The sequence below is a fragment of the Euprymna scolopes genome, chromosome 13, assembly GCF_053919585.1.
Source record: "Euprymna scolopes isolate OS-2025 chromosome 13, ASM5391958v1, whole genome shotgun sequence".
NCBI lineage: Eukaryota > Metazoa > Mollusca > Cephalopoda > Sepiida > Sepiolidae > Euprymna > Euprymna scolopes.
In genome coordinates, this window is record NC_136494.1 from 105,269,365 (window position 1) to 105,341,453 (window position 72,089).

Here is a 72,089-nt window from a genome sequence, read left to right on the forward strand (position 1 = left end):
AACAGAGGCCTGGAAGTCTCTATTTTTTTTGTTTCTTTTACTTTTTTTTTTAAAACAGGTGTCACGATTTATCAAAGCCTGAAGGCCACTCAAAGATAAGGTTAATGGACGTAATAATGTTATGGAAATTGCATAGATTTTGATTATTTAAGAGGTTGGCTCAACAAGAACTTGTTTACAATAAACTTGAAAACGACTATGTTTTAGTAAGCTGGAAAGCAGCCCTATGGTATAGTTTCGCAGACAAGCAGTTCTAGGAAAGAAACTTTGCACTAAATTTGCATTTAGTTTTAGACATAGGTAGAGAGTAGAGGAAATTGTTGACAATGGTTGTAGCTCGACGAGTGTTTGTTGTGAATGTTTTGCAGGGGAGACAGCTATGAAGATGAGGATAACATTCTGCAAAAAAATAAATTCACAAGAGAGAGTTACTGACAATTTTACACATCATATCTAAGTATGCCTGCAATGCACATTTAGAACATATGATTGAACAACAATAAAAGACCGTTTTTTTTTTGTTTTTAACTCTTTTTCACCCCAATTGGCATATTGCCACTTGGGATCGTGCCTACAAGGGGACTATGGTGAGATGAGCAGCAACATGTCTGTTCACATTTACATTTACATTTCTGCATTTTAGTATAGCCAGGAAAGCAGGAAACAGAGAGGAAACCCAAAGTCCAGCAGTCCTAGGGAAGAAACTACTACAGTAGAAGGCTTGCAACCATCTAGTAACCTCAACAGTGAAGGGGTAGAATAAATAATTTTTTTTGATATTGTTAAAGGAAACAAGTTTAGTCTTAGTAGCGTTAAATGTTACCATCCACTTACGGTCCCATTCCACTACCGACTAAAGATTATTTTCTATGGCTTCTGCTATTGCTTTGGATATGTGTACATTCGTTTTTCTTTTGTGTCTATTAAAGCGTAGAGTTATCAGCAATTATACCTGTTTGATTCAGTGAACAATTCAGGCATAAACTGAAGTTTATTTGTACCAATTGAGGATCTTTCATAAGGTGCAGAAACGTATCTGTAATCTGATTGGCCTCTGCAGCCTCTCTTTCACAGACGTGATGTTGCTAGTCTCAGTCTTTTCTATAAATAATATTATAACCTTTGCCCATTTTTAATGGACAAAACGTCTAGTGATTATATATTTCTTTACTTCCAATTTAGTAGCTTTACCTCACTTTCAGCTTTTACAGGTAAAAGAGCCATCTGCTCCTAATAACGTGAAGTATCCGTGGAGTTATCTCCCTTGAGACAGGAAGTAGCCAGGGAGCGATCTCCTCTGATATCTATATATAGAGGACAGATGAAGGTGGCCATTTGCTTTTATGTAGATCTTAGCAATGAGCTGGAGGACACATTTTCCCACTTTACAAATCTGACATTTAATTTCCTGATATCTCTAACTACTACTGCTACTACTACTACTACTACTACTACTACTACTACTTTTGCAAATGGTCAGAAAAACGTGTATATAACAGTATAGGGAGATGTGTGTTGAAGAGAGAAGAATAGACTGATGGTATGGTCATGTTGAAAGAATGGATGAGAGTCCTTGGGTTAGTAGATCGTAAAAAGGTTGAGGTAGCAGGTTCAGTTAACAGGGGAAGGTTAAGAAAAGCATGAGAGGAAAAAAATGGATCTAGATGAAAGAGGGATAAATAAACACATGGCCAAAGATAGGTTACTTTGGATGTCAATTCATAAAAGCCATTCAAGGCATGTCAGCATGTAAAACAAGAATATAAACCGATGATGATATTGGATGTCCATTTCCTAAACTAAGAGTTGTTTCTGAACTATCTTCAGAAGAATTCTTAAGCAACCCTGTTTTCTTCAGACCTTTCATGATGATCTAGCATTATTAAAAATCTGACAACAGACAAAATCCAAGCTTAATTTATTTTCTATCTCCAAAATTCAAACCTGACTGGTGATTGGATACGCAAACCATATGCCACTAACATATGAACTCAGATGACCTCGTCAAAGTTCAAAGAAATTAGTTTTACTTTCTAACCGATAGAAATCCCCCCATCTGACATATTCATATTGATCTACTCGATGGATATGTAAAAAGAGAACAATGATACATTATAGTTAACAAAAAATAAATAGATAAAATAAAATTTACAACTAATATATTTTACAAAATGCAAGAAAAGATTATCTTCTATCGACTTGCATAGCTTTTCAGTTCTGACACTTTGATTTAATTGTTTTTTTTTTTTTTTTTTTTTTTTTCGAATCTTTTATCGTTGCCTCAGAGGTTTGTAAAAAAAAAATAGGGATTCAAGATGGCATTATTTATTGGATGTAAAGGATCGCATGGTCACATGATCTTGAATCTGCATTTTTTTTTTTTTTTTACAAACCTTCTAGGAAACGACAGGGAATCTGAACATGCAAACACTGACAAAAAGTGCCAAAACTGGAAAGCTACGCCAGTCGATAGAAGATTAAATTTTCTTGTTTTGTAAAACTTATTTGCTGTAAATTTGCTTTCTTTCATCCATTTATTATTAACTACATTGCACGATTGCCAAAACAAGCCAGTGGTCAATCACACAAGAACAATGATACATTATAGCTAAAAAAAAAAAAAAAAAAAGTACAACAAATAAATTTTACAAAATGCAAGAAAATTTAATCTATCGACTTGCGTAGCTTTTCAGTTCTGCCAGTTTGTTTTAAGTGTTTGTTTTTCAAATCTTTTATCATTGCCTCAGAGGCTTGTAAAATATAGGAATTCAAGATATATATGCGTGCTCTGTGTGTGTGTATGTATATATATATATATATATATATATATATATATATAGTCATCCACATACAGTACTGTTACGCTGTATCACAGCTCATCAGTGCAGCTAGACAGGCAACTGCCTCAAGTCAGGATCGAAATCCGACCGCCCAAATGACAGTCAAAAAAAAAAAAAAATATATATATATACTAGCATGGGTGCCCGGCGTTGCCCGGGTGTTTAGAGATGTATGCTGAGCAAAAAAAAAAAAAGAGGGTAATTTTTTAAACTTTGACCCCTATTATGACCCCTGAAAATTTATTGTTTTGGCCTCAAATCAAGTTATTACGTTAGATCCATGTCCACGGAACCTATATCTAAAATTTCAAGGGTGTAGACCCAAAATTGTCGGAGGAGTTTGGCAGAGTTCTTAAAGGTCAAATCGTTGAAATTTGACCCCTTAACAGCCAAATTTCTGGCTGACACCCGTCACATCGATTTTCCCAAATCTCAGTACCCGGTATTTCAAATTTCGAGTCTATAGACTAAAAATTGACAGAGTTATTGCGTAGGGAAATGTACACAGACAGACACACACACAGATACACAGACAGACACGTTCACTTTTATAGATATATAGATAGTCTAAATAAGAATAAGTAAACATACCAAATCAAAGATGCATTTACACCACACTCACGTTATTTTATTATTAAACTAATAATAAAATAAGTGCGATATAAATGCATCTTTGATTTGGTATGTTTATTTATTTAGAATATATCTATCGTTACTCCTATAAATTCGTTTTTCTTTTCATATTAAAAACCCTCTTTTTCATTTATTTAAAAAAAAACAATTTTCTTATATATGGTTTGTGGAATTGCATTCACTAGCAAAAGATCTAGCTAATTTGCATATTCTTTTAAACATTCATTTTAATTAAGTCCCTATTAGTTGCTTCGGTTTTCTAATAGGATAATCATCTTTAGTTAACTATTACGTGTAATTATATTCATGCAGACCTTTTGCATGATTTATACTTGCATAATATTTGCGTAAAAAGTTTATAGTAAACACAAAATTATTATATATATTTATGTATACGTATATATTTTTGTTGAACAAATTTTGCCTACCAAACTCCTCTTAGAGCGTTTAATCTACAGACATGAATCTTCATATATAAGGTATTTGAATCCATGCCAAACTTTATATTTGTGTTTTAACCCGGAAAATTCGGTGCAAAAGTGTGAAAATTAAAAAAATGAAATTTGCCAGGTGAAGGTCGAACGTCGGCATTACGAATGCATAACGTAATAACTATTGGCTCATGTTTTAATTTATAGCTTTGCAGTAAACATGTTTTCATTGCCCAGTCATTGACGGGAGAGGCAAAGTAAATCGTGAGTTGAACGTTTTGGTTTCGATTCTCGGTGGTGGCGCATGAGTCTTTTTTTTTTATATATACTTTTTAAATTATTACTATACATTGCATCCAATCTATCTATCTATCTATCTATCTATATATATATATATATATATATATATATATATATATATATATATATATAAAATGAAAATGTCTGTCCGTCTTTTCTCTATGGTAGTTAAGGAAGACTATTATACAGAAAGGCATTACTTTACATATTCACACTTTTTGATATACATATGTATATATATATGCACATAACCTTATAAACAGTACATAGGGCCCGAGCAAAGCCGGGCGGAACTGCTAGTATATATATATATATATATATATATATATATATATATATATATATATATATATATATATATATATATTGTGTACAGAAAGTTGTTAGATGAGACAAATCATTGGTACCGTCGGTTTCAAGCCCGATAATAAGGACCGTTTAAGGTATCCTTATCGAGCTCTCTTCAGCCAATATTCGTCTATTTTATAACCGGAAGTGTGAAATATATATATATATACCTCGCGAGTTCTCGTTTTGTTAAATCCCCCCCCTTTTTTTATTTATCGGATGATGATTTCATTAACTTTAAACTTTGAATTATTTAAATTTAAAATCAAATTTCGAATATTTTCCCTTATATAAATCGATTTTAATTTGAACCCAAATTAATTTAAAAATTTAATTTTTCTTATGCATAAAAAACCTTAAAATTTATATTGGTATCGGTTAAAAACTTAAAATTTCGTTTAATTATATCGAATTACGTTTAAAAATTTCGAAATACGTTTAAAAATTTTATAAAAATTTTATAAAAAATCCAAATCTTTCAAGGTTTGGGGAAGTGAGTATTTATCTATCCTAAGTGATTTTCCTCGTATATTAACATTATTATATTTTTCTATAGTTTTAAATTTGAAATAGATTGTAAATTACATTTATAAAGTATAATTTTTTAAAATTTATATATAATACATTAATTTAAAATCTATAATATAATTACAATTAAATTCCAAGTTTACCGACTAATCATTTTAGTATTTACAATTTTTTTTCCTATTACACACACACACACACACACACACACACACACACACACACACACACATATATATATATATATATATATATATTATTGTTTTTGTTTTTGAGATACGTTTTGAATGAATTCATTTATTTACGAAAGTGCATTTTTATCTAAATGCGAGTTGGGAATAATTTTTCCTTTAACCAACTTGGTACCCCCACATGGGGAGCGGCATACATATTGTTTTTATAGTTTAAAAACTATATATATATATATATATATATATATATATATATATATATATATATATATATATATATATATAAAAGGAACTGTGTGTGTGTGTGTGTTTGTTCCCTATGGACTCAGAAACGGCGGGACCGATTTTTTTGCAATTCCACATGAAGGCACTTGATGCATCTGGGAGTGTTCTTACATAGGTTTTGTATCGGAATGCATCTGATAAGTATCGAAAATTGATAATTGAAAAAATCCGATTAAAGAAGGAAGTTCGATTTTGACTTATTAGCATTTTTATACAACCTAACATCACAAGTGCGTTTGAGAAGTTTTATTACCGCACAAGAAGAAAGGCCTGACGTATAAAATCAACAATAGGTTCTTTTATTATAAGACAGAGGCGCGTTTGAAATGAAGGTTTCTTTTTATAGAACAATAGAGCCATGATACTTGACTTTTGTACGTTTTACATTAATTTAAGTGATTATGTAAAAATAATTGCATAAAATAAACAATTGGTTGTTTGATTAGACATGTGTGTGTTCGAAATGAATGTTTCTGTTTAGAGCACAGTTAAACCATGCTACTTGACTTTTGCATTTTAAACTTTAAGTGAAGTCATTATTTACAGATAATCTTATAAAATTAACACTAGATTCTCTGCAGTGCAATGTATTGTTGACTAACTCAGTACGGGGAGGCATGTGAAATTTTCTCCAGGTACGCTGCGGGGGTGGGGTGGGGGCTAACTAGAGCAGCCAACTAATTAATTTGATTAAAAAATGGGCGATTTCAATGATTTTGATGACAATAAAAGTATGGAAGGTTAGAACATTTGTTGATCCCCATTCAACTCCGGAGAACGTCGGATATCCCTGCTAATATATATATTCTGCAGCATCACTGTGAGCTTGAACTTATTCTCTATACGCTTTGAACTATACTTGAACTCATAATAATTACACTCACGAAAAGACATTCTTCAATTGAATGATGGACTCTTAGCAACGTTTGTGAACATAATCATCTCATAAACAATGAACTGTAAATCTATTGATGAAAAGTCCGTTGTCAATAAGTAATGCTGCTGACCCATTTCCAGTTGTCTGATTTAACTAAACTCACCACCTCGAAAAAAGACAGGGGTGCATCCCTCTGCTGGCAAGGTTATGATCACGGTCTTCTGAGACCAGGATCAGGAGCCTATTATTTTTCACTTTTGAGGAATTAAGTAAAGATCTCTCTGAGTCTCTCTCCTCCGACCTTGAGCATGTGATGCAATGGGGCAAAAGATGGCTGGTTAATTTTAACGCATCAAAATCCAAGCTTTTATCTTTTCACCATAAACACTAATTGATATGAATTAAAAGAAGTTCCCTCCTTTGACAAGCGCCTGATTTTGATCTTCACTCCTAACCTGAAATGGAAGACTTACATCAAATCTGTTGACAAGGTCGCCAGAAAAATGGTTGCATCATTCTACCACTCCAGAAAGTATCTCACTCCCGAAGCAATCCTCTACCTGTATAAGAGTCAGATACATCCTAAAATGCTAAAAACACTCTATTCTGCCTAGACATATTTCAAAACCGGCTTCAAAATCTAGTGGGTGATGTCCTTTTCTCTTCCCTACAGTCTCTTTCTCACTGAAGAGATGCTGTGAGACTGACTTATTTACATATTAAGTGCTCGTCTGAGCTTCAATCTATGGTCTTCTCTTGTGAAATCTTCACAGAAAACACTCTATCTACAACTATTATCAACAATTTTCCCCACTCTCTATCTGTGCCTAAATCTAAATGCAAATTCAATGAACAAAGTTTCTTTCTTAGAATTGTCCGCCTGTGAAACTGTGCTTCACTAGCCTGTTTTACAGCTCACTACAACATGGTTTTCTTTAAATCCAATCTAAACAAGTTCTTGTTGAGCCGTTCCCTTAAAGAACCAAATTCTATACAATTTCAACCACTAACGATTATTACACTATTGTCTTGGTGACCATTGTGCACTCATTAACTCTTAGCCTTGAGTGGCCTCCTTTATAAAAAAAAAAGTTATCAAAATCAAGAGATGTAGCAAAATCAACAAAGTTATCATCCTCCTGCAAGACAATATTTTGGTTCACAACACACATGTTGCCAGATCAGAAGCCACTTTCCCATCCCTCCTACTCTCCTGACCTTGCACCCTTTGACTTTCACCTCTTCCCAGTCATATAGCTGTTTTTGAAAGGAAAACGTTTCCCAGATGGTGCAGCTTTGATTTCTGAAGTCTTGTTGTGGTTGGAGGGCCAACCTGGTGTGTTCTGCAAAAATAATCTCCAGAGCTGCAGTAAATGATGATAGAAATGTGTAACTCAGCGTGATGCCTATATAGAGAAAGACTAATAACTGTGCCAATTTCGTTGCTCTACCATTATGAGAAGTGGATCGGGGTCATTAGTTATTGAACAACTCTCGTATTGACCTCCATATTGCAATCTTCTTGTATCAACGTTGGCATTAAGAAGGAACCATACTGTCTACGGTTCTCTCTTAAAACTTGTTATTTCTTTGGCCGACTGCTGGGAAAGAACATGCAATGCTTTTCTCAGGGGAACAAAATCCTTCATCCGATAAAGTGTGATATATTTCGTGATGTAGGATTATGTGATTTGAAAAAGCTTAACATTGAAGCATGAATTTTGCCATCATTTTCAGGAAGGAGTGTACGGACGAATGCTTACTCAAATTACTAGATTTAATTCTTGTTTGTCGTATATGAAAACAAAAACACCTTTTCTTTCTTTTTTTTTTTTGTGCAGTTAAAAAGGTCATCTTGACTACATTCAGTAAAGTTCCATATTACGACATTAAATATCTGAAGAAAGCTGGGAAATAGAAAAGTCCAAACATTTTAACATAACAACCAAGCTAAAGATGACAGCCTGAAACATATAAATAATTTTTAGAAGTCAGTTTTTTTTTTTTTCCTAAAATTGCATTCCTTAAAATCTTTTCAAATTGTTGAAAGTTTATTTTCAGCTTCGAAAAAAATTTGATGTTAAATTTTTAAAAAAATTGGAAGTTTAATTTTCTGAATTTGAAGTCGGAATTTTTTATTTAAAGTTAAAATTTGTAATTTAAAGTTTAATTTTTTAATTTGAAGCTGAATATTTTTAATTTGAAGCTGAGTATTTTTAATTTGAAGCTGAATATTTTCATTTCAAGTTGAATACTTTAATTTCAAATTGAACATTTTTAATTTGAAATTATTTTTTTAATTTCAAGTTGAATATTTTTTAATTTGAATTTTTTTAATTTGATGTTAATTCTTTTTAATTTAAAGACACAATTTTTAATTTGAAGCTCAAGTTGTACAATTTTATTACCTACATCTTTTCATCCACAAATTAAATAAGTTTACATCATTGTGGCAACTGACTATCTGACTGAAAACAGTACAGATAGAACTATACTTTGAATTATTTATTTGCAAAAAATATAAATGAAAATTTTTGTAAATGAGGCACAAGGCCACCAGAAGTGTGAGGATAGGGGAGTGTCGGTGGGTATCCTCTCTCTATCCTATTGTAGACGGGTCTAGGGAAGATCATTATTTTTATTTCCTTTGTGAACAAAGGGGAGATGACTACGTTCGTTTTCATTACTTCCAAAAAGAACACACGATTCTTGACGTGTGGGCAAAATGAACTTGCACATATCCAAGGCAATGACTGAATTCTTAGAAAATGGCCTCCAGTTCAGAATTGAATGGAAACATAAATAGATGATAACATTTAATGCTACTAAGACAAAGCTCCTTTTCTTTAACAATTATAAAAAAAAAAATAACTTTTCAACTTTTGATTGCTGTGGCTAATCGCACCTTACTAGAGAGTACATCATTCAAACTCTGCAACAACTGTAATTTGAACAAATACACAGAAGACATTGCCAAGGCTGCTGCAAAGAAGGTGGGCTCCCTACGCTGAGCTAGAAAACTTCTCACACATGCGGGTATCCTATATCTCTATAAACCCTAACCCTAACCCATATCCGGGTAACGTTGTCACATTTGGGCTGGTGCACCAACCATTAGCTTCTTCCTTTTAGATAGGATCCAAAAGACAGCCTTTAATCTAATAGGCTTGAAGGCCACCTGAGAATAAAGGTTAATGAATGTAAGGTGATAGTTTAGTTATCGTTAATGGTGTAGATAAGGTAGAATTGGGATTATTTAAGGGGACAGCTCAACAAGAACTTGTTTGGGATGAATGTTAGTAAAAATAATAAAAAAAGATTCCTGCCAGAATGTGGCTTAGTTCAAACATTATTTTAATTGCTGTATAATTAGTTCAGCAACCACCATTTCTTTATTACTAGCCTAGGTGTCCGGTGTTGCCCGGGTGTTTGGAGATGTGTGTGGAGCAAAAAAAAAAAAAGTGGTAGTAGGCAGGCAGGCTTGAACCCGTGACGTGAAGGCAGAAAAGAAAGTGACAGAAAACCTGACGTCTTGCCCCCCTACTCCATGACGCCACCAGAAGTTCGGAACGTTGAAATTAGTAAAGTCATTCCAACCGATACAATGACTTGTAAAAATGGCGATGTAAAAAACAAAAAAACGACCCTCCTTGGAAAAAAACTACCCAGTTGAGGGTGAAGGAATTAATGTTTTTAGGCAATTTTCTGATATTTTTGAGCTTCAAAATGATACCGATCTTGTAAGGATCTGTCGCCTCTGGCGGAAGTTTTTGCAAGATATAAAAACATACATACATATATACAAACATTTAAACAGACAGGTGAGATTTATATTATATTATAATACAGCTGGTTGTACAGTGAGCCAAATACAAATGCTAAACTATTGCATAAGTGGTTGTACAGTTGTAACGTGCATATGGCAGCTGTATGCAAATGACCAAGCAATGCGCGAAGTGACGTCAGGGCAAGGAAAAATAAAAAGATTATAAAAAGAAAGATGTGTGCACAGGAGGATAGAGATAAACGTGTGGGCCGAGAACAACAGTTTTGAATAAGAGACAATGCCTTGTTCAGGAATATACCCATAAATAGATGTTGTTGTTTCAACGGAAAAAAGTGAGTAGATTTTTTCCATGTCGTTGTTCTTTGTGATGGAATCTACAACGTGTTGGGTCCCTCCATGCTAATACGTGTGCAAACATGTACTATGTTATATAGTAAGCAAATCAAATTCTTAACTATTGTATAAGTGTCTTGAAGTAAGCTGATCCACCCATTTAAGGAACATTGGACTTACCTAGAAACTTTAAATATGGTTACAGCTAACACAGTATGAGGTAGTGAGTCACACCATTTATTTGGTGTTGGATTGAGCTTGCAACAATTTGCCAGTCGATGTTGCGATCTCGACATGATTGTTTCCAGCAGAAATTGAGTCATTTCGATAGTCGTTTATCTTGCGGGATGAGGCATTTTTTTCTAGTTAGTCCTAGGAGATACATCTTCCCAGGCTTTTCCTCTTGTCTTTAAGGTGAAGTAAGTTTATTCAGAACCTGAGGCGTGCCTATCAAGGAATGCCGACGAGGCTGCCCAAGCAATTTTTAACAGGCTGGAGTGCTCCTCCTTTAAGAGTGCTGGCTTTAGTTTCCCCACCTTTCGATCTTGTCACATCTTCCTACAGTGGGAGGAAGTAAATAAATAGTGATTTATGGCGGTTATGGCCCCAGAATCATGACGTGTAATTCTGTAACATACTTTTATAAATACACTTTTTGTTAATCATACCATTGTGTTACCCTTGATTATTATCGACTCGCAAGGCTATAACCATAAGAAAGAAATTAGATTCTGAATTGTGATCTATGCTGGAATTATTGAATGAAATTGATACCTACGTGGGATTTACGATCTTTGAACGTTGCGTAATATTCATCTCACATATCTAAAGGGCATTCTTGCAAGAAACTCGATACTATTTTCACAGATGTAGAAATAGTGCGTAGAGCACAGTACAAATGCTTACACAATCACTAACTCATTAGTTTTTAATCTGCAACATGTGACAAAATCTATGGACTTTTTATTTATTGGAAAAAGTTTCCACAATAATGTTTAATCCATTAAAATTAAATCAGTAACGAATCTAGGATAAACCTATGGAAGGCAGTAGCAGATATTGTTTCCATGTATCGATTCTCAATCAGAAAAAAAAATATCCAACCAGCAGTTTCTTTCATCTAATAATAGTTGCAAAAATATTCACTGCTGAAATTTTGAGCATAATAAAAAATAATTAATGACATAGCTTTCTTTCTCTTTTTGTTTCAGACTCAACACACATGCGTATGACACAATCTAGCCAATGTCTGTTGGACTGAAGATCTCAGCAGACGCTACAAGAAATACTGCTAAACACAGCGACCACATATACACATAGTTTATCAAAGTATTTTATTTAATAACCAAACTTTCTGGCTTGATAAAATATACCTGGTGTTTTGTTTTTATATATGGTAAAATGATGTCGACATACCAGTTCCTGTTAGATCAAAGTTAAGCAACATTGAGCCCGGTCAGTACTAAAATGAGTGACCATTTGGAAATATCAGGGGCTCTATGTGCTCTCTCCACTTATTTTGGCATTGTTTCCAGTCGTCCTGGACCTCTCTTGTCCACTTAAATCAGACAGTGCTAACTCAGGATTTCACAATTACATGCACAGCCACTCCTACAGAGGGTATCCATTGTCTCTTGAGATTAAACAGAGGCCTTGTATTTTGTTGTTAGGCGAGTTAAACTTATGCGTAGTGCTCAATAAGATCGTGTCTCAGGATTGTTTGGTCTGCATGAAGTCCTCCTTATTGGTTGCTGCTACTCATTATACAGGGTGGAACAATAAGAGTGTTGCCCTAAAGAAAACAACATTATTTTAAAACTTTTATAGAAAAAATCAATTCAGGTAACTTGATTATGTAGTAAAACTGACAGCTATTCAATGTAACAGCTTTCAGCCTTAAGCACCACTTCAATACAGGTCCAGAACTGGAGCATGCCTTTTCTACAAGCGCCAATGGGAGCTTGGCAAATACTCAGTGGATGGCAGCAATCAGGCTGGCTTTGGTGTTGTGGGAGGTCATGTTGATGACGTTCTTGATGTTTGACCATACAAAGTAATCTAGCAGGTTCAGGTCGGAGGAGGAGGAGGGGCAGTGAGAGAAGGGTACAAAGTCATAGCACTCCTTCTGAAGCCAAGCTTGGGTCTCTTTGGACTTGTGGGCTAGCGCCAAGTTCTACTGCCACACCCAGGATTTGCCAATGGTCACCTGATTGCACCAGGGAATCACTACACTCTTCAGCACATCCAGGTACACTTTGGTGTTGACTTTCAAGTCGGCTTCAAAAATGTGAGGTGGCATAATGTGGCCCTTACTTGAAACCACACCATAACCAAAGCCAGAAACTTTGTTTTCGTTAACAAGCAATGCATTTTGAGGGTTCTGGCAATAGTCCTGTTGTTATAACTTGGATCAGTAAAAAGCATGAGTTGTACAGCGGTACATCTTTAATCTTGCTCGTTGAACATTGTGTCATTTTCAAACATAAGAGAAGGCCTCTATCGCTCTTGGGATTTGTACACAACTGGCCAACTAGTAGATGGTCTGTAACAAAAAAAGAAAACCGGTTTTCATCAAACAGAAATGGAATCATGAAAACTTTTCTAGGGTGAAAATTATATTGTTCCATACTGTACTTTTAAGAGTGCAGGAGAGTAGCAAAACTCAGAGGTTTTTTACACTGTCAATGAAGGTTCGTTGGCTCAGATGGATGGTGCAGAAGCAACGTTATTTCACTTTATTAATTTATGGTTTCTGTGTCTGACACATCTTTGTTTGCCACACTCAGAGGCAAAAACGCCTTTCAAACGATGGATCTTAAGGCTGATTCTACCTGGATTTTCACCAGAATCCTGTTAGCCAAATTGTGGCCTTAATGCTGTAGCAGCAGTATTGATTACAGACAATTACAGCAGCAGCAACAGAGAGATGATGGTGGCCAAGTCGTTAACAGAGCAAACTGATAACCTGAATGTGCCAAGTTTGAACACAGTTCATTAGAAACATTGTCACTTAAGGACATTAATAACCTTCACGTGGTCCCTCTCCTAATACCCAATATCCTTCTAGAAAGAATTTTTACCAGAATGATATCAGGGAAATGAATGCCAACAAAATCATCATCGTCATGAATGATGCTCAACAATAACAACAACAACAACAACAACAACAACAACAACAACAACAGCAACAGCAACAACAACAACAGCAGCAGCAGCAATAACAGCAGCAGCAACAGAGAAGTGACGGTGACTCAGTGGTTAATGATTAGGACTATGACAACAGCATATTCTTTTCATTGTTTTGACTTTCGAGTGAGTATTTGTTGATACGTTATATGCTTTTATATAGAGTGATGTGGTTCTCGGTTGATTAACTGTGTCTAACTGTGTCGGATATATACTTGAGAGTCAAAAAGCAATGATAAGAATATGCTGTTGTCACAGTCCTATTAATGATACAGGCAGACAACCTAGGTGTGTCAAGTTCAAATCCAGTTCATTCCACAGAATCAATTTCACTTATGAACTTAGCAACCTTCATGTGGTCCTTCACGTAAGTAACCAATATCCTTCTTGAAAGGATTCTCAATAGAAAGATATTGGAGAAACGAATGCCAACAAAATCATGATGATGATGAATGATGCTCAATAACAGTAACAGCATTAGCAGCAGCAGCTTATGGTTTACAATTTTTAATCTGTGTTTGGTTTCTAAGTTCAGCGCTGATTGGTGCAAGCATTCAACTGGCTTGCCCAATCAGAGACCATCTCTCAGGCGAGATAAGCACGTAATAGAAGTTAATAAAAAGAGTTAACACATAGTTTACTTTCTTTTTTCTCCAGCCAAGAGACCAAAGCGAGCTGACTCATTTCACAACACTTCTTCTAAACTCAATCTTCTCTCTTGGCGTGCCCTCCCCCTGGAACGATCTTGCCCTGGAGTTCGACTATTCCATGGATTTATAACGCCCACACACGTACACACATACTGCTGACTTCATCACTGGTGTAAGACACACATTCTCCATATATTTCTTCTCTTACAAACAGGATATTCATTCTTTTCTTCATAAATGAACATTTGGGGATATTTTTTCCACACCATGCAGACAATCTAAACTTTTGTCTTTGTCCATATTTATGGACATATTCCAGTATTAACACTCTTCTCTTTTCCATTTCTCATTTGTTAACGAGGATGGTTCAATAAAGTTGTTTTAAATGTTAGAATGAGATTTTGTCTCCATAATCTATAAATCTGTTTCATTGGTGAATTATACCACATAGCGTTAGAAAACAAAATTTTATGTTAAATGATTTGTTTGATAATAATATGTAACCCTGATTGATATTTGTAATTTTCATTGAATAATTTAAAAGAAAAGGAAGACAAGTTACTTCCTAAATCATATATACTCTTCCTATAACTCAGTTTATATATGTAGAATTACATACGACCTTACACCTCTCTAAATCAAAGAAACTTTATTCTCTTCCAGTTCTGAATTTTTGAGATGAGGGCTGATTGTTCGTATTACTTGGACTATTGTTCTCACCTTGAGTGTTATTTGTGCAACGTTTCAGTCGATGTAGCCTTTGACCTTCATCAGGCATGTTTGTCGCCATCTTGGAAAAGAAAGGAGAAAAGTTACTGGCTCCATAAGTGGTTCTGTATTTTTGGAGTTGTTTTTGTTTTTTTTGTTTTTTTTTTCACCATGGTTTCATATGTGTAAAAAAAAAAATAGTTGACAAAGGAAGGTAATTCTAATAAAGTTTGACAGGGAGTTATCCTTTTGCCATTGAAATTTTAAGGAGGGGGGTTGTACAATTTTTGTTTTTCTTTTTAATTAGAGGTTCCCATATACTGCTGATCTCTATGTTCGGTCTGCTTAGTAATTTTTCTTTTTTTAGTATATGTGCCACTTCTTAAAGTCGCCTGACTCCATCTTGGATCCCTGTCAATTATTTTGACCTTGTTCCATAAAGGAAAGTGTGTTCCTTTTTCTTTCTATATGTGATTAGCTAGTCTCGATTTTTCGACCTCCTCCCGTGTCACAGCTTCACAGTGTTCTCCTAGACTTTACCTTTAGAGGGCAACCAGTCTCACCTTTGTGTAGTTTTCCGCATTTGCATGAAATCTCATATACACAGTTTTTTGTCATTCTCTTCGCTGATCTAATATTATTATCCTAATTATTCTAGGGAATCTAAACTGTCTTTTTTGACGTGTATTTCAGGTAATTTTTATTTTCATATTCATCTTTCACTTTCTTGTTGGAATCATAATCATTATCATGCAATGCTTTTCCTTATTATTTAACTTCTAGACACAAATCTTAAATCATTATCTAAACTAAGGACTTTCTAGAGACAAATTTTAAAAAGCTGTAGTAAAAGTCACAATGATAGTATTATTAGCAAGTCAAGGAATAGCGAACTAAGCTAGTATTTACCCCTCTTCCCCTTCCAACCACAAGAAAATGTGACACACAGTGGAGGTCGAAATCTCAGTATACCAGAAAAAGTGCACTCAGGCGCACAAAGAATGTTTGAACAGTTTCAATGGTTATTCATATTATTTGGATTCTACTGGTCTCATGTTGAGTTTCACTTTCACAACGTTTCAGTCAAATGTAACTTCTTCAGGTGTATCTTGTAGTTAACTTGGGAATTTTTCTGTCGAACTCAGGAATCTGCACAGAATTTCGAATGGAACCCTTTATTTATTTCAAGAGGGTAGCATGCTCTCGTTTCATCAGCCATGACTGGATAGAGGTCCTAAATAATTCACAGTATTTTTGGGTCGTCCACATTAATGATTGAACCTTTAACCTTCAGGAGAATATCACTTTACAACTAAATTTTCTCTGACTACTGCACCATGGGACCATGGGTCTTTGTGCGTTACATTGACCGAAATGTGAAAATCACACTCAAGATGAGAACAGTAGTCCAAAAAATTCAAATAATATGAATAACCAATCCTCATCTCAAATTTACAGAAATATAACTTCAATGGCGTTTCTCAGTAGGGACACCTCAAGCAATTAGCACTAAACTAATCCCTTCTCAAAGCATGATAATGTAAAACTTCAGAGGGTGAACCTTATAGAACTACCTAGAACCATATGTAAACCCAACAACAGAAAGGCTACTAGTGATTGTGTCAGGACTCATATGAACAGCCTAGTCCAAACTACCAGACACCATAATATGATATCCTTCTTTAGGGTCTAATTTGTGATAATATTATATAGTCAAATTTTATATCTTGTAATACAGTGACAGTAACAGCAAGAATAACATCAATAAAGCGAGAAATAGCAAAGAAAGCTATCACACAACCCTAGGAATAGCAGGATAAGTTATGACACAAACTAAGAATAGCAGAATAAGTTATTCCAAGGACACTAAGAATATCAGACTAAGCTATCTCGTAACCATAGAAATAGTAATGTAAGCTACCATGCAACTTTGGGAATAGCATAGTAAGCTATCATACAACCTGAGGAATAGCCGTGTAGCTACACAACTTTAGAAATAACAGAGTAAGCTGTTACCTAATTTTAGGAATAGCAGAGTAAGCTATCATACAACCTTAGGAATAGTAGAATAAGCTATCATAACAGCCCTAAGAATAACAGAGAAAGCTATCACCCAATTTTAGGAATAGCAGAGTAAGCTATCACGACAACTCTAGCAATCTATTATGTAATGTATAGTTTCTAGAATCATCTGTTTCATAGACTCACCTGAAGGCTTTCTAATCTGTAATTGCTGACTAAATTGTATGTGCAACACATCAGTGGGTAAATTTAGCCGCCTCTTTGTGTTGCCGTTATGCCACACTGTACATCGTTATGTTTGCTCTTTAGTTTTTTGGTGAGTCTTTCATTGAGTGTTATCTCTTTTTAGATATTTTATATCCTTAGTCTCATATCTTATTACAGTTTAATTGACATTTGTGTTGCTTTTTGGTCACGCTCACTTCATTTAACTTATTCATAATTTGATTCAGTTTGTGCTTCAATTCATCTTTAGTGAACACTCCTACACGTATATCAGCTTGATGTGTTATGAAATATTTATCTTTTTTGAGAATTTTGTCCTTTAGTTCTCACATTCCATGAACAATGTTTCTCACAAAAGGGAAGAATTGCTGTTTCTGAGTCAATATCTATTCATCTAACATTAGCTTTTGACCTTGAGCTTGTGTTTTCTTTTGGAGGGTGATACTTATGCAGAATAGGAAACGTGTTATATTGTTGGCATATTCCAGTAAGATTATGTAAACTGCCGGAAGGTGCTAAATGAAAAAGTAAGTGCCTCATTTAATAGGTAAGTTATGCTGAGATCGATCTGCTTGGGAAAAGTAATTTTCCTAAATGGGCTCCAGATATACCTCTTTGAATAGAGATTCTGATCGTTATCTTTGGTCGTTAACTCTTTACCACCAAATTGTACTTTCAAGTCGCCTTTCAAAAAAGCAATAACTTGTATGGCTTGTCAGCCCAACCGGTCTTCAAAGTATAGGTCTATGTATGATTCAACAAGTGAATGAGGGCTTTGTTTATGTTCGTGCATCAGTTGCATGCTAACTTCCGTCACGTGTGGGTTTCATGATTAAAAAATTTATTCATTGCATAAAAAAAATTCTGGCGGTAAAGAGTTAAAAGTGAATCCAGTTCATACAAATATATATATATATATATATATATATATATATATATATATATATATATATATATAAGAACAAGTAGTTAATAAAACATGTTAAAAAAACACTTTGAAAAAGAGTTAAAAATTTATTTAATTTTAAAAAGGAAACATTAAATAAGTGAATAGTCCTTAATCCGCAAAGTTTCGGCTTATTATAAGCTCTATCTCCTATTTGGTTTTATTGAGCTTTTACATCTGGTTGAGATTACTTTATAAATATTAATTCTTTAATATTTATAATTTACTTTAGTTTTGCCATCTTGGATCATTTTGGTAAACTTAACTGTAATTCTTATTTTAAATATATATATATATTAGCGGGGGTACCCGGCGTTGCCCGAGTGTTTGTTTCCGGGACGGGGGGGGGGAGTTTTAAAAAATGTTATGGTAGGTAAGTAGGAAGGATCAAACCCGGAGTCATGAGTAAAAGTAGGAAAATAAAGTGTGAAAAAAAACAAAAAAAAAACATCTGCAACGTTAACAGTTCGGCCACCAAGAAAAGTCCATTCCAGTTGTTTAGGAAAAAAAGAAAAAAAAAAAAAAAAACGACTACGGTAGGTCGGCGCGAACATGAAAATATAATGTGAATTGTCCAGCACGCTAACCACTACGCCACAGAGCACTGCAGCTTAGTTTAGTGATTTTAAATAACTTCACATGAAAGAACTACGAAGCCAAACCGGTGTTCTCTTCTCAACTGTTCCTTGTGAACGATCCCCAAACGGTGTTAAGTGGTGGCAGGGGGAGGAGGAATTTATTAGAGAGTAAATATTTTACCACTTCCATTGATCTTAACCGATTTTAACCGTGACTTCTCAGCAGAAAAAGTATAGAAATCTAAGATTATCGAGGAATTTGAGAAATAATAAGCCTATAACACACCTCAGATATTGTTCTGCCGTTTGTGCATATTATATTTGCATGAAATATCTTGATTTTTAATCCTATTAAGGTCAAAATCCGACGGGAAAAATGAGTTCATTTTATTTATATAGAGAAGAGAAGAGAAGAGAAGAAAAGAGAAGATATATATATATATATATATATATATATATATATATATATATAGAGAGAGAGAGAGAGAGAGAGAGAGAGAGAGATGATGATGATGATGGAGTATGGAGTATGACAAGTTTGGGCTTAGGGATTGCAAGCAAGTTAAGCTGGGTCCGTCAGCTTGTGTTATCAGGTAAGCTGATCTACCCATTTTGGGGAATAATGAACTTACCGAGAGACAATTAATATAATTTGTTTTGTATTTTCTTTACTTTTAATTGCCGCTATAAATGCCAATTTGAATAAACACCCTGAATTTTCACAAAGGGATTCCACCCACTAAGTTAAACTAAATATAGCTAACATTACTCACCCTTACACTTAGCAATCATGTTCTAAAATTCATAATGATCAGTTAATTATTTTAACCCTTTACCGCTAAATTGTACTTTCAAGTCGCCTTTCAAAAAACAATATCTCTTACTCTTATGGCTTGTCAGCCAAACTGGTCTTCAAAGTATAGGTCTATGCATGGTTCAACAAGTGAATGAGGGGTTTGTTTATGTTTGTGTGTCAGTTGCATGCTAACTTCTGTCACATGTGGGTTTCATGATTAAAAAATTTATTTATTGCATAAAAAAAATTCTGGCAATAAAGGCTTTAACTTTGGGTGATGGAATGGTGATCACTGATAAAGCCCAGAATCAGTTGGTAATGAAAAGATTCCAGGAAATAGAAATGGGGAGACAGTCATAGTCAGTCTTCCGGAAGAGGAGGAGTAGAAGTTGTAGTTGAACGTTCCGAGAAGAGCAGTTGTTATTGTGGTGATCCTTGGGAACAGAGGATTCGTTGTGTGCAGTTGGACTGGTGTTTTTCAGTTGGCCGGGATAAAAAAGATCTCTCATTTTGCAAGTCTGCCGTTCACATTTGTGAAGATGAATACCACCTGTAATATCAAAATAAATAAATAAAGTAGGCTGCCCGGTGTTGCCAGTTCGTAAGATGCACTTAAATATGATATTTTAATTCATGCAGATTACGTATTTATCATTATAGAGACAATTCTCCCTCGATTATTATATTGAACCTAATATAGAGTAATGAGATCAAAACTAAAAAATAGATATATGATGGGTGCCATCAGCTAGAATGGAAACCAAAACATACAATTCTCTATCCTCATTCCTGAGCTTCTGAGCCACACCCATATGCAAAAATATTTATATATATAGTCATCCACATACAGTACTGTTTTGCTGTATCACAGCTTATCAGTGCAGGTAGACAAGCAACTAGCTCAAGCCAGGATCGAATCTCGACCGCCCAAACGACAGTTGGAGCTTCTAACCGTTGCACTATTCGGCTGCTGCTGCTATTTGAGTAGTTAATTAACATTGTTTTGACATTGTCCAAATACTTAAGCTCAAAATTCACCTGTCATCCCTTTTTTAAAAAGATGGAATCGCCCAACAATCATAGAAGACAAGATTCAAGCAAGACAGCAAGGACGCCCGGACGGTCGACAGAGTTTTATAATTAATAAAATAAATAATATAAAAAAAGTTATTATTTGTTTATAAACTGGACTTGTGGTTTTACTTGGAGAAAAATTCCTTTGATGTAGCGTTGACAGAATTGAACAACAACCTTGAACTGGCACAACGAGTGAGCGATCACGGCTGGTGAAGTGAACACAGAAGACCATGTGCATGCATATAATATGTGTTACTGAACAAATAAACTCATCAACAAACGTTCGAACTTACATAAGACAAAAAACAGAATGTTCAAAATTGTTTGTCAGTTTAAAGTTAACATATTCAACTGGAGCATACTGTATTTTTCTTCTTTTCTGAGATCAAATACAAATCTTTGGTATGTGCAACTGCTTTTTTTTACTTCATTATTTTTCTTGGGCTTGACATGATTCATTCGAGGAATTTCTGCTGGAAATACAGTAAACAATACTACGCGTCCGAAATATCATTTCATGACACTTAAAGACAGAATAATAACGTAACACATGCTTACCATCTCAAACTGAATTGGTATTTACTTCCTTCCCTCCACAGGATGATGTGACATAAGGTCAGGAAGGTGAGTCAGCCAAGCCAGCACTCCTAAAGGAAGAGCAGTCTGTTCTTTTAAAAATTGCCTGGGCAATTCAGTCGTCATTCCCCAGTAGGAGCGCCTCATGCAGTACAGTAAATTTACTGCTCCCAAAAGGCGGGAAGCAAAAGCCTGGGAGGGTAGGCCTCCTAGGACTACACAAGACATAGCCCTAACTTCAGTCAACAGGGAACAAGTCATTTCCAAAATGACCCATACTCTGTTGGCTTCGAAGCCTAAATAAAAACAGAGCTGAATAAATTTTTTTTTTTTTTTTTTTTTTTTTTTTCAATTTTCACCCCAAACAAGGCACAGTGCCACTTTGAAGCAGGGGGCTACTATTAGGGAATTAATTAGCGGGGTCATTATGAAGGGAGAAGAGTAGAAAGATGTTTGTTAACATTACACTTGAACTTCTGCATATCATTGCAGAATCCCGGAAGGGAGTTCCAAAGACCCGCAGTTCTGGGGAAGAAACTATTGGAGTAAAAGGCTGTCTTGCACCTAGGGATCTCTACTGTAAAGGGATGAGACTTAGTAGCTTGTCGGGTTTGTCGGGGGTAGTTACGTCGGGGAGGTACAAGTGTTTGCAGTTCGTCAGAGCATTCACCATTAAAGTATTTGTAGAACAGGCAGAGGGATGCAACATCTCGTCGATGGGACAGAGGTTGAAGTCTAGATGACAGTTCAGGACCTATCAGGTTGGCGACTCTTTTTTGAACCCTGTCCAGGAGCGAGAGACAAGCAGCAGATGCACCAGCCCAGATGTGACAACAGTACTCCATACATGGGCGAATGGTTGCCTTATAGAGGTATAGGATACTGGCAGGCGTAAGTAGTTTTCTAGCACGGTAGAGGGAGCCAACCTTCCTTGCAGCAGCCTTGGCAATGCTCTCAATGTATCTATTCCAGTTCATATTCCCTGTAAACGTTAGGCCGAGGAGTTTAAAAGAAGTACTTTCAGGCAATGTGTTCTTGGCCATTGCTATTGGTGGTAGAGAAGGTTTCTTGTAGTTATTGAAGGAAACAAGCTTAGTCTTAGCAGCATTGAATGTGACCAACCATTTTTGTCCCCATTCCACTACGGATTGGAGGTCATCCTCTAGTGTTTCTGCCATTTTCTTGGATATGTGTTCATTTGTTTTCCCCTCATATCTGTTATAGAGAGTGGTGTCATCGGCAAATATACCCATCTCCGAAACAATATTATCAGGGAGGTCGTTTATGAATATCAGGAATAATAGAGGTCCAAGGATAGACCCCTGAGGTACTCCCGCATTTATGTCATATTGTTTGGATGTATGTCCGTCGAGGACAACTTTGATTTTTCTATTACTTAAGAAGGATTTAATTAATTCCAGTGATTCCATATGATCTAATTTTCCTTAGAAGACCATCGTGCCATACCCTGTCAAAAGCCTTAGATATATCAAGGGCCACCGCTCTACCCTCCCCTGTTTTATCCAATGAACGGTATATACGTTCAGAAACTACAGTTAAGATATCTGCTGTTGAACGGGCTTGCCTGAATCCATATTGTTTGTCAGTCAGGAGTTTCGCAGCTGTTAGGTGCTGGACTAGGGCTTGATTAACTAAGGACTCACATATTTTGGCGAAAAGCGGGAGGAGGCTAATGGGGCAATAATTTAGTGGGTCAGTTCTTTCACCAGAATTCTTGAAGACTGGTACCACAGAGGCGGTTTTCCAGCAGTCGGGAAAACAAGATTCGTTAAGGCATTTATTGTAAAGTTTGGACAGAACTGGAGCAACCTCGGCAGAGCATTTTTTTAATAGCACAGCCGGGATGAGATCTGGTCCACATGCTTTTGAGGTGTCTAGGTTTTTATGATAGCATGTAGCTGAGAAGGGGTGATTTTCAAATCGTCAAGTGTGGCGTCTGTTCACAGAGGAAAATCGGGGAGTGAGTGGTGTACCGAGTTCAGTGTGGAGTTTGAGGCAAACCGACTGGCAAGCAGATTAGCCTTGTCAGTTGCCGTGCCAGCAACCTCATGATTGTTTGTTAGTGGGGGAATAATTGACTGTCCATTATTAACTACTCTGTTGTAGATTTTCCAAAAATCCCGGGTTCCTAATTTCTGTGCTTCGATGCGCTTTCTGGTGGTTTCAGAGTAATCTGTCTTAGCTGTGTCTATCACTCTCTTACAATTATTTCTAGCTTCTATAAATTTCTGTTTATTTGAGCTGGACTTATGTCGGTTGAATCTGCGGAACGCACGCTGCCTTTGACAAATGACAGCTGCACAAGCAGAAGTAAACCATTGGGGAGAGTGGGGCTTGCTATAGTATTTCCGTGCGGGAACATGTGCTTCAATAGCAGTTTTGAACCATTCAGTTGTCTCATTTGCACACTGTTCCGCTGGAAGAGTAAAGATATTTTGCCATGGGGCATCTCTGATGAGCTCCCTGATGGCTTCCCAATCAGCCTTTTTGTAATACCTCGTTACATTGAATGAATTTTTACTGAACATTTAAGTTCCTAACAAATTTTGACAAGTACGAGGTGCCTTGAAACTCTAGTCTTTTTTGTAGTAATCTCCTCCGGCTGCAATGCACTTGTATCATTCCAACAACTTTTGGAAGGCTCCATTCAAGTTTCTTTCTGTGAGCCTGTCAATGACCCTCATCACAACCTCTTTCATCTCCTCTGTTGTCTCTTAACAACAGTTTCTAAGGTTTTCCTTAGGCTTAAGTAATAACAAGAAGTCACAGGAAGCAAGGTCTAGAATATAGGGAGGGTGAGGAACTATCTTAATGTCTATCTTAGTTAAATAGTCTGTGATAAAAATGGAGTTGTGGACTAGTGCATTTGTGCAAATCTTCTGCATCTTCAATTCCTCACAAATAATTGTGTGTATAATTCTCACACTGACATCAAACTGAGCACTTATTGTCTCTATAGACAAACGACGGTCCTTATCCATGAAATTCTTTATTTGGTCAATCAATTCTGGTGTTATGACTTCCGTACTCTTCCCGCACCTCTCATCATCTCTCACAGACTCACTGCCTTCCTTGAATCTCTTATGCTACTCAAAATTGATGCTCGATTCATGCAAGATGGTCCAAAAGCAGACTAAAGCATTTCATACGTTTCTGAAGTATGTATGTTTTCAAAGTTCAAAACAGAATTTTATTGCATCTTGTTCTTCTAAGGTGTCCTCACGTCCAGATTACATTTTTTAAATTCACCAACTGTGATAATCAGGCTTTAGTAGGTTGTATTCCAATTCCTGCTCTAGCTGTTCATTTGAACCTGAAATCATAAAAATTGATCAGTCATCTCATAAGATGTATAGCAATCTGGTAAGGACTTATATATTACTTCATAGAGAAGACAGAAGTGATGTATCAGCCCTCACCAGATAACAACGACCTCCAAGAGCCTTTAATAACAATCCCCAGAGAGGTGCTAAAAGTTGTTGAAAACTTCAAATATTTTGGAAGCACTCTAAGCACTGACAAAGAAATAAGCTGCCTAATCCAAAGTGCCTTCTTTGTTAAGCTAGAAAAGCATCTCCAGATAAGGACCGGGGTCTGGCTAGACACAGACTGTAGAGTTTACAAAGCCATAGTTTTTTTTTGTTTTTTTTTTTACACAGTGGTCACCACTTATCAAGGCCACTCAGGGATAAGGGTTATTGCAAGTACATTACGTTAGTTTGGAAATTTGATGAAGTGTTTACTTAAGGGGGCGGTTCATTAGGAATTTGTTAACGTTGGACTTGAACACATCCAAATTGTAGTCAGATGGGAAGCAGGCAGACGGAACAGAGTTCCACAGGCGTGCAGTTCTAAGAAAGAAGCTTTGTTCATGGAATCCACGTTTTGATTTAGGCACAGATAAAGAGTGGGGGAAATTTTTCACAGTGGATTCGGCTAGATGGGTGTTTTTCATGAAAGATTGGCGAGGTGGGACCAGAGATTGGAGTTCAGTCGAGCACCTGCCATGGAAATAACGATAAAACAAGGATAGGCTCGCAACGTCTCTTCTGTGGGAGAGAGGTTGCAGGGTAGAGAAAAGGGCATCCCCCACTAAGCCACGAAGTCTATTTTGTACTCTGTCAAGGCAAGATAGGCTATTTTTAGCAGCTCCTGCCCAGATATGGCAGCAGTATTCCATCCTTGGACGTACTTGGCTTTTATATAGATAGAGAATTGCATCAGTAGTGAGATATCTTCTGGAGCGGTAGAAGGATCCCACCATCTTTCCAGCGACCTTGGCAGCAGACTTGATGTACGTGTTCCATTTCAAATCAGGAGTAAAGGTCAAACCCAGAAGCTTGTCAAAACATGGGGCCTCTCCCAGACGAGAGCCATCCATCACAATTGATGCCAGATGGGGATCAGAACGTTGATGATGTAAGGATAGGAGTTTGCTTTTAGATGCATTAAAGGTAACCAGCCACGTCTTCCCCCACTGAACCATGCGCTCGAGATCAGAGGAGAGAGAATCAGAGAGAACTTTGTCATTTACAGCCTTTGACGTGTTGCCGTAGATGGTCGTGTCATTAGCATAGATGTCAACGAATGATTTAAGTATGTGTTTAGGGAGGTCATTGATGTACATTAGGAAGAGAGTTGGGCCTAGGATTGACCCCTGAGGGACTCCAGCATTAATACTGCAGGCCTCTTCCAGTCTTGCTATACTCAGTAGAGACCTACACTCTGTATAGAGAACATATAAGGAAACTGGAAGCCGTCCAGCAGAGACACGTGAGAAGGATCATAAAGATCAAATGGAGTGACTACATATCAAACGTGGAAGTTCTCAGGAGAGCAAACATAGACAGTCAGAAGCTTCTCTACAAAGATGTAACAAAGCAGCAGCTGAAGGGGATGAACATCAATGTTGAGAGTTGGGAGGAACAAGTCAAAGAAAGGAGTAACTGTGACTGGACGTTTCATACAGAAAGAGTACCACGCCAACACCGAAGGATAAAGCATCGAGGTCCCAACTAGTCATCGTCAAGACTGACACACTGCATCATGATGATAATGATGTATAGCAATAACATGCTGAGCTTTCAAGAGTCTACGACAATTTTAAATGTCTGTACAAAAAAAGTCTGGGAACTTATTAAACGCACCTCATACAAAACTAGAATTCAACATTTCGATGTTAAATCAGGCAATTAAAAAAATACTTTCCAAGATTTATACATCTTTCTAAATTATTCTCTTTGCCAGAAAATGTTCGTACATTTATTTCGGAGATGTTTGGTATAAGCTGAATCTTCAAATGAACCTGAAAATATATTCAATATCAAAATGTTGAATGAAGTCTAAAAGTAAATATATTAGAATCTGCATATCTTACATATCAACTATTCAATTAGACTAAGGCTCAAATCATCAGTTTCTTTCAACTACAGCACAAAAGATATTCAATTCCAAACTTTGCAAGTAATATAAAAGCCAAAACAGTTCAACAATATTCGTAGCCAAAATGAGTATTTTTTAAAGAAACTAAAGCAAAATACATTACTTTCTGAACATGACAGAAGGAAAAATACAAATTAGATAGTCAGAATCAAATAATAATTTCTCAGATGTGTTGCTATAACGGTTGAGAATCCAATTGACTTTTGAATTTTATATATTAGATATCTACTATTATATAAAAGGAACTTTATATGTGTATCTGTGTGTGGGAGTGTGTGGGAGTGTGTGGGAGAGTGTGACAGAGTTTGTTCCCTATGGACTCGAAAACGGCCAGGCCGATTTTTATGAAATTTCAAATGAAGGTATGTTATGTGCCTGGCAGTGTTCTTAGAGAGATTTTGTATCAGAATTTCTTTGATAAGTATCAATAATCGATAATCAAAATAGTCCGATGAATGACGGAACAGAAAATTTTGACCAAAGTTAACATCTTACACAGCCTAACATCACAAGTGCATTTGAGAATTTTTATTACCAAACAATCCGAAAGGCCCAATATATAAAATCAACAGTAGGTTCTTTGATATGACAAGGGTGTGTTCGAAATAAATGTTTCTGTTTAAAGCACAATTGCACCATAATACTTGACTTTTTCATTTTAAACTTGAATTCAAGCCATTATCACTGCACAAGCAGTAAGGCCAGGCATATATAATCAACAGCAGGTTCTTTGATATGAGAGGGGCGTATTCGAAATGAATGTTTCTGTTTATAGCATATTTGAAACATGATACTTGACTATTGCATTTTAAACTTTAATTCAAGCCATTATATATTAAAAATAATTTTATAAAATAAATAGTAGGTTCTCTACAGTGCAATGAAGACTACAATATATTGTGGACTAAGTCACTGTGAACAGGCATGGGAAGCTTTCGTTATCTGTGCACCATGATGTGTCCACAACTAGAGCAGCCAATCAATCGATTTGATTGAAAAATGGGCGATTTACCGCTTTTAATGACAATAAAAATATGACAGTGTGAAACATTTGTTAATCATCATTCAATCCCGGGCAACGTTGGGTCTCCCTGCTAGTATGTTATATATTTAACATTGGAATTTAATTCCAACTTTATCTTGTTCATTATGCTGCATTTCCCAACCACTGTACCATGGCACATTAGTGTGCTGCAGAGTAATTACTGGTGTGCCACAAAGAAAAATCAGTAGAAGCCATTTATTTTATTTTGTTTAAGAAAAAGATTTACTTTCTTATGACACCACTCAATTCAAAATCATAAAATTTCAGGAATCTAAACGTTTTGCGCATACTAATTAGTAAGTTTTTTATAGTTTATATTAGTGATGGAACGATTAATCAGAATATTAGGAGTTTTTCAAAATATCGGGAATCGGCATCGGGGCTGAATAATTCAGACTAAATTTCGATTCCAAAACGATTTCTAAATGCAAATTGGATTTGTAAACCATTCCTAGCTTTACCAGTTTTTTTCAATTTTATACGATGTGAAGAGGAAGAATTAGCAGGCTTTTCCAGTGATCATGGTCTGAAATTGAAGTATGCATAACTACTATTTGGCGTCTTTTAGATTTCTGTTATGGAAGAGTATCCAACTCTAAGTAAAAAAGCCATCAAAATCTTACTTCAATTCTCAACTTCGTATCTATGTGAACAAGGATTTTCTTAACTAAACAACATTAAAAAAATGTGAAAAATTTTTGAAATATTTAAGAGTGAAGAGTGTGCGTCTCTCTCACATTTGGCCACATATTGCAGCAGTAGTCAAGAAACACCAGGCACAACTGTCCAACTAACATTCACAATTATTATTCTGTGCTATATAGGATATGTCGATTCATGCGAATAAAAATTGTTCTCATATAATCTTCTTTGTTTTTTTTTTTTAATTATTTTATTGCAAAAAGGCTTTACATGGTGGAACGATAAAATTGTCGCACTAGAGAAGACAGCATGATTCCATTTCCGTTTGATGGATACCAGTTTTCTTTATTTGTTGCAGACCATTTATTAGTCGGCCAGTTGTGTACAAATCCCAAAAGCAATAGGAGCCTTCTATCATGTCTGAAAATGACACAATGTTCAATGAGCGAGATCGAAGATGCACTTTACCGATCCAAGTTATAACAAGAAGACCATTGCCAGCACCTTCAAAATGCAAATTCAGACGGTTCAACGCTTGAGGGCACAATTCAATGCATCAGATGCCCCTTTCTGGCCATGGTTATGGTCTTTGGTGTGGTTTCAAGTGAGGGCCACATCATGCCACCTCACATCTTCAAAGTCTGCTTGAAAGTCATCACCAAAGTGTACTTGGATGTGCTGAAGAGTGTGGTGATCTCTTGGTGCAGGTAGGTGGCCGCTAGCAGACCCTAGATGTGGGAAGAGATCTCGGCGCTGGCCCACAAGTTCAAAGAGACCCAGGCTTAGCTTCAGAAGGAGTGCTACGATTTTGTACCCTCCTCTAACCTGAGCCCGCTGGACTATTTCGTTTGGTCATACCTCGAGAACATCATCAACATGACCTCCTACAACACCAAAGTCAGCCTGATCGCTGCCATCTACCAAGTATTTGCAGAGCACCCACCGGCACTTGTGGAAAAGGCATGCTCCCAGCTTCGACCCTGTATTGAGGTGGTGCTTAACACTGAAGGCGGTTACATTGAAAAGATGTCAACTCAACTACATAATCAAGTTACCTGAATTGATTTTTTCAATAAAAGTTTCAAAATAATAAAGCTGTAATGTTGTTTTTTTTTAGAGTGACACTTTTATCGTTCCAACCTATCTAAGTAAAAAATATTTACTTTTTGTGATAGGTGTGCTGCAAAAATTAAAAAAGAAACTCAATATTGTGCCACCATGGAATAAAGGTTGGAAACTACTGAAATAAGCAATTAATTTGGACAGCTGGGATGGAAATAAATAAAGAAAACCACAAAGTGAAAAATGAGACTCTTACAAGGTCCTGTACTAGTCTCATTTTTCACGTTGTGATTTTATTCATTTATTCCTACTTCCGTGGTAGTAATTAATTGTTTATTTGATGAAATTAACCGCGAACATATTAGCATGAAAGCAGCACACACACACACACACACACACACACACACACACACACACACACACACACACACACACACACACACACACACACACACACACACAAATATAATTTTAGTGAAAACAGAGAAACATATTGTTGGATATAAATTTTATAGAATTACATTGTTTAATACAAAAGTGTGTGTGTGTGTGTGTGTGTGTGTGTGTGTGTGTGTGTGTGCACAAAAAAAGAAAAATTAAAAAGAGCATCTGCCCATGGGTCCTATTTCTTTCTCTTTATTTTCCTTTCTACTTTTGCTTTTCTCGCATATTTTTTTATTCTGTCATTCATCCATCTCATGTGGATAACTAACATACCGACATCTTAAATTCATGAGACTACTCTCAAATAAAAGAATCAGTATTGTTGTCTGCCAATGAAAAGACCAGACCCGAACTCCTGAGAAACTAATGCAAACCACCACACCATGCTGGTCGTCCATCATTTTATATCCCCAGGAGATGTTGGCTACTGTGAGTAAAATAGTGAGGAGAGAATGTGATAGAAGTTTATATGCGCCCTTCTTCAACAGAGAACAAGTTATAGCCGTAACAGAACGCGTATGAACGCGGGTGAAGATGTCAGCAGCAGCTGAAGAATGGATGGCTAGCGAAGGTATTGGCAACAGCAGTAGCAGCCGTTTGAGCACATATGCAAATTGGCAAGTGTGCGGGGACTTACGTCAGAAGAAAAAGAAAAAAAAGAAGAGAAAAATGCACTATGTAGCAAGGAGCAGGAAGAAAAACACAAGCTGGGTGAGATGGATGTGTGGCTCCATAGTGGCGGTGAGAGACTATCGAGGCGGCAGGTTTTGTTAATCTTATGACAGACGAAATAAACAGTTTGAAAAAACAGAAGCAGGCATTGTTTGGAAAGTAATGGCAATAAATGCCTTTCGCTAAAACAGAAAAAAATAGCCGACTTGAACTTATTTATTTTGTTTGGGTGTTCTCTTTCAACAACACCAGACGATGTGGGGGTCTGGGAGAGGTGTAAACTGTAACAAACAGTTTGAGCGTAACGGCCATGTTACATAACAGCCCACACAGTGAAGTTGGGATGATTGTCCCAAACGGTCCTATTAAAGCCAGGGACTATGCAAGAGTTTAACAAAACCATTATACACATTTTGTTCAGATTGATGCTAGATCAGAGGTGTGCAGTAAATATTTGTGTGTTATGAGTATCTTGAATGTAAAGAATTTGCTCCTTTTTGGTTAAATTAGACTTTTAGAAATTGATCCGTGTTACAATAAGATAATATTAAAGGGGAAATAGAACAGAAAGAAAAGATTTAAATGGTTTTATTTCACAAATAATGCAAAAAATCCATTCCACAAAACACTCTTTGAGTTAAGTTGCTTCACAAAAGAATATCCATAACCAAAGCTCATGGTCAACTAATATAAAGGACAAAATGGACGAATTTTCTGGCACTGGTAAGGCTTCAATTTTTGTGTTCAATTTTATAGTTAGTTTCTTAAACATAAAATACTCTATTCAAGGCTTCTTTCATTCTTGAAGTGAATTTCTGTTTTGAATGTGTCCAAAATATAATTTCATGATACTTAAAACTAGCAGGATCCGTGTTTCAGTGTTGCCTGGGGAAAATTGTTGTGCATCGCGTATTCAACGACATAAATTAATGAAAATAGATATCGAGTTTATATATATACAACCGTAGACTTTATTTAAACAAGAAAGAATATTTATATATATATTTTTTACAGACAATAGCTTTTGTTGAAAAACGCATAAGATCATGTGTGTGCGCATTGTTGATCTCTGCCAATCATGTGTAGACTGAGATTAAATACTTTGTTTAATATTGTTACTGAGGTAATTCATGGATTGTAGAGCTTGTTGTTTATGAGTTTGCAATGTTTGGCTTACCTTGATAAGGCTGGATAGTACACAAAAGTTCGTTTTCATTACAGAATTAGTTTGCTTGTGTATAATCACACTTGGTGCACCATCATCACTGTCCCGTGCCACTGGGGGAGGGGGAGAAAGAAAGAGAGAAGAGGAAAAAGCGGAAGTTAGTGCCCGCATCTTTCTGCCAGACTCAAGGTCAAAAGGGTGATAATTGCTTATTCTTTCCCTTTTACAAATTGTGTCTGTGTGTTTGCTTTGTTCGAAGTTATTTGGCAGACTAGTTTTTAAACTGGTGTATCGCAACAAAATTGAAGAATTCAAAAAATCACAACCCTCAGAATTAAAGTGACTTGCAAACACTGGACAGACTTTTTCCACCTAATGTTAATGATACAAAAAATGCATAGATGAAAAATATGTGTAGATAGAACTATGCGTTATAATAAAATGAAAATAATTGAATTAGCAAACAATACGAACGAATAGTGAATTAATGGAATGTTTTTTCTTGTTCTTTTTAGAAAAACATTGGATACATACAGGAAGTACCATGTGAAGGTTGTCAACATCTCTAAGTGAAAATGTTTATGTGGAACGAACTGGATTTGAACTTGGTAAAGCCAGGTAATCAGTCCAAGTCATTAACCACTTAGTAACCATCACCTCCCGATTTCTGCTGTTTATCTTAAAATTTTATTTTCAAAGAGTTTTACACCACTTCTTTCCTTTGGTGGAAATGGAAGCTTATACTGTAGGAATTGTAAAGACAAGTTTCCATTTTTGCTGTCTATAATCGAATTGGTGAAAGTAAGCCTGACTGATTTTCAACTGAGCTACTATATTCACTTAGCATGTTAAAGGACTTTTTTAGAATTTGTTATTAGCAGTTCAGCCAGGCTTTGCTCGAGTCCTATGTACTGTTCATAACTACATGTGCACATGCATATATATATATCAAAAAGTCTGACTCATGTCCAGGTAACCTACATCTAAAATTTCAAGTGTTTGACCCAGAATTGATGGAGGAATTTGATAGAGTCTGCAAAGGTCAACTCTTTCAATTTTTACCTTTTGGCAGCCAAATTTTCCTCCAAAAACTGATTAAAATCTTGCTGCATGTCTAAATACCCTTTATTTAAAATTTCAAATGTTTAGACCTAATATTGGCTGAATAGTTTGCTAGAAACTGCAAAGATAAAATCTTCTTAACTTTGACCCCTTGGCAGCCAAATTTTCGGTCAAAAAACATATTTAATTCTGTCTTGTTACTTTAAAGTAACCTCCAGCTAAATAACTTAAAATCAATAAAATGAATGTCATTTGTCTTATATATATTAAAAACTTCAAGCAGAACTAGCGCCCATACTTACAAAACTGTTTAAACGTTGTCTTAAGGAGAATTGCTCCCCATCACTCTGAAAAATCTCATCAGTATGCCCTGTATTTAAGAATTCAGGTGATCGCTCATCTCCCTCTCAGTACAGGTCAATAAGTCTCCTGTGCGTCATGAGTAAGTTGCTGGAATCTGTGTTAAATACAGAAGTAATCAACTATCTCAGCAAAAATAACCTTTTTAGTGGCACACAATATAGTTTCCGTTCTGCTAGATCTACAGCAGATGTGCTTGCAGTTATATCTCATAGGATTATCGAATCTCTCGACAGAGGCTACCTTTCTAGGGCAATTGCTCTTGACATGTCAAAGGCCTTTGACAGGGTATGGCATAAAGGTCTACTTCACAAGATCTCCAGCTATGGTATAGCTGGAAATGTCTTCTCAATTATTAAATCATTTCTTTCTGATAGGTTCATAAGAGTAGTAGTTGATGGGCAGAAATCAGAAGCTCACAGTATTAATGCTGGAGTCCCTCAGGGGTCCATCCTGGGCCCAACTCTCTTCCTGATCTACATTAATGATCTTCCAAATCACATCCTTACATCATTCGTAGACATTTATGCTGATGACACTACCATCTATGGTAGCACATCTACGACTGTAAACAACCAAGTTCTCTCCGATTGTCTCTCCTCTGATCTTGAGCATGTGGTACAATGGGGAAAGAAGTGGCTAGTTACTTTTAATGCATCTAAAACCAAGCTTCTATCTTTACATCATCAATGCTCTGATCCCCATCTGGCATCAATTGAAATGAATGGCTTTTGTTTTGGGGAGGCCTCATGTTTTGACAAGCTTCTGGGCTTGCCCTTACTCCTGATCAGAGATGGAACACATACATCAAATCCGTTGCCAAGACCACTGTAAAAATGGTGGGATCCTTCCATAGATCCAGTAGATATCTCACTACTGACTGATGCAATTCTCTACCTATATAAGAGCCAAGTACGTCCAAGGATGGAGTACTATTGCCACAACTAGGCAGGAGCTGCTAGAAAGGACTTATCCTGCCTTGATAGAGTTCAAAATAGATTTCGTAGCCTCGTAGGTGTTCTTTTCTCTTCTCTGCAACCTCTTTCCCACAGAAGAGATGTTGTGAGTTTGTCTCTGCTTTATCATTATTTTCATGGCAAGTGCTTAACTGAGCTTCAATCTATTGTTCCCCCTTGCCAAACTTTCACAAGAAACACCCGTCTAGCTGAAAACACTATCAATAATTCCCCCCACTCTTTATTTGTGCCTATACCTAAACGTAGATTCCATAAACAAAGCTTCTTTCTTAGAACTGCACGCCTGTGGCACTGTCTTCCGTTTTCCTACTTTCCAGCTGACTACAACATGGTTATCTTCAAGTCCAACATAAACAAGTTTTTGATGAGCCGTTCCACTTAAGTTAACAAATTTACCAAATTTCCATTTCTAACGATTACTATATTGTCCAGTTGACTACTGTACACTCTTTAACCCTTATCCTCGAGTGGCCTCTGTGCCTTGATAAGTTGTGATGCCTATATATATATATATATATATATATATATATATATATATATATATAATGTAAAATGTGATCAAATGAGAAAAATGATGCATAAAAAAATGAAGAATTTTGGTCTCAAAGTTGAAATAGACAGTAATTTAAAACAAGTCAACTTTCTAGATGTAAGTTTTGATTTACAAAATAATATTTTTAAACCATATATGAAAGAAAATACCAATCCCATAATTAATCCTCAATCTAACCACCCACCTGCCATTATAAAACACATTCCAGTTTCGATAGAAAGCAGAATTAATAATAACTCGTCAAATGAAGCCGTATTTAATAATTATAAAAATATATATAACTTAGCACTAAAAAATAGCGGATATAAAAACGTGATCATTACATATAATAATAATAATAATAATAATAATAATAATAATAATAATAATAATAGCAGATCAAAAAATAGAAATAGGAAAGTGATTTGGTTCTCACCTCCATTTAATGGCTCACTTAAAACGAAACTTGGTAAAAAGTTTTTTTAAACTTGTAGAAAAGCACTTTCCACCAGGAAATATACTTCATGGTATTTTTAATAGAAATACCTTAAAATTAAGCTATAGCTGTTGCGATAATTTGGAAAGGATTATAAAAAAACATAATAATAAGATACTAAAAAATAACAGCAAAATAAAGGATTCTAAAGTTAATGTGTATAATTCTAAAGCTATTAAAAACTGTAACTGTCAAATACCTAATACTTGTCCCTTAAATAATAAATGTTTAGCACCTTAGGTAGTATACCAAGCAAAAATATTTCCAAAGGAAAATTCAAATGAAGAAAAGTTTTATATAGGTAGTATGCAATTAACATTTAAGGAGAGATTCTATGGACATAAAAGTTCTATGATGAATCAAAAATATGAGAAAGATACTTCATTATCAATATACTACTGGAAATTGATTAAGGAGAATAAAACACCTAGATTGGATTGGAAAATTATTAAAAAGGCTAACGTATGCCTTTCATTACAGGCACCGTGTTTTCTATGCATACATGAAAAGCTGGAGATAACTAAATTTAAAGATCGTGACAAACTTTTAAATATAAAACAGGAAACAGCTATCTCTTGTAAACATTTTCAAATTCATACACTAAAGAAATTATAAAAAACTATATTACTAAGATAATAGTAAAGTGTTAATTTAAATAAATAAACTTATATATTTCTATATTGAGTAAAAGAGGACGTTTGATTGAAAGTTATTTGATACCTAGTTTAATTTTTAATTATTTATCGCATATTAAATCTATCCATTTTAAACATGATCCCATAGATATTTTTATTTACTACTTATTTTAATCGTTAATCTATCATGATTTTTTAGTTTAAACATGGGTAGGTTAATGAGATAGAAATGGATATATACTCTTAGCCAGATTGATTTAAATATAAATTATGCATAGTACTTTTACTTCGAGTTGCCTTATTTTCTCTCTTTTTATGTTGATATATATATAGATAAATTTTTAATATCTCATTGAAATTCTTAACTACTTAGTTCAATTATTAATTAATCATTTCATTTTATTTTAAACGTTAGTCACTTGTTTTAAATGTAATCAGCCTTATGAGTTAAACGAGTTATATCTTCGTAGTCGAGGAATATAAATAAAATTATTCTGATATAAAACGTAACTTTCTAAACTATGTAATCATAAATAACCATCTCATTGATGTTTCATTTACTACTTATTCAATCGTTAATCTATCATCTCATAATTTTATTTAGTTTTAAACGTTTAATCACCTGTTTTAAATGTAATGTTATGTTTTAAACGTATATTATCTATTTTAAAAATAACTAGTATAATGAATAAAGATTGGATTATTAATCTTAACTGATGAATGTATATAATGTACAGAATAGAAATGAATATGGTTGAAAAAAAAAAAGTATAACTATAAAATTATATCCCACAGCAATTTGTATAATGTGATAACCTATCTTATCTGGTTACCCCTATCTTAACCTTGGAAATGATATTATCCCATTTATTGGTTTTAATTATAAAAAGAGGTAATGGTTTTTGACGGATACTCTCGTCGATATTCTTGGCCTGATGAGGTGATTTTCCCTGGCAGGGTGGTCACTGAAACATGTTTGCATATGTGTAGCCATTAGTCATCACATCCAACATATATATATATATATATATATATATATATATATATATATATATATATATATATATATATATATATATTTAAAAATAGCAAGGCTACCATTGCCTAAAAAAGTGTAACATAACTTCTACTTCTCCATCTTCCCTTCGCTGTTTTATCCTCTCTCCAGCCCCTCTTTCTTTCTTATTCTTCACTTAATCCATTCCTCTCTCTAAACATACACACACACACAACTCCAGTTAGCGTAAGGGAAATAACTCTGTGAAAAATAATGAGTTATTTTCCTTTAATTAGTGGCTAGAAAACAGATTACATGATAACATTAAAAATATGTGTACGTATTGAGAACATTAAATGATATAAATTACCATTTCATTCCCAAATAATAAGCCGGGTTTTTTTTTTTTTATTTTGTGTTTTTTTTTATTTATTTATTTTTTATTTTTTTTATTTTGTTTTAGATATAATGGACACATCCGGAGTTCTCAGTTACACTGATTAAAAAAAATACCAACTTTGTGAGCGTCTGTTGTGTATTTTTCAAGTCTTAGTTGGACATATAAACATACATTTGGAATTTATATAATAGATTATACTATTTTAGTCGATTGGACAATATAATTTTATTTTGGAACAATTCATTTTAAAATGGGTAAAGTCAGAATTTTTACCCTAGCCATATCAAATTAGTCACCAATCATCATCTTTGCTGATCAGAGTATCTCATTTGTGTGTGTGTGTGTGTGTGTGTGTGTGTGTGTGTGTGTGTGTGTGTGAAAGGTGATAACGTACATGAAATGGCTTAGTGTATTATTGGTACTTGTACAGTTTAATCAAGACATTAAAAATGAAAATATCGAAAAAAAGGTTATATTGTACGTATCCATTTTGAACTGAAGATCTCCGAAAAAAAAAAAAATTCACTTAATTTGATCGAATAGTTTTTTTTTTTTTTTTTTACAGCGGAAAAAAACACGTTTTTATGACAGCATTTTGAAGGCAGTCATCTTGGATTTAAAAAAAATCTTTTTTGAATTTTAGAAACGCCACGAGAAGATAACTCAGTTTAAAGAACCGACACTCCCTACCCTTTACTTTAATACTAGCTTTTCTTCCTAAAAATCGAACCTTTTGCTCGGTATCATAACAAATTGTTTTTTCGATGTAAAACAAAACTACTTGATGAAATTAAATGAAAAAAAAAATTTTTTTTTTCGGAGAACTTCATTCCATAACGGATACGTACAATTTAAACTTTTTTCGATATTTTCATTTTTTAATGTCTTGATTAAACTAAGTACCGTATTATTTATATAGATTATTATTGCTTCTTTGTTGATTAGAGGAGATAGTGAAACAATCATTGGAATGTGTTAAAGTTAGCAGATGTTACGAAAGTTATTTATTCGCATTTCATATTTCCGTGAAGATTTGTACAATTGATTTTAACTGCGTAACTAAAAAGATTTTTGCAGATTTATCAAAGGAAAGAAAGAAATAGCGAAAAGTTTTACTCACTAATATTCTACGTTTTAAGAATTTATTGCCTTTTTTTTATCCAGTCGCGTGCAGAGATTAAGTTAATGTTGTCTAAGACAATCCTTGCACTTGTATCTGCGCAAAAAAAAAAAAAAAAAAAATGGATGAAAGTAAGCGAATGAAAAATTGTAGGAAAAAAAAAGCTTGAATGGAAAGTGAATGGAAACAACTGAATGTTAAAATTAATTTTAAAAATGAATAAAAATAAAAATGAATGAAAAATCTATGAAAGATGAAAAAAAAAAAAAAAATAAAAACAATTGAAAAAAAAAAGTAATAAACTTTTTTTTTCACCCAGTCGCGTGCAGAGATTTAAGTTAATGTTGTCAAAGACAAGCCTTGCATGTGTATACGTGAAAACTTTACTTTTTTTTTAATTTTTTTTATTTTAACAAAGATTACGACTTCAGTAAAGAAATTAATTGTATACTTTTTTATCTGGCAACCTTATAATCGTCTTGGAGGACTTTCTCTTGGATAGACTGGAGTACAATTGGTTTGTTTTATAAAGGATAGATAATGAAGTTAGTTAACTATCCTTAATAGAAGGTGAGGTCCTAGTGTTTTTTTGATTGGTACTTTCGTGAGATAGAGTATAGGAGATTGAACTTAAGGATAGCTCCTTATGAGGATTCTCCATCAACAATCGCTAAATATTCGGGGTATTCTCAAGAGCCATGTAGTACAATATCTCAAGGTACATGGCCCATGTACCTTGAGATATTTTCAGGGATGTATGACTGGGGTCATCACTACCATGCTAATGTTTCTGCTTTAGGTTCGATGATTATTATTATTATTGGCTCACATGGAGCTTTCACACAGGTCATCATATGTCTGATTGAAAACCTCTGGTGTTTCCTGGATGCTGAGTGACAGCAAGTCTCCCCGGACATCCAGCACTCTCCACCTTCTTCGATAGCATTTGCAAATAAATTTGTGTTATCGCAACAGCCTCTCACCCTTGATTTCTCACTGGCAGCAGCCATTGGTCTGTACTGGAATTTGAGTGGCACTAAGCATCCCCAAGGTCCCAGTTCTCGTCACGCTTGTCCAGCGGTGGTCTAGTCAGCACTCTTTCCTCAGTCTTTCCCTCCTCCTTGACCCTTCTCGGCTCTTTGGTTTCACACTTTTTTAGGGGGGGGGCGATGATGGGGCAATGGAAAGGGATGCGTGATGGGGATGTAGAACTTGTTGATATGCAGCTTCATTGTTCTTCATTCCCTGTAAAGCTTCTTCATGTTTTGCCTCTGCAGCAGATTGTCTGGATCATGCATGTGTTTCATGTGTATTATTCTCCGCATTCAAGGGTTTTCCTGAATATTTCAGCCATTTTCTTTATCATTAGTTGTTGTATCTTTGCAGCCATTCCTCTGGTTCCAATTTCTCCCATCCTTTTTTGAAAGTTTTTCGAGATTGTTCCTAGTGCTCCTACTATTATAGGCATTATTTTGGTTTTCTTCATCATCCAAATTATCGTTTTTTTAATTTAATTTAATTTAATTTATTTTATTTTATTTACTACAAAAGCGTATTGCCACATGGAATGTAAGGGGCTACTATTTGGGATCATGTCTAATGGGAGATTGTGAGGAGTTAAGCAGCGAGATGTTTGTTCACAATACATTTCAACTTCTGCAGGTTAGTATATTCAGGGTAGCAGGAAACAGGTAGGGAATTCCAGTTCAAACGAAGAAACTACTAGAATAGAAGGCTTTCCAGCATCTAAGGACCTTAACAGTGAAGAAATGTGATTTTGTTGCTTTTCAGGTTAGTTGGGAGTATATATAACAAGTGGTAACAAGTGCTATGAGGTCACCAGAACACATTCCATTAAAGTATTTGTAAAATAGGCACAGGGATACAACATTCTGGCGATAGAATAGAGGTTGGAGCTTAGCTAATAGTGCAGGATTTATTAGATTTGATATTGGGGGGGGGGTCTAAGAGTGAGAATCTAGTGGTAGATGCACCAACCCAGATTTGGCAATAATACTCTATGCATTGGTGAACTGGCTTGGTAAAGATACAGGATATTTTTAGATGTGAGAAATTTTCAAGCACAGTAAAGGGAGACCACCTTTACACCAGCCTTGGCAATATCCTCAATTTATTTGTTCCCATTCATGGTGGGGAGTTTGAAGGATGGGCTCTCATATAGGGTGCTATTTGTCATGGCAATTGGTAGCTAAAAAGGAGGTTTTGTAGTTGTTAAAGGAAAGAAACTTAGTAGCATTAAATGTTACCATCCACTTACTGCCGCATTTCACTACTGACTGAAGGTCGGTTCCTAGGATTTCTACGATTGCCTTGGATATGCGTACGTTCTTTTGTCTTTCGTGTCTATTATAGAGCATAGTGTCATAAGTAAATATACCCATTTCAGACACAATTTTATCACGGAGATTATTGATGAATATCAGAAATAATACAGGTCTAAGGATCAACCCTGGGACACACGTAGTTTAGATGTATGGCCATTGAGGACAACCTGAAATTTTCTATCTGATTATATTAAGTATTTGTCAAGGAATACCATATGATTTAATTTCCCTGAGAAACTCTTCATGCCAGACCTTGTCAAAGACTTTAGACATATTAATCATAATCAATGTCAATTATTTTGCCTCTGAATTCATCACCACCAGTTAAAAGACTAGCTTATTTTGAAATGATTATATCTTCCTCTCCCTTTTTGTTCATTATGAGAATTTATTGTCTTTTGTTATTTTAGGTTCCTTATATTAAGTGGCTTCATACCTTGTCTAGAGTGATTTCCATAAAAAAAAAATATTGTGAGAAATCCAAGAAAAAAATGTTAAGTACATGATGATTACATTCTTCATAACATTTGTCGCCATCTCATTGACACAGTGGTTCTCATTAGATAACTGAAGTTAAGCAACGTTGAGCCTGGTCAGTATCAGATGAGTGACCATTTTGACATATTACATGCTGTATGGGGGAGGATGATGACACTTTTATGCAAAAAAAAACAAAAATCAACCTCCCTACAGACACTAATGTTGTCAAAATCATTTTCTCTGACTAGGATATGCATGCAACTTAGAATTATGATTAAGGTGAAACAAAGAGGACTTCAAAGTGAGAGAGGGTTACCTCCTTCGCCTATATCCATGACAGTAATAACAAGTGTTGATCGGATAATATATAAATGTAAGATACCAATTGAAAAACAAATTGTTCATAATACAGATCAATATGTGCAGTATCTTATAGTCGTGGCCTTGCAGGCCGGTATAGTAATCAAGACAAACACAGTAGTGTGAGTTACAAAAGTGTAATAAAAAAGTATTTACTATCTTCCCATTGCAGGAAGATATGACACAAGGTCAGAAGATAGGGAGAATCAAGCCGGCGCACCTAATAAAGAAGCAATCTGGCCTATTGAAAATTGCCTGGGCAGTCCCATTAACATTCCCCTGTGGAAGCGCCTGAAACAGTAAGCAATTAATTTACTCCACCCCAAAGAAGGGAGGCAAGGCCTTGAAATGTGGACCTCAAACATGTATCAAAGGCCTCCTGTGTAAGTTGCTGGAAGGACCACTCGTTGGCCAATCTGTTCTGGATTCCCATCCTCCCTAAGAATTGAATCCCTCAATTATCAAATCTCAAAATCTGTTTCTCCCGCCTCAGGAACTGTAAACGTTCTGTTTCAATCTTGCACACGCATCCACCAGCCATTGTTGAAACAGCCTTCAGTACAGGAGAAAATAGTTTCCAGGCCGAGTCATCAAATGGTAGGAATAAAACTGCTGTTGGGTAACTTTTCACCAATTGAATGCCTTCATGTAGATGTCGTAAGATGGAGAACTATAGGGGTACATTAATAGGTACATTAAATTATGGTAGAGAGGGTGTAGTTCGGAGATCCTTTTCAGTGTATTATTTTTAAAACACAAGACAATACCTCTATTTGCTATCGGTTCATTCTCCACTAATATTCCAATCTTATATGTTGTTGTTAGCAGTGAATCGTTGTGGGTGCTCTCCTTACAGCCTCTTCCCTTATGACAACTTTGTGTTCTTCCACGTTTTCTTCTTCAATCATCTCCTTTGTTGTTTTCAGTTGATAAATTAGGCTGTTATTCTTATGTAAAAATTTACTCAGCCTTCGGAGAATGTCTTGATTGAGTCTACTGTCACGTTCCCAACTATTTATCTAGATTATCCAAGAAGTAGATTTGAATAAACTTTGCCGCTCAATCTTCAGGTGGCAAAAAGCTCCTAATTTTGTGGCAAAACTAACCTAGAATTCTAAAAGAAATATTCCACCCATATACTGCCGCATTTTCGTGACCAAATGAAGTCATTGCAAAACAGTTGTCGTAACTTCATAGATTTTGCAGGAACTCTTTAGAGATGGAACCTTTGCCTGAGGCAAATCTTGCAGCAACTGAAGCAGTGGTGAAAGCTATCAAGCACAAGCTTGCCAGAACAACAACCAGGGATCTTTCCTTTAAATTACACAGCTGAGCAATGCTGACATACTTTGTCCATTTTTCTTATGTCAGCTGTAGCGAGAGAGTTATTTTCGTTGTAGAGCAATCCTTTTTTCTATTGCAATTTTCTATTTCTTGTTGTCTCAAAGTAGTCATTCATTGCCTCTTTTTTTGTCATTTACTGGGGCAAAGTCATACTCTCTCCCCTTGCAGTCTCTTGCTCATGCTCTTAGGATAAGACAAAAGATTTGTTCGATTTCTGATTCATTCTCTCGTTTTTTACCTTCTCGCAACTCATCTCGCTTACGTCCTTTTTGTTTTCTGATCAGTTTCATTTACTCTTCATCTTGCTTCTCTCAATTGACCTCGTATACATTTTATTATTGTTTCCTCATTTGTTTATTTGCTTCCCGTTCCCGACCAACTCTTTGCCTTTCTTGAATTTTTTATTATGATAAACTTAACCGCCTTGTAGCATGTCTAGTTTCGTCAGCTTCACATTAGGTTGCTCTTTCCAAATTTGTTAATTTGTTCTCTTTTCTCTTTGACGTATTCTCTTGAGCTCCAGACGTCTTTCTCTATTTGAAGCGTTTTCATTGGAGGTATTTGCAGCAACTCTTAGTCTATTAGCTTCTAATCTTGGTAATCTTTCTTCCTCGGTTTCGTTTCTATTTCGTTTGGGTGGCATCTTTAATGCGTATCTGAAGAGGAAAGTATTATTTTAAATTTTCCAAAAGAATTATATGCATTTCAAGAAAAAAAGGATTCTTAATGATTCGTTACATTGTTTTTGGCAGCGTTATTTTGGAAGGTCAAAGTTAAAAGATACAGTGCAATAAATTTTGACTTATGTTAGGGACAACTATCATGCCAAATTTCAGCAAGATTGGTTGAGGAGATGGGGGTGGAGGAAAGGTGATCTGATTCAAATTCACAAAGAAGTTGACCAGTGCCATGGTAGCGGTCCTTGGGATGGTGGTGAACCCCAAGTTAGTGTGCACCATCCCTAGGCGGGGGAGTTTGTGAAGAGCCGTGCCAAATATGACCATAACCTTTGACCTTGACCTTGAAAAATAGTGTGCACCATCCCTAGGTCAGAGACCGTCATCATGTGAGGTTTGGTCATGACCGATTGGGTGGTGTGGGCTGTAGGAGAATATATATACATAGGCTATGATCTTGACCTTTGACCTAAACCTTAAAAAATAGTGTGGACTATCCCTAGTTGGGGGGGGGATCATCATGCCAGGTTTGTTCATGAATGATCGATCTAGTGGTGTGGGCTGTAGGAGAGTTGTACAGGCACACACACAAACGCTACTATGTGTGTGTGTGTGTGTGTGTGTGTGTGTGTGTGTGTGTGTGTGTGTACATTTCCCTACCCAATAACTCTGTCGATTTTCGGTCTACAGACTGGAGATTTTACATAAGGAATATTGAGATTTGGAGAAAATCGTTTTAATTAGTTTTCGGCCAGAAATTTGGCTGTCAAGAGGTCAAAGTTCAATGATTTGACTTTTGAGAACTCTAACAAACTCCTCTGCCAATTTTGAGTCTAAACACTTGAAATTTTAGATATAGGTTACTTGGACATGGATCTAACTTTATAATTGATTTGAGCCCAAAACAATACATGTTAAGGGGCCATAATTGGAGTCAAAGTTTTTAAAAAATTGACCTCTGCGGTCTCTACCAAATTACTCAGTCAATTTTTGGTCTAAACATTTCAAATTTTAAATAAAATGTATTCAGACAGAGGGCAAGCTTTTTAATGTTCTTTTTTTGCTGAAAATTTGACTTCCAAGGAGTCAACGTTCAAAAGATTTTAACTTTGCGATCTCTAGTAAACTATTTCGTCAATTTTGGGTCTAAACATTTGATATTTTACATAAAGAGTATTCAGACATGCAGCAAGGTTTTTAATCAGTTTTGGGGCGAACATTTGACTACCAAGAAGTCAAAATTGACAGAGTTGACCTTTGCAGACTCTACCAAACTCCTCCGCCAATTTTGGGTCTAAACACTTGAAATTTTAGATGTAGGTTACTTGGACATAGGTCAAACATTTTAATTTAATTTGAGCCCAAAACAATAAATGTTAAGGGGTCAAAATTGGGGTCAAAGTTTAAACAACTTTGACTTCTGCAGTCTCCACCAACTTTTCTCTATGGTAGTTAAGGAAGTCTATTATATAGAAAGACATTACCGTACATATTCACACTTTTTAATATATATAGATATGCACATAAAGTTATGAACAGTACATAGGGCCCGAATAAAGCCATGCAGAACTGCTAGTATATATAAATATCTATAAAAGTGAAAATGTCTGCGGGTGTGTACATTTCCCTACTAAACTACTCTGTCAATTTTCAGTCTACAGACTCGAGATTTGACATCAGGGGTATTGAGATTTGAGAAAATATTTTGAATCGGTTTTCGGCCAGAAGTTTTGCTGTCAAGGCGTCAAAGTTCAACAATTTGACCTTTGAAAACTCTACCGAACTCCTTTGCCAATTTTGGGTCTAAACACTTGAAATTTTAGATGTAGATCACTTGGACAAGGATTAAACTTTATAATTTAATGTGAGCTCAAAACAATAAATGTTGAGGGGTCAAAATTGGGGTCAAGGTTTTAAAAAATTGAGCTCTGCTGTCTCTACTAAATTACTCAGACACTTTTTGGTCTAAACATTTGAAATTTTACATAAAATGTATTCAGAGATAGGGCGAGCTTTTTAATCGATATTTTTGCCGAAAATTTGGCTACCAAGGGGTCAAAGTTCAAAAGATTTTAACTTTGCAGTCTCTAGCAAACTATTCAGCAAATTTTTGGTCTAAATATTTCAAATTTTAAATAAAAGGTATTCAGACATGTAGCAAGGCTTTTAATCAGTTTCTGGACAAAAATTTAGCTGCCAAGAGGTCAAAATTTACAGAGTTGACCGTTGCAGACTCTACCAAACTCCTCCACCAATTTTGGGTCTAAACACTTGAAATTTTAGGTGTAGGTTACTTGGACATAAGTCAAACTTTTTAATAAATATATATACATATGCACATAAAGTTATGAACAGACCCCAATTTTGACACCTTAACATTTATTGTTTTGGGCTCAAATCAAGTTAAAAGTTTGATCTATGTCCAAGTAACCTGCATCTAAAATTTAAAGTGTTTAGACCCAAAGTTGGCGGAGGAGTTTGGTAGAGTTTTCAAAGGTCAAATCGTTGAACTTTGACCCTTTGACAATCAAATTTCTGGTCAAAAACCGATTAAAAATATTTTCTTAAATCTTAATATGTAATGATGTAAAATCTCGAGTCTATAGACTGAAAATTGACGGAATAGTTTGGTAGGGAAATGTACACACGCACACACAGGCAATTTCACTTACGTATATATATATATATATATATATATATATATATATATATATGTATATATATATATATATATATAGTCAGCCACAGCTGTTTCACGATTTCACACCTTAGCAATGTAGTGCGCACTTCAACTTAAAGATTTGAAATGTGACAACTGGTGTCGGACTCTATCGAATTTATTACTAAGTGTGGAGAAAATTACATCGATTTTAAATTATTAATTAACTAGCAGTTCAGCCCAGCTTTACTCGGGCCCTATGAACTGTTCTTAACTTGCCCAACGTGTGAATATACTTTATGTAAAATTTCAAATGCTTAGCCCAAAATTTGTCTGAGTAATTTCATAGAGACTGCGGAGGTCAATTTTTTTAACTTTGACCAAAATTTTGACCCCTTAACATTTATTATTTTGGTCTTAAATCAAAATAAAATTTTTACTCATGTTCAAGTTACTTACATCTAAAATTTCAAGTCTTTAGACCTAAAATTGGTGGGGGAATTTGGTAGAATCTGCAAAGGTAAACTCTTTCAACTTTGACCTCTTGGCAGACAAATTTTCGCCACAAAACTGATTAAAATGCTTGCCGAATATCTGAATATCTGTTATGTATCAATTTAAAATGTTTAGATTCAAAATTGGCTGAGTAATTGGCTAAACACCGCAAAGGTCAAATCTTTGGAACTTTGACCCCTTAGCAGCTCAAATTTTCGCCCCAAACCGATTAAAAGGCTTGCCTTATCTCTGAATATGCTTTATTTTTTTTTATATTTTTTTTTTTTATTACATTTTCATCCCAAACAAGGCACATTGCCACTCAGGTGTAGGGGGCTACTATCAGGGTCAGCAACTACTGGGGCACTATGTAGGGATTTGGGCAGCAAGATGTCGGTTCACGTTGCACTTGAACTTCTGCATGTCAGTACAGTTAGGGAAGCAGGATCCTGGAATGGAATTCCAGAGTCTAGTGGTTCTGGGGAAGAAACTACTGGAGTAGAAAGATCTTTTACATCTAGGGATCTCTACTGTGTGGGGGTGGGATTTGGCTGCCTGTCGTGTTTGTCGAGGGTGTCTGTGTCGTGGGGGCACAAGTGTCTGCAGTTCGTCAGAGCATTCACCATTAAAATACTTGTAGAACAAGCAGAGGGATGCAACGTTTCGTCAATGGGACAGCGGCTGAAGCTTAGATGCCAGTTCAGGGCCTATCAGGTTGGCGACTCTCTTTTGAACCTTTTCTAGGAGCGAGAGACTAGTAGTAGACGCACCAGCCCAGATGTGACAACAATACTCCATACATGGGCGAATGGTGGCCTTATAGAGATACAGGATACTTTCAGGTGTCAGTAGTTTTCTAGCACGGTAGAGAGAGCCTACCTTTTTTGCAGCGGCCCTGGCAATGTTTGCAATATAATTGTTCCAGCTCATGTTTCCTGTGAACGTTAGGCCAAGCAGTTTGAAAGATGTACTCTCAGACAGGGAGTCACTGGCCATTGCTATTGGTGGCAGAGAAGGTTTCTTGTAGTTATTGAAGGAAACCAGTTTGGTCTTGGCAGCATTGAATGTGACCATCCATTTATGTCCCCATTCCACTACAGATTGGAGGTCTTCCTCTAGTGTTTTTTGCCATTTCTTTAGATATGTGTTCATTTGTTTTCCTGTCATGCCTGTTATAGAGTGTAGTGTCATCAGCATATATACCCATCTCACAGGCAGTTTTGTCGGGGAGGTCATTAATAAATATCAGGAACAATAGAGGTCCAAGAATAGACCCCTGAGGCACTCCCGCATTTATATCACACTGTTTAGATGTTCGACCGTCGAGGACAACCTGGATTTTTCTCTTATCTAAGAAGGATTTAATTATGCTAAGTATTCTACCAGTGATACTGTATGATTTAATTTTCCTGAGGAGACCCTTGTGCCATACCCTGTCAAAAGCCTTAGATACATCTCGAGCTACCGCTCTGCCCTCCCCCGCTTTGTCCAGTGAATGGTATATACGTTCAGAGATTACAGTGAAGATGTCAGCTGTGGAATGAGCTTGTCTAAATCCATATTGTTTGTCAGTCAGAAGTTTAGAATCTGTAAGGTGCCGGACTAGAGCATGGTTAATTATGGTCTCAAATATTTTGGCGAAAAGTGGGAGGAGGCTAATGGGGCGATAATTTGATGGATCAGTTCTTTCGCCAGAATTCTTGAATATTGGTACCACAGAAGCGGTTTTCCAACAGCCCGGAAAGCATGATTCATTAAGGCATTTGTTGTAGAGTTTGGAGAGAACTGGAGCTACTTCTTTATGTAAAATTTCAAATGTTTAAACCAGAGGTCAAATTTTTTTTTTAACTTTGACTCCAATTTTGCCCTCTTAACATTTATTTTTTTGGGCTGAAATCAAATTAAAAAGTTTGATTCATGTCCAAGTAACCTACATTTTAAATTTCCAGTGTTCAGACCCAAAATTGACAGAAGAGTTTGTTAGAGTTTTCAAAGGTCAAATCGTTGAACTTTGACCCCTTGACAGCAAAATTTCCGATTAAAAAGATTTTTTTCAAATCTCAGTACCCCTGATGTCAAATCTCGAGTCTTTAGACCGAAAATTGATAGAGTTATTTGGTCGGGAAATGTACACACAGACACACAGACACACAGACACACACACACACACATATTTTAACTTTTATAGATATATAGATTTGCATAAATTTAAAAAAAAAAATGAGAGATTTTTCTTTTCATGGTGGTGTAATTGTAAAGAAGTACCCTCCTCTATTTTTTTTTTTTACTTGTATCTTCAGTCCAAGCTTTTTGATTTGGTTACAAATAGGATCCTAATTTGAAATCATTTTTCCTCTTTAGTTTTTTTTTTAAGCGAAGATCCTAGCCTTAATTAGCCCTCAAATTATCCAACAATGTCCATATTAAAATATTTGTCCGAATTATTGGTGACCTTCATTATCAGTTTTTTCTCCTTGCTTTTCTAACTTCGTCTGCACCCCTGACCCTTAATTTCCTGTCTCATTTTCCAACTTATCAATAATTACCCAACTATGTAAGACTACAGTTATTAGGATTTTTTTTCGTCTGTTTATTATATTTTAGTTTGTAATAGCATTTGCATAAGGATAATCCCCCTCCTCCCCAGCTATAGTCAAATTAGTGATTCGTATTCAACTAAACCTCTAAAATCAGCTACGCTGAGTTCAAATCCTATCGGATCTACTCTGTTTGAATACAAATAGCATTGAGATAGGTATATACTAACATTTTTCCTCCAGCTATGGGTAAAATATTCACTTGTGTTCCACAACCTGTATACAATTAATCGCTGAAGTTTTGATCTGATGTATTTTCATCACAAAATAAACAAATCGAATAGATTCATTTGGATTTGAAATAAGAATCACTTTCCATCGATCCGTCTGTCATACTTAAGTGTAACGTTACCCAGCACGTTGTAGCCTCAGTCGCAAAGTAGACAAAGAATAAGAAAGAACTTCAACTCACTTTTTCTCACTGTAACAGCAACATTAAATTATTTCTTCATTCTCCCACCAGACGTAACCTCTCGTTATGGCCTTGACGTCACTCACATCTCTAACGTGATCCTCGAACATCATCCACGTCTTCTCCAATGTGCTCTTTTTCCTTTTGATAGTTTTTTTTCTTTACCGGTGACGTCATTTTGCATATATTTGCATATGCGCGTTCATGCTCTGTTACCTAAGTTTAAAATAACATTTTCATCATAATCATCAACATCAACATTATTATTATCATCATCATCATCAGCAGCAGCAGCAGCAGAGAGATGACAGTTGCTAAGTGGTTAACAACACAGGCTGGCAACTGGGTGTGTCGAGTTTGAATCCAGTTTGTTCCAGATAAACACTTTCACTTACAGATGTTGGCAACCTTCATATGATCCCTCCAGTAAATAGCTGATATTTTTCTTAAAAAAATTCTAACTAGAAAGATATCAGGAGTGGGGGGGGGTGACAACAAAAATCACCTGATTCATAAGGAAAGGAATGAATCCTCCTCCTCCTCCTCCTCCTCCAGCAACATTTATTTTTATTGTTTTTCATTTTTTTTTCTTGTCTGTTTTACATGCTGGCAAGTGTTGGCCAGAGATAGATTCGCTTGGAAATCAATTTCTAAAAGTCGGCCATGCCTTCATTTCTCTTTCTTTTGTGTTCATCTTCTCATGTTTTATTTAGCCTTCCCCAACTAACTGACCCTGCCACCACAGGTCTTGTACGCCTACTAACCAAATAACTCTAATCCTTTATTTCAAAGTGACCATATCAACAAAGTCTCCCTTTACTGCACACATTTCTCCTTATTGTCCAGATTTAATCTTTCTTTGAGCTCATTCGATCTAAGCCTATCTTTAAGACGGTCACATTACATATCCATCGTATAATTCTTACATTACAGTGTAACTCGGATATAAGAGACTTCCTTTCCGACATTTAAATCTCTCTTATATCCGGGTTACACTTATATCCGGGGTTCTTATATCCGGTTTACACTATACATTAACACAAGCTCTAATTTGGGACCAAAGAAAGTCTCTTTTATATCCGTTTTTCTTATATTCAGGTCTCTGTTTTTCTTATATCCGAGTTATACTCTATTTCTTTCCACCTAACGCATGTCTTCAATCCTTACTGGTTAGCTTTAATGTCATTACATCATCAACACTATGCAAACATGCCTAAGGCACACTTACAATAGTTAACACCAATAATAGGAATGGCACTTGCTTCATCCACTCCTAACTCTTGCAATCACGCTTGCATTTACTCCTTCCTATGTTTCAATGGTATCACCAAGTTAAAAAAAAATCCCAAACAGCATGAATAGTTTCACCATTCAAATATGCTTTCTCCACATCTGAGTTGTCATCCATCTCCATTGTCTTACACTTCTTGTTCACAAACTGGTTATCATCTCTTATGCTAACCGCTGGGATCAAAATGTGTAGCTGAGATCAAAGTGTAGTATCTTCAAATGTGATAGAAAAAGATTACATTCCTCAGAGTTTGAAAGATGCTGGATAAGAGTAGCAAGCTTGTGTGTGAGAAGAGGCGTCAAGTACGAGTACGTTCTCCGCCTAATGTATAGTACACGCGGTTTAAGGTCCTGTTGGCCCTCAGCCCTCTAAGGAAAGTTTTTAAGCTTCTAGACTCTTATCTAAGCTAGTAAAGCCTCTATCCATTTCCCCTCTTCTTTTCTCTTACACTTAAATACCACTCCCATTTAGAGATTGATCTACTTGTTTTTGGCAAACCAAAAAGCAGTGGACATTCTATCATTTAGAAAGGGTTGGGAGGGCCTTACTAATCAATTTTTGTTATTACTTGTTTATTCCCTATTCCCTCGTTAATGAAATGTTATTACTGTAAATAATTCAATAAAAGTTTTTCAAATTTGGGGTTTGTCTTAAGTTTGACAGCTCCTGGAGTGAATGTGATATTGTGGTGACTGATATGATTCTAGTTAAGAGTAGGATAGACAATTTTAAGTATTTGTGATCAAGGATGACTAAGGATGACCATTATCCCAACACTTTCGATTGGCCTTATGCTTAATTTGTTCAATTTTTAGGTTTTTATATTTTGTGCAGATAAATATTCCAAAGTGTAGTATCTGTCCTGATGCTACACTAAGTTAATTCTGTCTTTAGTCAGTGAAAGGGAAACCCTTTTAGATTAAGGCAACTTTTAATTTTTGACTCCTAATCTAGAGTGGCCCTTTCTGGGGAGTTGAATATTCCCTCACATTAAAAACGACCTTGTGTCAAATTTTGCTCTTGTGGGGAAGAAAATAAATATAGGAGCTACCTGTAATTCCACTGCATTTTTTTTGTGAACCCAATACTTACAAGTACCACAAAAGATTTGAAGAGGGGTGGGGTGTATGTCAGTAGGTTGAAAGTCAGGGATGAGTGTCATGTAAGAACGACTGAACCAAAATTTAGAAAACTTCTGTTATGGACATGCACTTATGTGTTCATCGCACAGGCCATGATCGTCTCACTTATTGTGTCAGTCGACAGTTGCTATTTGATCTAGTCAGCACTTCAACAAAAGAATTCAACCCTCTTAAAAAAAACTTTAAGTTTAAATAATAACAAATAAATATTATTTATTTATTTATTTATTTGAAGATTACAAGTGATACTCGTTTTCCTATGTACAGTAGCAGACTTGCAGAATGGGAGTTTTGCCTGATGAAAGTAAAACATATAAATCCAATTAACACAGTCATCCAATTAAGAGCCCCAAGAGCTCATCTTCTCCAGAGAGGTACATCAGCTTAACTGACTGCAAACCTTTAAAAAAAAACACTGCCTACCTCAAATGTGCAGATCCATCTGTCTGATTCACCCCCCCCCCCTCACAAAGCCACTCTCACTGCCTCCTCTTCTCATCAAAATGTTTCATGTTAGATTGATTTTGGCCTTAGTGAGTGGTTACTATTCAACCACTCAGAAGTTGACTATTCGAGATATTCACTGGTGATAATGATTAGGCAGTCTCCATGCAAAGAGCTTTATCTGTAGATAATCTTGGGCAAGACTTTTCTCGTATAGGTTGATCTCAGTGTGATTTCTTGTTCAATAAAATACTTTTTTCTTTTTACAAAAGGCCCAGAGGCCATTCGAGGATAAGGGTTAATGAATGTATGGTAATCAATGGGAGAGTAATCGTTAGTAGTGGAAATTTGGTAAATTGGATTACTTAAGGGGAATGGCTCATCAAGAACTTGTTTACATAGGACTTGAAAACAACCATATTGTAGTCAGCTGGAAAGCAGGGAAACGGAAGGGAGTTCTACAGACATGCAGTTCTAAGAAAGAAGCTTTATTCTTGAAATCTACGTTTAGGTTTCGGCACAGATAAAGAGTGGGGGAAATTATTGATAGTGGTTTCAGCTAGACGATTGTTTTTTGTGAAAGTTTGGCAAGGTGGACCATAGACTGGAGCTCAGACCTGCACTTACCATGAAAATAACGATAAAACAGAGAGGCTTGCAACGTCTCTTCTGTGAGAAAGAGGTTGCAGGGAAGAGAAAAGGGCATCCCCCACTAGGCTATGAAGTCTATTTTGAACTCTATCAAGGCAGGATAAGATGCTTCCAGCACCTCCTGCCCAGATGTGGCAACAGTACTCCATCCTTATTTTATTTCAGACAATGAAAATATTTGTTGGGAGGGCGGACGGAGATATTTTTAATTTTCTGCACCCCTCCTTCCCTTTTCCTTTTTCCAAGCATCCATCACCTGCAATGTCTGCCATGCGAGTGCACCATTAAAACATGGTAACCAGAATATATTTACACTGTAGTTGTAATGCCTTAAGTAGATTTTTTTGGCAGGTGGGGGTGGGGGAGTAAAATCAATAAGGCAAAACTCATCAGTGTACTTAATAACGTGTAAATCAGTGACCAGGCGTTATATTATGTGAAAACTATTTAAATAAAATCTATGAATATTTATGTAGTTGTATCTTTGATTTGAATTATTTGGCTTATTCGGACTACTGTTCTCATCAATGTGGCGCAATGAATAAAAGTGCTAACTAATAATCTAAATGACAGTCTTTTGGAGGTTGAAGGTTCAATCCTTAGGCAATACTAAGAATGCAATTAAGACTTCTAAACATTGTTGATGGAACGAGAACAAGCTACCTTCGGGGTAGCTGTTTCATACTCAGATTGGACTGGCATGACTGTGTTCTTTGTTGGTTCGAAGTGTGGTTTTTTGCAGTTCCTCTTGCTCTTTAAGAAGGGTTTAGTTTATCGCTAATCTCCCAAGGTGCCACTACCAGGGAATGCCAATGGGCTGCTCAGGCAATTTTTGTTTGGTCAGAGGGTTTTTCCTCTAGAGTGTTTACTTTTTAAAGCCCACTTTCCTGACCTTGTGTCTAATCTTCCCGCCATAGTGATGGGGGAGGGGGATAAATAACCTACCCCAATGGATTAAATAAAAAGTTCAGATCGAAATTCCATACATATGCCCAAGTTCAACATAAAGATTTGCGAGTTTGATAAGACATACCTGAAAAAGTTCTGAGTTTTCATCAGCCAAAACGTGAAAATAGCATGCAAGATAAAAACAGTAATCTGAATACATAAATAACACAGTTCAACAATTCCAGCGTATGTTTGATCTTCAAGACTAAGCATATTACTTTTCTAAGCGCCCCTTCCCTGCCCAAAAGGTTTTGTAGTATATGCACTGATTCTTTAAGTTATCTGACCTTTGTTTCTTAATTATTGGCATCCATGCTGTGCTTATTTCTATATTTGACCTATTTAAGAGGTTAATGTAGCATATCCATTGATTCTTTTAGATACCTGCCCACTATTAATTATTAGTCTCCATATTGTGTTCATGTCTGTGACAGTCATGTGTGGAAGCACTCAAGAATTGAACGTCAGTGTCTTAGTTAGGGCCAACTATGGCAAAAATGAGTTCGTCTAAGGATTACAAAATGATGATACCAGGTTGTTTCACTAGTGTGTCGGGTCGTATCACCGGAATTGTTTGCATTGTGTCAAAGGAGTTGTTCAGGATCGTGTCGATGCAGTTGTTCAAGATCATGTCGGATCATGTTGACGGAATTGTTTGCGACCGTGCTGAGTTGTGTCAACAGAATTGTTCAGAACCTTGCCAGGTTGTGTCAACAGAAGTGTTTGGTATCGTGCCGTTTGGTAGCAGCAATATTGTTCATGTGGGGTCGTGAAGATGGAAGCGTTCAGTTTACATTTGTTGTTAATGCACTATGAAAAAAATTATCTCAATGGATTAAATAAAGACTTCAGTTGGATATTAGGGATTACAATAAAAAGGACACTTTAAGAAAGCCGAGAGTACAACAGCCAAAATTTTGATAAAATGACAAGCAAGAAGAGAAAACCATCTAAAGCATGTAAATTAGTGTTGAGACAATTAATCGGAATCGGAATTGGGAATCGGAAAAATTGGAAGATTTTGGGGAATCGGAATTGGTATTGGAATCAAAAAAATTGATGCCTATTTTCTGATGGCAAAACGATTCTTTTAATTGCCTTTTTTTATTTGATTTTGCTTAAAGTAAAATTTTCAGTTGCTGATAATAATAATTAAATAATAAATATTTATTGATGTTAACCCATTAGTGAAGCTAAAATCGATAGATCATCCCCCAGAAGTGTATTTTGACGTTTAGAAAAATATCTGCATATTTAACATGTGTTATTACGAAAATCAGGGAAATTAACAATCTTATAGTTAAATAATTAGAAATTTATAAAGAATCTAATTCAGAATCAGCAATTGTATCGGAATCAGAAATTTAGCACGGAATTGGTAATTGTATCAGAATCGGGAAAAATATTGGAATCATCCCATCACTTATGTAAATAGCAACAATACCTCACCCTCTGCTCTAAAATTATGAAATACACCAAGAGTATAAATAAAATTAAAATGTTAGTCCAACTACGAATAATACAATAAGAATATATTTATAACTTTAAAACATTGTCATATGATGAGCAACACTATTGTACTGTATAATTAAATTTCTATGGCCGTCTATTGCCACACTTTTGTCATTTTTGCCCAGAGGCTTAGACTTGAACAAAGCTGTATTTCTCACGGTAAAAGAATATGACTATTCTAACTGGCAGAATTTTGTGTCTGACTGCATATATCCAATAAAAAAAAATATTTCTTTAACAAAATGAGATAGATTAAGCTTGCTTATTACTTTCCAAGAGATATTTAAAACAAACTATTTCTTTTGTATAAAAAAAGAAAATTATTTTAGTTGCCAAATTCGCTTTCTGTATCATATGGAAACTGCATGGTAGATAGTCATCATACTACCTTGGGCTGACAAAGACTAAATGTCAAGTTGTCTTCCCTTGTCTCTAGATATAAGGAGTTCTGTTCTTTGTGTTAAGTCCTTATAATGTTCTCCCTTGCTTGTTATTGTAGATTCCTTGGCTAGAAATCCAAGATGGACGTTTAGTTAGGACTGAGTGTCTGTGAAATATTGAGGAGGAAATCAACACTGAGGACTGCCATCCATCTCCAGCAAATTACTTGGAAATATATTTATCACTAGAGGAATTGAAAAAAAACTTCTCCCATTCCTGAACTGCATATTATGCTATATTTTTGTTAATGTTAAACAACTGAAAAACGAGGAAGAGTTGCAGTGCCAGATTTTCAACGTTATGCTTCTGTTGAATACTTAAACTTCCATTACTATCGATTACTATATTGTCTTTTTGACTACTGTACACTCTTTAACCCTTATCCTTGAGTGGCCTATCGGTCTGGATAAGTGGTGACGCCTATGTGAAAAAAAAAAATACACAATGAGCATTAACGTTTACTTAAAAATTATGGAGAGTCACAAAGTAAATCATCTTTTTCTTTTATCAACTATTAACAAAGTTGTAAAAGAGGCTGACTTGTTTACGGATAAGCCAAAGTGCATTTTGGTGGTTGTAATTTAAAATATTTTTTAAAATGTCATTTTATTTCATGCGTCTGCATTTGTAATTTCAACAAATATTCATTTAATAATAATGTAGTGAACTGGTGGATATATTATATATATCCCCCAGTCGTACAAAATATGAAAATGAATTGAATTGAGAAAGAGACGAACTATGTGTTAAATTGAAGTAAACAAACTAGAATTTATTTTGTGAAGAAACACATGACTGAAAAGGGTACAGCATGCGTTTAGTTTGGCTCACGTCTCTCATTGTTTACTGGTGAGAAGGAAAGTCTATTGTCATAGAGAGAGAAAGAGAGAAAGTCAATCCAGTTTGATGTGCGTCTCTCGCTGTTAGCTGGTGAGAAGGAAAGTCTATTTTAGTATAGAGAGAGAGAGAGAAAATGAGAAAAAGTCAATCCAGGTCATGGAGATAGAAAACGTGTAAGGTGTACGTACTGTCTGTTAACTCTTGCCACTACACATACAGTAGCAGGGGATGTGACGTGCGCAGGCGCGCGCGCCTCCTGAAAGGGAGGCGGCTGGTTCGTCGAACCTCTCAGCTCGGAAGCCGAATTGAAAAGGGCTGGAAACAGCTTGTCTCTTGCTTTTATAGTTGTTTCCGGTGGTCTTTTGCGCATGTGTGGATTTCCTTTGAAAGGGAAGTGACGTTGTCCATGTGTGCGTACATGTGCGTACATTAGCGTGTGTGTGTATACGCATGAATGTGAGTGTGTGTACGCGAACGTGAATATATCTACTTGTGTGTACATGTGCACATATGTTTGTGTGCGCGTATGTATATAACAAGAAATATGGCTTGAGATGTGAACGCGTGTTTTTGTGTGAGACTAGAAAAGTCTCCCACAATAAAAAGAAAGAAAATACAAGTTACAAAGAGACAAGAAAATGCACATACACAGGTACAGATGCATAAGAAGAGGTCACCCAATTGGTTAATATATAGATGACTGTGTTCATTATTTACGAAGAAAATGCTTGTTCTATTTATAATTTTTTGTTGTTTTATCACATAGAAATATTTGTTTTCGAATGTATCTGATAGAAAATATTTTCTTTTAGGCTTACAATTACTTGTTGGTTGCTGCAAATGTCAGATATGCTGCAAGGATCAGTGATTCTGGTGTTTCCAAATCCTTTTTTCGGCATGATTTTCTGTGCAAATTACTCACACTACTTCCTGTTTTCTGCAAGACTACTTAATGGATAGTTTGGGTAGATGTTTTTTTAGGGAGTTTTCTTTCTTATAGACAAGTTGCTCTACCAAGGTTTGAGAGCCTAATCTAGCTCTTATTTTACTCATAGTTGATGAAGAGAAATGACTTCATACATACAGGGTGGAATGATAAAATTGTCACCCTAGAAAAGACAACATGATTCCATTTCTGTTTGATGAAAACCGGTTTTCTTTATTTGTTGCAGACCATCTACTAGTTGGCCAGTTGTGTACAAATCCCAAGAGCAATAGGAACCTTCTATCATGTCTGAAAGTGACACAATGTTCAACTAGTGAGAATGGAGATGCATCGCTGTACAAAGCATGCTTTCTACCAATCCAAGTTATAACAACAGGACCATTGCCAGCACACTCAAACTGCAAATCCGGACAGTTCAACGCTTGATGGCACAGCTCAATGAAGTTTCCAGCCACAGTTATGGTCTTTGGTGTAATTTCCAGTGAGAGCCACATCATGCTATCTCACATCTTCGAAGTCGGCTTGAAAGTCAACATCAAAGTGTACCTGGATGTGCTAAAGAGTGTGGTGATCCCAGGTGTAATCAGGTGGCCGCTGGGAAACCCTGGGTGTGGCAGCAGGATTCGACGCTGGCCCACAAGTCCAAAGAAACCCATGCTTGGCTTCATCAGGAATGCTACGACTTTGTCCCCTTCTGTCACTGGCTCCCATCTTCCTCCGACCTGAACTTGCTGGACTACTTTGTTTGGTCATATGTCGAGAACATCACCAACATTACCTCCCACAATACCAAAGCCAGTCTAATTGCCACCATCCACAGTTCTCACTGGCACTAGTAGAAAAAGCATGCCCCCAGTTTCTGACCCGTATCAGTGACTGAGGCTGAAGGCGACTATTTTGAATAAATGTCAGCTCTACTACATAATCAAGTTACCTGACTTGATTATTTCAATAAAAGTTTTAATGTTGTAATGTTGTTTTCTTTAGAGCTACAAATTTACTGTTCCACCCTATATATATATATATATATATATATATATATATATATTCATATATATACATATATATACATACATATACATATATATATACATACATATACATATATATATACATACATATATATATATATATATATATATATATATATATATATATATATATATATATATATATATATATATATATACATACACACACACAGGTTGTATCCTAGATGTAAATCCAATGAAATTTGGGTGATTATCAAAGAGTGCTCAATGCAGGACAGAGCTGATATATAGTCTGTTTATTATACAAACATTATTGGTTACATATTTGCATACATGTTTTAGTGGAGTCCCAATTCAGAGGCAACACTTTATCAGACCAAAAAAAGAATTGAAATTGACATGGGTATCAAGACCATGTTGGTTTTTATAAGATATTTGGGTGTGATCTACATTCTTGAGGGAAAATTGGGGTGTATGCTTTGTGAATGTGAGCAGTAGAGTTTTTTCAGAGGTGTGGTGGGGGAGGAGGGATATTGTTTCTCTGTGTTTAAGGCGTCATTAGTAGATAGATGTTAGGCGATTTTTTTTAGCTTAGCGGTTATTTATTGCCCTTGATTTTAAATTTCCCATATCCTTAGATTGTTTTTATGGTTGTATATCTTTTATTGGTGGTGACTTCAATTTCCTTTTGGCAAGTGTTATTTTTATTTATTAGTTTATTTTTTATTTATTTATTTTTTGCTCTGAAGACATCTCGCATCTCGAATTTCTCATAACTAGAGCAGGTTGTATGTAAAGGGGCTACTGTCTAAGACATTATAATGAATGCTATAAATTATTAAAGAAAATCATGATGAACTAGTTGATGTACCCATTTATGCCAATTTGATTTAATTTGTCTGCAGTTGATTTTAATATATGATATATATCCGACACTGAAGGAGTGAGGGAGGGGCAGATAAATAGAACCAACCGAAATAGGCGAGATATTCTAGAGGCTTCTATGGTACAATTGAACTATTAAATCTTTTTTCTTTTGATTTTTATTAGGTTTTGTTGCGTCCACAAAAGATAGAAACTAAACCTCCTCTCCCTCTCATTGACACTTATCCATAGATAACTTTCTACAAATCACATGCAACAATGTGATGACCTACTTCTAAACATAATAAATAATTACTAGAAAAAAAGCTTGACAGAAAATGAAGAGAATCTGTACTTTTTAGAGCGTGACGTCCTGAATATTTGCTATTTTTCTTTTATTTGTTTCTCTTTGTTTTTCCTCTTCTTTTCTCTTGTCTGTTTCTATCTTTTCTCCTCTTTTTGTCACTTTTCTCTTTTTCTTTTTTATTACTCCTCTTTGTTTTTTCTATCACTTTTCTCTTTTTCTTTTTTGATCCTTCTTCGTTGTTCTTTTTTCCTCTTTTTCTCTTTTTTGATTCTTCTTTGTTCTTTTTCCTCTTTCTTCTTCTCTGGTGCTTTTTCTTTGTTCTTTTCTTCCTCTTTTTTCTTTTTCTCCCCCTTTCTCTTCTTTTTCCCCCTTTTACTCCCCCTTTATCTTTTCCTTTTATCTCTTCTTTTCCTCCTCATTTTCTCTTTTCTTTCCTTTTCTTCTTTTTTTCTGTTCATTTACAATTACTAGCTGACACTGAAACTGGTTAGAATTCAATTATTCCAGAGGACGACTTACCAAGAATTTGTTAACATTGGACTTAAAAATAACCATGTTATAGTAAACTTGGGGGCAATTCAATTTAGTTCTTGGTCCATAAACGAAGAAAGAAAAATTATTTGCAGTGGTTATAGCCACACGAGTTTTTATAGTGAATGTTTTGCAGGAGGAGGTGAAATCATTAAACTGTTGACAAATGGTCATGCGATCGACATTCAAGTTTACTGCAGACAATTTAATCAAATCCACAATAAACTACCGAAAAATGAGCATGTTGCTGTAAGCTTGGAAGCAGCACCATGGCATGTGTTCCACAGACAGGTAGTTCTTAGAAAGAAACTTTGCTCATGGAACTTCTGTTTAGTTTTAGGTATACATAGGAAGAAAGGAAAATTATTTACAGTGGTTATAGCTAGACGAGTTTTGCTGTAACTGTAAATGTTTTATAGAGGGGGGTGGCAACTATTAAACTCATGACGAATGGTCATGTGATCAACACTGAACTTTATTGCAAGCAATTTAATCAAATCTATGATAAATTGATTGAAAAGTTGGTGCCTTAAATAAGTTTCCAGGCTTTTTTCAAATGGGCACTTTTATTAGGAGTACATACATGAAACTCTAGTCTCCTTCAAAGTAATCTCCTCCGGCTACAACGCACTTGTTGTACCATTCCAATAACTTCTGGAAGTCCTCATGGAAGTCCTCGTGTATGAGTGTGTCAATGACAGCCTCTTTTATCTCCTCAATTATCTCATAACAACAGCTTCTGAGGTTTTCCTTCAGCTTAGAAAATAACCAAAAGTCACAGAGAGCAAGGTCTTGACGATAGGGATGGTGAGGAACTGTCTTGATGCCCATCATGATCAATCTGTGACAGGATAAAGTTGTGGACTGGTGCATTGTCCTGGTGGAAATGTCACTGACCCAATTGAAGAGAGTTAGCCTTTTCCGACAGAATCTCTTCCTTAACTCCCTTAAAACCTTCTTGATTGTCTGTCCAGTGGGAACCCAATGCATATAGATTATGCCTGTGCTGTCAAAAAAGGGATCATAATAAGTTTCTGAGTGGATTTGCTCTATTTGACTTTCTTGAGTCTGAGAGAGCCAGTATGCTTCCACTAGAAACCCTTTCTGTTGGTCTTTGGGTCATAGCAGTAGATCCAGCTTTCATTGCAGGTTAGCAGAGTATAAAGAACTGCAGGATCTGAAGTGATCAGCTCGATCATCTCCCTGCTGTCATGACAATGTCTTTCTTTCTGATCTTCATTGAGCACCCTTGGGATAAACTTTGCACAAATCTTCCACATCTTCAGTTCCTTGCAAGTAATTGTTTGTACAGTTCCCACACTGACATCAAAGTGTGCACTTATTATCCCTATAGACACACGACAGTCCTTATTCATGAAATTCTTTATTTGGTCAACGGAGTCTGGTTTTCTGACTTCCTTACTCCTCTCACACCTCTCATCATCCCTCACAGACTCCCTGCCTTCCTTGAATCTTTTATGCCAATCAAAAACTGATGCTTGATTCATGCAAGATGGTCCAAAAGCAATCTGAAGCATCCCATACGTTTCTGGGCATATTTTTCCAAACTTAAAATAGAATTTTATTGCATATCATTCTATATTTTTATTTCTTGTATAGAAATGTTTTGTTATAAAATTTCATTTTTCTCTAAATTTTTATTCACAAAACTCTGTTCCTGTTTTTAGGTAGCACTTGCTACCTAATGACCCTTCTATTCTCTCAATGTTTTTTTTCTTTCCATTTTATATATATATATATATATATATATATATATATATATATATATATATATATATAAACGCCATTTTAGACCATGACAATGTTTTTGGGGTCATCCACATACAGTACTGTTTCGCTGTTTTACAGCTCATCAGTGTGGCTAGACAAGCAACTACCTCAAGCCAGAATCGAAACCTGAACACCCAAATGACAATCAGAGCTTCTAACCGTTTCACTATACGGCTGCTGCTATGTGGGCTGTGAGTTAACAATATTTTGACATTGTCCAAAGTACTTAAGCTCAATTTGTTTACACAAAGAGCATTGCTTCATACGCTAATCGTAATTTGTAAATCACATCCCAAATGCTCAACCTAAAATAGGGAGCATTATAGTCATCCACATGTGGTACTGTTTCGCTGTTTCACATCTCATCAGTGCGGCTAGACAAGCAACTACCTCAAACCAGGATCGAAACCCGAATGCCCAAATGACGGTCAGAGCTTCTAACCGTTGCGCTATACGGCTGCTGCTATGCGGGCTGTGAATTTACAATGTTTTGACAAAGTACCTAAGCTCAATTTGTTTACACAAAGAGCATCACTTCATATGCTAATGGTAATTTGTATATCACTTCCAAAATGCTCAACTTAAGATATCCTTCATTTTCTTCTTTTGCTAAAACAATAACATTTATACCTAAGGTATATTAATAGTTGTATTGTCCTTGGCAATACCTAAAAACATTGTCGTAGTCTAAAATGGCCTCTACCAAGTTCAAGGATTACGTCACACTAGCTGTAAAGTGGTAGAAGCTAGGTAAAGATAGAAATTGATATATCTAGGTGTTGTATTAACACCACTCAAGGAGCAAGTATAAACTAGTACTAATACTTCTATTATTTAGCTCGACTATTTGACGGCATATCAACTCTTTCTTGCCTATTTTATGCCAAGCCACAACACATTTTTGATCAGTAGGTTGGGAAATGTCCAACAGAATATATTTTAAAAATGGAGGATGAATCAATAACTTTTCTAGTTAATCGATCTGCCCAATTCTTTATTCATAGATGCCAATTTTTTAACCACACACCTGAAAAGAGAAACTTTAATTTAAGAAAAAGAAAAGGAAAATGTTTTATTGTATCGATAGTTAGGCAGCCATGAAAATGTAATTCAGCCGCTGGTCGTTTTGACTTTCTAAAAAAGTTAACGATCGGTAGTATTTGGTCTGGTTGTTTTCTATTTACCATAAAACTTGTAGCAATGTTTGAACATCTATTAAAGTGTCAGACAAGATCACCTATGTCTGGAAAATCAGGTTCAAATGTATAATTTTAAAGTTTGAATATTTTCTATACTATAAAATTGCCAGACATACTATCGTCTGTTCATGGAAGGTCGAAAAACCGGTACCCCTTGAATTGTTCGGCTATCTTTGTTGTCTGCTACGGGATATCTAATCTTTACTTAATTCCTATCATTTAAAATTTTGAACATCTTCTATCCTAAAATATTGTTAGACAAGATATCGTCTGTCTAGAAATGTACGTTCAAACGTATCATTTTAAAGTTTGAACATCTCCTATTTTATAAATTTATCAGACAAAATATTGTTTGCCTGGAAATTCACGCTCAAACTTATTTTAATTTTGAACATTTTTTTTATAAATTAGTCAGAAAAAATATTGTCTGCCTGGAAAATCATCACATGCCTATCATTTTAATATGTCATTTTAAATTTTGAACGTATTTCATCCTATAAAATTGTCAGCCAAGATATGGTCTATGGTCTATTCAAGGAAATTTGTGTTCAAACGTGTCAGTTTTGAGCATTTCTCCTATAATATTGTCAGACAAAATATCATATTTGTTCGTGAAGAATCAAGCTCAAATTTTAGCAATGAAGTATATTCAAACAAAAACGTAACTGTGCATGTGCTTTAATCTGGCAAAATTTTGAAAATTCGATATAATGTTAAATTTTAAAACTTCCATATAAAATGCATCACGAATTTAATAAATGATGTTTATAAAGAGCAATTTCCAAAACCTGGAGAAGGGAACACTAGTAACGTTTATACTGTCAAAATCTCTGGTTATATATGGTCTCCTACCTTTGTTTGATTGTCAATCTATTTATCAATTTATCTAGCAATCTATCTCAATTTTTTCCATCTATAAATCATTTGGGCCATCTGACTATCAAGGCTAGATTGGATTGCTGGAAGGTTGTGAAAAAAATCTTAGTGGACTATTGAGTTTTTGAACCATTCCACCATATAACTGGTCAGTAGGCTGATAATCTGGGATAACTTTTCTGTTACTTATCTGTTTTTCATCTGTGATCTTGTTCTTGAAATTAGAAGAGGAGCCAACATTCGCAGGATGCCGACCGAGTCTCCCATGTTGGCCAATAAAAGAGCATCTACCAATCATGACACTCAGATCTTGATTCTCAGTCCCACAGCTTCTATCATATTTCATATTTAGGTGCATGTGACAACACCAGGAACAGGCTTAGTTTATCACATCCTGTCACAGGAATAGTGTTTATCTCATTTTCATGTGACAAGGTGCACTTTCAGATGCACATCAAGGAACAATTACAACAGATAAGACAGACATGAAAAACATATTAATTATCTACTTAATATAAGTTGTCTAATCTGAGAAAATTAGACAATAGGTCCCCCTTCCATATTTACATTAGAATTTGTAGCATGTAATCAATGTTTTCATCCTATTAAACCATCTAAAAAATATTCAAATATAATAAAAAGATTTACAATAGTTACCAATGACATCGATTTTCTGCAGAATTCCTGGCAACTTTAAGAACAGTAACTTTGGAAGGATTCGTGTTGTTGTTGCTGTTATTATTATTATTATTATTATTATTATTATTATTATTATTATTATTATTATTATTATTATTTGTTCTATTACGTGTATATTTGAAGTTTTCCTCTTTTCTTTTGCCACTGCGTCCTCTGACAGAGAAACTCCAGTTTCTTTCGACTGTGTCATATAGTTATTGATTTTCAGCTCTAAAAGGAATTCAGAGACCTTACATCAATTTCAGTCTTGGAATATCTTGCAGAGAAATCTTTTAAGAGATTTCTGAAATTCTTCCGAATGGAAGAAACGGTTAAATACTTTGCTTTTATGTATCAGTTATATTGAAAAGGTGTGCATTGACCGAAAGAGCAGAAGATCAAAGAGTATAATGGCAGGAATCGTACGCCCATATTTTTATTGTCATCGGAATCGTTGAAATCGCCCATTTTTCAACCAAAACATTTAATTACCTGCTCTAGTTGGGCATCCATCGCCATACACTGTCATGAATCTTCACATGCCTCCCCACGGTGATTTAGTCCATAATACATCGTAATCTACATTGCACTGTAGAGAACCTTGTGTTAATTTTATAAAATTATTTTTACATATAATGGCTTGAATTAAAGTTTAAAATGCATGTGTGAAAAATTCATTGACCATCATTCAATGCCAGGCAACGTCGGATCCCCCCTATATATATATATATATATATATATATATATATATATATATATATATATATATATATATAACTCGGTTTGTTCCTTTTTATTTCTCTCCCTATCTATATATAATTAATTCTGAAAATTATATATATATATATATATATATATATATATATATATATATATATATATATATATATAAAAGGATATATGTCTGTCTGTCTCCATATTTTCAAACTCTATCTCTTCCGAAACTAAAAGTCGCAGAGCAGCGCTACGGACTGCAAATGATTGGATATTTTATGGACCATTCTTTCATGGGTCTTTAGCCGGTTAAAATCGTTTTTAAGGGATCCAAAATGGGTCCAAATTGAAAAAATCGTTATACAGTTTGTACATTCATCTTAGCTTATTTTTAATTTTTAATCAGTTCATATGTGTATCACATTGTTACAGTGGTAATGCCACCAACTTTGAATGCTAGTTTTACTTTCGGTTTCGATTCTAGCTGATGGCACCCAAATACTTTTTTTTACTTTTGAAATCACAACTCTATAATAATCTATATAATTATAAAACTCAAATGACCTTGTAACGGGTGTTGTAACCCAACATCCAGTTTATGACGTCCGGTTGCGCATGTGTACATAAACAAATAATCAATGTGACAATAAAACATATTGTTCTACTGTGTACATTTTCAGCATCCCAATTGTTTTTGTTTTTTTTGCGCTTAAATTATCCAAATAAACTATTGTTAATACTTTTTGCATTTTTTTTACATCATTCATTTCTGTATTATGTTTAAGTTATTTTAATGCAATTTTCTTAAAAATAAATCTACTTTAACGTGTTGACAACCATAAGAGCATTCTAGAATGGCGATTTACCCACCACCTTCATTTTGTAATGCATCTTTCTTTAAAACTACACTCCCAACATAAATAAATAATCCCGAAAATATGTTTTTTTTAATTTGCGTTACAAATAAATAATCAACGCGACAATAAAACGTATTGCTTTACTGTGTACGTTTTCAGCGTCCCAACTGTTTTTTTCTCACGTTTAAATTAAAAGATATATAAAAATTTGAATTTAACTTTAAGTATTATGGTATCTGTTCAGTGCACATTTACCTATAAGTATGGCAAACCACTTTATAATTCAATAGCTGTAAGTTTTTTTTTTTGTTTTTTTTTTTTCAAAAATAAACAATTATAAACAGAACGACTCATAGAAATCTATCTTTATTCATTTTTCATTTTAACATACTATTAAAGAAATGTTTCTGTTATGACGCAAAAAACAATTTTCTTTACATCACAAGTGTCACTTCATACATTAATTCCATAACTAATATAACATACTGATCCAACGGGTCAAGGGTAGTCTAGTATATACTAAATCTGGACAAATTAAAATATTATATTCAAGTAGATTTTGCGACCGGGCAAAGCTGGGCACCCCTCTCCCGCTAGTGCATGGATATATATAAATATATGTGTATGCATGTATTTGCATATCTATCTATATATTTATAAAAGTCAAATTGTGTGTGTGTGTGTGTGTGTGTGTGTGTGTGTGTGTGTGTGTGTGTGTGTGTGTGCATTTCCCTTCCAAACTACTCTGTCAATTTTAGTCTACAGACTCGAGATTTGACATAAGGAGTCTTGAAATTTGGGAAAATCTTTTTAATCGGGTTTTGGCCAGAAATTTGGCTGTCAAGGGGTCAAAGTGTAATGATTTGACCTTTGAAAACTCTATTAAACTCCTCTGCCAATTTTGTGTCTAAGCACTTGAAATTTTAGATGTAGATCTCTTGGACTTGGATCAAACTTTTTAATTTGATTTGAGCCCCCAAAAAATAAATGTTATGGGGTCAAAATTGGGGTCAAAATTAAAAATATTTTACTTCTGCGGTCTCTACCAAATTACTCAGTCAATTTTTGGTCTAAAAATTTGTAATTTTACATAAAGTGTATTCAGACATAGGATAAGCTTTTTCATTGGTTTTTGACCGAAAATTTGGCTGCCAAAGGGTCAAATTTTAAAAGATTTCATCTTTGCAGTCTCTAGCAAACTATTTGGCCAATTTTGGGTCTAAACATATGTAATTTTACATAAAGGGTATTCAGACATGCAGCAAGCTTTTTAATTAGTTTTGAGGGCAAGAGGTCAAATTTGAAAGAATGGACCTTTGCCGACTCTACCAAACTCCTCCACCAAGTTTGGATCTAAACACATGAACCTTAGATTTAGATAACTTGGATATTGGTAAAACTTTGTAGTTTGATTTGAGACCAAAATATTAAATGTTAAGGGGTCAAAATTGGGGTCAAAGTTAAAGAAAAATGACCTCTGCCGTCTCTAGGAAATTACTCAGACAAATTTTGGTCTAAACATTTGAAATCTTACATAAAGTGCATTCACATGTAGAGCAAGTTATGAACAGTACATAGGGCCCGAGCAAAGCTGGGCTGAACTGCTAGTATATCTATAAAAGTGAAAGTGTGTGTGTGTGTGTGTGTGTGTGTGTGTGTGTGTGTGTGTGTGTGTGCATTTCCCTACCAAACTACTCTGTCAAGTTTCAGCCTATGGACTCGAGATTTGGCATAAAAGGTATTGAGATTTGGTAAAATCTTTTTTTCATTGGTTTTCGGCCAGAAATTTGGCTGTCAAAAGGGTCAAAGTTGCACGATTTAACCTTTTAAAACTCTACCAAACTCCTCCACAAATTTTGGGTCTAAACACGTGAAATTTTAGATGTAGGTTACTTGAACATGGATCAAACTTTTTAATTTGATTTAAGCCCAAAACAACAAATGTTAAGGGGTCAAAATTAGGGTCAAAGTTAAAAACAATTGACATTTGCAGTCTCTACCTAATTACTCAGTCAATTTCTCCTCTAAAAATTTGAAATTTTACGTAGAGTGTATTCAGACATAAGGCAAGCTTTTTAATTGGCTTTTTGGCCAAAAATTTGGCTGCCAAGGAGTCAAATTGCAAAAGATTTGATCTTAGTACTTACATCAAGCAATTTTGGGTCCAGCAAATTTTGGGTCTAAACATTTGAAATTTTACATAAAGGCTATTCAGACATGCAGCAAGCTTTTTAATTAGTTTTGAGGGAAAAATTTTGGCTGGCAAGAGGTAAAATTTGAAAGAATGGACCTTTGCAGACTCTACCAAACTCCTCCGCCAAGTTTGGGTCTGAACACTTGAAATTTTAGATGTAGGTTACCTTGACATGAGTCAAACTTTTTAATATATATATACATATGCACATAAAGTTATGAACTGTTCATAGAACCCGAGCAAAACCAGGACTCCCAGTGTATATATAAAACTGATTCATCATTCCACATTCTAAAATAATATTTTTGTCTCTTCTCTCCATTTTTTTTTTTTGTTTATCGATTCAAGAGAGGGAGAGGCGGAGTGACCATTTAAAGGATAGAGTACTTACTGTCATGACTGATTTAAGGGAGAGTTTAATCTTAATTTACAAAATATAATTTCTTGACGTGATATACATTCCCGGGTAACGCCGGGCACGAGTAGGCTGCTATATATACATATATATAAATACACACGCACACACACACACACACACACATATATATATATATATTAGTGATGAGACGATTCCTATATTTTTCCCAATTCCGATACAATTACTGATTCAAATTTTTTATAAATCTCTAAATATTTAATTATAAAGTTGCTATTTTTTTCTGATTACAATGAAAACACATGTTAAATGTGCACATATGTTCTACAATGTAAAATAAAAACACACTTGTGTGGGGGTGATCTATACATTTTAGCTTTACTGGTAATTTAAAATCAATAAATATTTATTATTGTATTATTATTACCAGCAGTGGAAACAGAATCAAATAAAAAAAATTAAAAAAAACGTATTTGGCATGGGAAAATATGCAACAAAATTTTACAATACCGATTCCGATACCCCAATAGTTCCTATTTTTCTGTCCTAACACTAATATATATATATATATATATATATATATATATATATATATATATATAAATATATATTGATTGAGATTGTCAGACTGACTTCCTCATCTTGGTTGTTATCGTCACAACGTTTCGGCCGTTTTGCCCTCTGGCCTTCTTCGATACAAAACACCCGATGAAGGCCGGAGGGCAAAACGGCCGAAACGTTGTGACAATAACAACCAAGATGAGGAAGTCAGTCCGACAATCTCAATCAATGAAAACACCTCATCTCAAAAATACAGACAATTAATATATATATATATATATATATATATATATATATTTTGTGTACAGAAAGTTGTTAGTTGAGACAGGTCATTGGTACCGTCGGTTTCAAGCCCGATAATAAGGCCCGTTTAAGGTATCCTTATCGAGCTCTCTTCAGCCAATATTCGTCTATCTTATAACCGGAAGTGTGAAGTATATATACCTCGCGAATCCACGTTCAAATCTCGTTTTGTTTAATCCCCCCCCTTTTTTTTTTTTTTTTTTTTTTTTTTTTTTTTTTTTTTTTCTATCTATATCTATATATATATATATATATATATATATATATATATATATATATATATATATATATATATCGGGTAATGTAATACCTAATTTTCAACTTTGAATTATTTAAATTTAAGATCTAATTTCGAAAAAATGTTTTTTTTATATGAATCGATTTTAATTTGGACCCCATTTAATTTTAAAATCTCTTTCCTTATGTGTAAAAACTTTAAAATCTGTATTGGTATCGATTAAAAACTTAAAAATTCGTTTAATTATATCGAACATTTAAAAATTTCTAAAAATACGTTTAAAGTTTTAAAAAATATATTTTTAATTATATCGAATCACGTTTAAAAATTTCGAAATACGTTTAAAAATTATTTTTTAAAAACCCAAATCTTTCAAGGTTTGGGGAAGTGAGTATTTATCTATCCTAAGTGATTTCCCTAGTTTATTAACATTATTATATTTTTCTATAGTTTTAAATTCGAAATAGATTATAAATTACATTTATAAAATATAATATATATATATATGACATTAATTAAAAATCTATAATATAATTGCGATTAAAATCCAAGTTTACCGACTAATTATTTATGTATTTACAATTTTTTTCCTTATATATATATATATATATATAAACCAACATCTAAGTGTTGTTCTTTTCATTGATCCAATTTATTAGGAGACCCTTCCTTCTATGTATGCAACTTTTCAAAGCTTCACTCCTCACATTTAAACATTTTATTTTTGGGTCATGAATGGACCGGAGGATGTGGTATTTCTCTGCGTTACAGAGTGAGCATTGACTTAATTCCGGGGCGTAGGCTGGTCTATGCTCTATTTTTCTCCATTTTATGGAAAAGGGTGTATTTTTTTCTTTAAGCTCCCACACGCGGGTAGCTAATGCTGTATTCATCCTTGTTTTAGCTCTAAAGGAGCTCATATGTGCATAATATCTTTGTTTAAATTGGCCTTTTGTCATACCTATATATATTTCCGGTATATTTGTGGATTGTTCCGTTACTGTGGCCTCATAGACAAGGGATTCAGCTTTACAATTACCCTCCAATGGACAGCTATTTTTGGTCCTGCAAGAGCAGCCTGCGTTATCTATCTTTTTTGGTTCTTTGGATATTATCGACTTTATTGATGGAGCTGTCGAGTAACTAACTTTCACCGTGTTTCTATTAAAAAGTTTATGTAGTCTATGTGTTCTTGGAAAATGTTTGTCTAGAAGGCTAAGAAAACAATGCCCTACTCTAGTTTTAGTGTTCAATGAAAACGGAGGTAAGAACCAGATTATTTTCCGTTTCCTCTTTCGTTTTATATTTTCTTTATTCTGGGTTTGTTGAAATTTTATGTTTTCATTGAACCCACTTTGATGCAGTGCGTCATTATAATATGGTGCTGCTTTCTCGAACACTTCAGCGTTCGAAGAAAGCCGTGAAATCCTTTGGCTAATGTTCGCTACCATATTTTTAAACACTGTGGGTGGCTAAAAGCGAAATCGGTCTAGCTAGCAAGTCTATACTTAGAGAAATAGTAAAAGAGATAAAAAGAAAATCAAATCTTAATTTGTGGGCAGACACTAGCGCGGTACTGGACTGGTTTAAAAACATAACTGAACCACACAAATGTAAGTTTACACAACTGGATATCGT

At 35.2% G+C, this 72,089-nt stretch overlaps 1 long non-coding RNA gene across 1 annotated transcript; it reads right to left on the reverse strand.

The window, feature by feature from the left end:
- Nucleotides 1-19,871: 19,871 nt before the first annotated feature.
- LOC145292366 (uncharacterized) lies at nt 19,872-49,870 on the reverse strand. The gene is made up of 3 exons (XR_013869586.1): nt 49,756-49,870; nt 38,387-38,482; nt 19,872-20,211 (listed from the first exon to the last, which is right to left on the reverse strand). It is a non-coding gene; the product is annotated as an uncharacterized LOC145292366 (long non-coding RNA).
- Nucleotides 49,871-72,089: the final 22,219 nt, after the last annotated feature.